The sequence below is a fragment of the Hippocampus bargibanti genome, linkage group LG05 (genome assembly GCF_051943395.1).
Source record: "Hippocampus bargibanti isolate YZ-2025 linkage group LG05, ASM5194339v1, whole genome shotgun sequence".
NCBI classification, from domain to species: domain Eukaryota; kingdom Metazoa; phylum Chordata; class Actinopteri; order Syngnathiformes; family Syngnathidae; genus Hippocampus; species Hippocampus bargibanti.
In genome coordinates, this window is record NC_142738.1 from 30373997 (window position 1) to 30444410 (window position 70414).

The window sequence follows — 70414 nt, forward strand, 5'->3', positions numbered from 1 at the left end:
GATTTTCTTGGATGGATCAATGGATGGATCAATGGATCTATCGATTTAACGTATGGAGGGATCGATGGATGGATCATTTTTTTTGCATAGATGATTGATGGATGGATCAATTTATTTTCTTGGATGGATCGATGGATGGATCAATGGATCAAACGATTTGATGGGTGGATCAATTTTTTGGATGGATGGGTCAATTTTTTTTGGGACGGATCGATCAATATATGGCTCGATGTATGGATCGATGGAGGGATCGATGGATGAATTGATTTTTTTGGATGGATGGGTCGATGGATGGATCATTTTTTTTGCATGGATGATTGATGGATGGATCAATTGATTTTCTTGGATGGATCAATGGATCTATCGATTTAACGTATGGAGGGATCGATGGATGGATCATTTTTTTTTTGCATAGATGATTGATGGATGGATCAATTTATTTTCTTGGATGGATCGATGGATGGATCAATGGATCAAACGATTTGATGGGTGGATCAATTTTTTGGATGGATGGGTCAATTTTTTTGGGACGGATCGATCAATATATGGCTCGATGTATGGATCGATGGAGGGATCGATGGATGAATTGATTTTTTTGGATGGATGGGTCGATGGATGGATCATTTTTTTTGCATGGATGATTGATGGATGGATCAATTGATTTTCTTGGATGGATCAATGGATGGATCAATGGATCTATCGATTTAACGTATGGAGGGATCGATGGATGGATCATTTTTTTTTTGCATAGATGATTGATGGATGGATCAATTTATTTTCTTGGATGGATCGATGGATGGATCAATGGATCAAACGATTTGATGGGTGGATCAATTTTTTGGATGGATGGGTCAATTTTTTTGGGACGGATCGATCAATATATGGCTCGATGTATGGATCGATGGAGGGATCGATGGATGGATTGATTTTTTTGGATGGATGGGTCGATGGATGGATCATTTTTTTTGCATGGATGATTGATGGATGGATCAATGGATCGAACGATTTGATGGGTGGATCAATTTTTTGGATGGATGGGTCAATTTTTTTGGGACGGATCGATCAATATATGGCTCGATGTATGGATCGATGGAGGGATCGATGGATGGATTGATTTTTTTGGATGGATGGGTCGATGGATGGATCATTTTTTTTGCATGGATGATTGATGGATGGATCAATTGATTTTCTTGGATGGATCAATGGATGGATCAATGGATCTATCGATTTAACGTATGGAGGGATCGATGGATGGATCTTTTTTTTTTTGCATAGATGATTGATGGATGGATCAATTTATTTTCTTGGATGGATCGATGGATGGATCAATGGATCAAACGATTTGATGGGTGGATCAATTTTTTGGATGGATGGGTCAATTTTTTTGGGACGGATCGATCAATATATGGCTCGATGTATGGATCGATGGAGGGATCGATGGATGAATTGATTTTTTTGGATGGATGGGTCGATGGATGGATCATTTTTTTTGCATGGATGATTGATGGATGGATCAATTGATTTTCTTGGATGGATCAATGGATGGATCAATGGATCTATCGATTTAACGTATGGAGGGATCGATGGATGGATCATTTTTTTTGCATAGATGATTGATGGATGGATCAATTTATTTTCTTGGATGGATCGATGGATGGATCAATGGATCAAACGATTTGATGGGTGGATCAATTTTTTGGATGGATGGGTCAATTTTTTTGGGACGGATCGATCAATATATGGCTCGATGTATGGATCGATGGAGGGATCGATGGATGAATTGATTTTTTTGGATGGATGGGTCGATGGATGGATCATTTTTTTTGCATGGATGATTGATGGATGGATCAATTGATTTTCTTGGATGGATCAATGGATCTATCGATTTAACGTATGGAGGGATCGATGGATGGATCATTTTTTTTTTGCATAGATGATTGATGGATGGATCAATTTATTTTCTTGGATGGATCGATGGATGGATCAATGGATCAAACGATTTGATGGGTGGATCAATTTTTTGGATGGATGGGTCAATTTTTTTGGGACGGATCGATCAATATATGGCTCGATGTATGGATCGATGGATGGATTGATTTTTTTGGATGGATGGGTCGATGGATGGATCATTTTTTTTGCATGGATGATTGATGGATGGATCAATGGATCGAACGATTTGATGGGTGGATCAATTTTTTGGATGGATGGGTCAATTTTTTTGGGACGGATCGATCAATATATGGCTCGATGTATGGATCGATGGAGGGATCGATGGATGGATTGATTTTTTTGGATGGATGGGTCGATGGATGGATCATTTTTTTTGCATGGATGATTGATGGATGGATCAATTGATTTTCTTGGATGGATCAATGGATGGATCAATGGATCTATCGATTTAACGTATGGAGGGATCGATGGATGGATCATTTTTTTTGCATGGATGATTGATGGATGGATCAATTTATTTTCTTGGATGGATCGATGGATGGATCAATGGATCAAACGATTTGATGGGTGGATCAATTTTTTGGATGGATGGGTCAATTTTTTTGGGACGGATCGATCAATATATGGCTCGATGTATGGATCGATGGAGGGATCGATGGATGAATTGATTTTTTTGGATGGATGGGTCGATGGATGGATCAATTTATTTTCTTGGATGGATCGATGGATGGATCAATGGATCAAACGATTTGATGGGTGGATCAATTTTTTGGATGGATGGGTCAATTTTTTTGGGACGGATCGATCAATATATGGCTCGATGTATGGATCGATGGAGGGATCGATGGATGAATTGATTTTTTTGGATGGATGGGTCGATGGATGGATGGATCATTTTTTTTGCATGGATGATTGATGGATGGATCAATGGATCGAACGATTTGATGGGTGGATCAATTTTTTGGATGGATGGGTCAATTTTTTTGGGACGGATCGATCAATATATGGCTCGATGTATGGATCGATGGAGGGATCGATGGATGGATTGATTTTTTTGGATGGATGGGTCGATGGATGGATCATTTTTTTTGCATGGATGATTGATGGATGGATCAATTGATTTTCTTGGATGGATCAATGGATGGATCAATGGATCTATCGATTTAACGTATGGAGGGATCGATGGATGGATCATTTTTTTTTTGCATAGATGATTGATGGATGGATCAATTTATTTTCTTGGATGGATCGATGGATGGATCAATGGATCAAACGATTTGATGGGTGGATCAATTTTTTGGATGGATGGGTCAATTTTTTTGGGACGGATCGATCAATATATGGCTCGATGTATGGATCGATGGAGGGATCGATGGATGAATTGATTTTTTTGGATGGATGGGTCGATGGATGGATCATTTTTTTGCATGGATGATTGATGGATGGATCAATTGATTTTCTTGGATGGATCAATGGATCGAACGATTTGATGGGCGGATCAATTTTTTGGATGGATGGGTCAATTTTTTTGGGACGGATCGATCAATATATGGCTCGATGTATGGATTGATGGATGGATTGATTGCTTTTTTTTTGGGGGGGGGGGTTCCATCCATGCATCCGACCGACCCTTGGGCCCACCACTCAGTTGGAGTCATTTGGAAGCTCAGCCGGCGACAATATTGAAGCGGCGCCGAGCCGCGAGTTGCGCTCAATCCTGTCCGCCGGCATTTGAGCAACCGGTTGCGCTGGAGGCCCCTGATCACGGCGGAGAATCAGATGAGCTCAGTGGTCTCCTAGACGGGCGATTGGCGGGCGATCGGCGGACACCAATTTGCCATTTTATTGCATGTGATCCTGATGATTAATGGGATATTATCCTTCAAAATAAGAGGGGGGAGGGTTTTTTTTGGCTTTCACTTCTTTCCCGGGCCGAGGTGATATTCTTGGCCGTCCGTCTGTGATAAATGGCAACATTCTTGCGCCTGATGAATCATTTCCACCGGCCATAAAGCGGCCCTTTCAAGAATATTGCGGCGCCGTCACGCCTTGTCATCCCGTGTAAACTGCGCAGAGACGTGCAGGCGTAACACGAGCGCCGCCGCCGAGGTGGTAACATCATCTGCGGGGGAAAAAAAATGACAAGGAAAAACACAGGCGGCCGCCGCCCTCTTGTCACAATCTTCTTACACAAAACAGCAACCGTAGCAAAAATCCGCAAAAATTGCCTTACTCGAGAATCAAAACAATGGCTTCGCATCCAGTTATGAATATGATTCACATAGTTCTGAAGAGGAAAGCATACATGTTTGCAATCGATTAAAGAATTGATTCCGTGCCATTTTGAAGCAACAGTGGGGGAAAATCTCTCACGGAAAAAAAAGAGGCACAAAATGGCGACCTCCTGTGGCCACCTCCGCTTCCACAGCCTGATAAATTCCTTATATGGAGCTTGGATGCCCTCTTCTGGCGGCTTTTGGGTTCAACACGGTTCTCAGACCAAACATGTACAGCAAAAGTACATTGACGTGATGAAGGACTGCTACAATGTGTCCTTTTTTTCGGTCACGTTCCTTTAGTGACGTCACGTATGGACTCGTCACCAACTCAAAAACAAGACTTCCTGAATATTCGGCGCGAGTCTTAAAACGTAAAATATAGCTATATGCGGTGGAATCTTTGTAAAATACGCTCAGTAGAAGTCATTTGAAGCCATTTTACAAATTATGGACACAACTTGTCCGAAGATGTCGGTTGTCCTTTAAAACTACACAAAATAGACATTTTTTTATGTATAATAAATGTGCTATTGGATTGTAATTAAAGAAATAAATTGCACAGTGATACCTCTGCTTATGAACTTAATTGGTTCCCACGGTGTGTATGTGAGACGAAAAGTTTGTCTTCCAAACATTTCTTTCCCATAAGAAACCATTAAAATGAGAATAATCCGTTCCCAGATCCCCATAAAACATCATTTTCTACTAAATAAGCCTTAAAACGACAAAATAGACCTTATGTTATATATAACAAATGAACAATTGTATTGTAATAAAAGAAATAAACTGTACTGTATAATGTAGTCGTTTTATTTACCTTTGTGATGGTAGTTGTCAATGGATGGTAGCATCGGTCGATTTAGCATACTGGTACTGGGATGCTAAGTTGGAGCGAGTGGGTCGGCAGAGGCGGCGCACCACGGCCACGCGTTAGCGCACCGTGGCTCCTTTTGCCGCTTGCCGCGCACCGCAGGATTGCAGTGTTTGCAGAAGAGAAAGGCGGGCGCACCACCGGCGCACCGCCACCCGCCGGCCCCCGAGGGGCTCGACTTTGTTGAAAATGGCTCTCCCCGGGCCGGCCTATATTTAGCTGAAAAGGTTTGTTTGGCTTTCCATTGAGAAGATGGGAGAGGGGAGGGGCGCATGGGGGACCGGTGGTGGTCTGTTGCGCACTCACCTGCGCCAACTGTGTTTATCGTCCTAGACCCCCCCCTCCTCCTCCTCTCAACCACCCCCTCCTCTAAAAGGAAGGTCCTGAGATGTGGCGGGACACCCTGAGGATTCCCGTAAAAGGAGACGTATAAACACGCACATGTGACTTGGCTTTGCGGGGGGGGGGCTTCTATTACCGATTGAATTGAATCCACAAGCTTGGCGCCGCAAGAGTGGCTGCTTTTGCAGCAGCTCCGGTATTTAGTTTTTCTACTTCTTCCTTTCCTTTCCTCTTCCTTTCATCACTTTGCTGCTATGAAATGTCCATTTCTCCACTGGGAGACGAATAAAGGTTCATCCAATCCAATCCAATTGTGACGTGTGCCCCAAATCAACATCCCCTTTAAAATTGAAATGCCGATTTCTTCCCACCCCCCACCAATGAAAAAATAACCCTAAATTTAAGCACTTTCAAATCCGGGTTAACAACAATGCCCCCCCCCCCCCCCAACAACATGGTCCTGCTATGTATTTATTTATTTATTTACAGGTATATAGCTAGCTAGATAGCTAGCTGTCTATCTAGCTGGCTATATATTTGATATCTATAAGCTATCTATAAGCTAGCTAGCTAGATATTAGTTATCTATTAGCTAGCTAGCTAGCTAACTTTCTATCTCTGAGTTATTCTGGGTTGAGTCAATGCTGCCGCTTCTTACCCACAGAAAAATCTCTCTTGTGACTGTAAAGTGACCTTGAAAGTTTTGAAAGGCGATTATAAATGAAATGGATTATTATTACAGTAAAGTCTCGTTATATCGATATTCTCGGGAGTCGGAAAAAATATGGATATAACCGGGACTATCGATATATCCGATCCTGCGCCATGTAAATTTTCTCCTTGCGTTCATAGAAATAGTATCGTAATAAGCAGTACTATCGATATAACAAGACTTTACTGTAGTATTATTATTATTATTTCTAAGCACCTTTAAAAACTCTCAAGGTCACTTCACAGTTACAGGATCAGTTTTTCTGTGGGTGAGCAGCGGCAGCCACACGCGGCAGCGTTCACTCAACCCGGGAGTAACTCAAATAGATACAAAGCTAGCTAATATATAGCTAATAGCTAGCCAGCTAGATAGCTAGCCAGATACCTAGCTAGATAGCTAATATATAGCCAGCTCGAAAGCTAATAGATAGCTAGCTAGATAGCAAATAGTTAGCTAGCTAGATAGCCAGATGCGCTAGCGTTCACTCAACCCGGAAGTAACGCAGATAGAAAGCTAGCTAGCTAGCTAGCCAATCGATAGCCAACAGATACCTAGCTTGATAGCCAGCCAGCTAGATACCTAATAGATAGCTGGCTAGAGAGTGAGCCAGCTAGCCAGATAGCTAATAGATAGCAAATAATATTTTCTCCACCGTTGAATTAATAATAATGGTCCATTTAATTTACATGTGTTGCATTGTATTTTGCTGCCCCCATTTCAAGCTCATATAACTCCAGACCCATATATAATTGAGGAATTAACTCTTTTTTTCTGATCAAGAACAAATTTGACTTGTTCGTCAAGGCAGCGCTGAAAAATGCCAAGCAGGCCTGAAACGGGAAGCGTCAATCCGCGCCGTGATTCTCGTTCGCGAGCTAGCGCCAAAAAAACCCTAGCAAGATGCTTTCCCTCAGCGGCTTCTGCTTTTCATCAGGAAGTCTTTTCCGTGACCACATGTGTTCCTCGCTCGGGGGTTCCGCTTATCTGACCAAAACGTCTGTGTAAGCTCCCAGTGGTACAGGAGTGGTCCATCGATGAAAAGGTTTCTTCAGCCGGCATCTGGACTTCTTTGAAGGTGTCGGACGTTTCGCTTCTTATCCAAGAGGCTTCGTCAGCAAACTGAAATTTGCTGGTAGCTCTGGCCCTATATTTATATCCCTACTGTCGAGAGGTGGCGGTGCCAGACTGTGCTATGATCGGTCCCTGCTCTTGGGTTGGGGGGAGAAGAGCACTATTTCTTGAGGCTACACTATCATTTCCTGGAAATAGTAACAATCCCTGAGTTATTGATGCATTACCTATTGTTGCCACAAGATGGCAGCAAAGCACCAGTTTCAACGTGACAAGTGCTCCTGAGGTCAAAATCGGTGACCCGAAGAAGAATTTCAATTGGACAAAAATATTTTGAATTTGATGTCATAATCTGGAGTCAAAATGTGTCATCTGTTTTTCTTTCTTAAACCTCAATCAAGACTGTAAATTGTCTCTACTTATTTTGTTGTTTTTTTTTTTACTTCAAGATAACGCCGCGACAGTGGCTGCCTTTCCAGCAGCTCCTTTATTTTGTTTTTCTACTTCTTTTTTTCCTTTCCTCTTCCTTTCATAACTTTGCTGCTGTGTTACTTCCGGGTAGAGTGAACGCTGGCGCGAATGGCTGCCGCTGCTCACCCACACAAAAAAAAAGTGTCCTTGAGAGTTTTGAATGGCGCTTAGAAATTCAATGTATTATTATTATTATTATTATTATTATTAAGATTAATATTATTATTACACTGATTACCTCTATTGCCCTGACTGATTACTTTTATTGTCCTGCCTGATTATGAGGTCTACGACTGGCCTGATGGCCCCATTTGCTCTGATATCACCTCATCAGGATAACGAAGCCTATGTGGTCTAAGAAGTCTGTTGTAAGAACAATCCAAATGAAACCAAACCCCACCATGGTGATTTAGTGAAGGGTTTTGCTGTTTTATAAAAATAGCTTCCCCAACTCGCTGAAAGTGCCGTTGAACTGCAAATGGTTGCCGGGCCATGTTTTCATTTGCAGCCATGTTTGGGCCAATGCTGAAACAATCGGCCTTTTCATGGCCGCCTGCTCATCCAGTGGGTGGCGAGAGCGCCGCTCGCTCCGTGATTGGGGATGAGAGACGGGGGGGGTTGCTTTTAATTTCTTCCTTTTTCCAAGGTGAGCGCCTCATGGGAGATGACTGCGCGCTGCCATTAGTTTAAGTGCAGGAGTGTCAGTTAAGCCCACACTGGCAGCGCCGCCGCCGTACTCGATGCCAGATGGAGACGGCCGTCCTTGAAGTCTTAACAAGCGCGCCGCGCACAGAAACAAGCCTTTATTCACAGCGTGGTGATGGGGGGCGGGGGGGATAAGTTAGCAAAGTTACCGCAAAGTGTATGTTGAATCCCACGTCGGAAGGCGGAGCGCACGTTGAGCGGGCCAAAGTGGATGAAAACACGCCGCGCCATGTTGCTGACGGCCATTTTTTGATGGGGCGCGCAAAACAAAGTGCCGCTTGTCGCGCCAAAAAGGCTCCGGCTGCTTAAGAGGTGTCAAATTATTGGCGCTCAGCTGGATACGCCGCCCGGGGGTGGGGTGGGTTGGCAGCGGGCGGCCGAAAGCGGCTGACTTTGGCACATTTGTCGTCCGCCAGACAAAACCGGCGGACCTTGGCCTCCCCAAGACGCTCGCCGCCGCGACAAGTGCTTTTTGCTCTGTTTGCCCTGTTGTACTTCCATTTCTTGTGATTAATGTGCACTAATTGATTGCGAGCTGGCGAGATAGCTGATAGATAGCAAATAGATAGCTAGACAGCTAATATATAGCTAGCTAGCTAGCTAAATAGATAGATAGATAGATAGATAGATAGATAGATAGATAGATAGATAGATAGATAGATAGATAGATAGATAGATAGATAGATAGATAGATAGATAGATAGATAGATGGCGTTATAGCTGATAGATAGCAAATAGATAGCTAGACAGCTAATATATAGCTAGCTAGCTAGCTAAATAGATAGCTAGATAGATAGATAGATAGATAGATAGATAGCGTTATAGCTGATAGATAGCAAATAGATAGCTAGACAGCTAATATATAGCTAGCTAGCTAGCTAAATAGATAGCTAGCTCGCTAGATAGATAGATAGATAGATAGATAGATAGATAGATAGATAGATAGATAGATAGACAGCTAATATATAGCTAGATAGATAGATAGATAGATAGATAGATAGATAGATAGATAGATAGATAGATAGATAGATAGATAGATAGATAGATAGATAGATAGATAGCAAATGGATAGCTAGACAGCTAATATATAGCTAGCTAGCTAAATAGATAGATAGATAGATAGATAGATAGATAGATAGATAGATAGATAGATAGATAGATAGATAGATAAATGGATAGCTAGACGGCTAATATATAGCTAGCTAAATAGATAGCTAGCTCGCTAGATAGATAGATAGATAGATAGATAGATAGATAGATAGATAGATAGATAGATAGATAGATAGATAGATAGATGGATAAATGGATAGCTAGACAGCTAATATATAGTTAGCTAAATAGATAGCTAGCTCACTAGATAGAGATAGATAGATAGATAGATAGATAGATAGATAGATAGATAGATAGATAGATAGATAGATAGATAGATAGATAGATAGCAAATAGATAGCTAGACAGCTAATATATAGCTAGCTAGCTAGCTAGCTAAATAGATAGCTAGCTCGCTAGATAGATAGATAGATAGATAGATAGATAGATAGATAGATAGATAGATAGATAGATAGATAGATAGATAGATAGACAGCTAATATATAGCTAGATAGATAGATAGTTAGATAGATAGATAGACAGCTAATATATAGCTAGCTAAATAGATAGCTAGATAGATAGATAGATAGATAGATAGATAGATAGATAGATAGATAGATAGATAGATAGATAGATAGATAGATAGATAGATGGATAAATGGATAGCTAGACAGCTAATATATAGTTAGCTAAATAGATAGCTAGCTCACTAGATAGATAGATAAATGGATAGCTAGACAGCTAATATATAGCTAGCTAAATAGCTAGCTAGCTCACTAGATAGATAGATAGATAGATAGATGGATAAATGGATAGCTAGACAGCTAATATATAGTTAGCTAAATAGATAGCTAGCTCGCTAGATAGATAGATAGATAGATAGATAGATAGATAGATAGATAGATAGATAGATAGATAGATAGATAGATAGATAAATGGATAGCGAGACAGCTAATATATAGCTAGCTAAATAGCTAGCTAGCTCGCTAGATAGATAGATAGATAGATAGATAGATAGATAGATAGATAGATAGATAGATAGATAGATAGATAGATAGATAGATAGATAGATGGATAAATGGATAGCTAGACAGCTAATATATAGTTAGCTAAATAGATAGCTAGCTCGCTAGATAGATTGATAGATAGATAGATAGATAGATAGATAGATAGATAGATAGATAGATAGATAGATAGATAGATAGATAGATAGATAGATAGATAGATACCCCACCAACGAAAAATAACCCTAAATTAAAGCGCTTTCAAATCCAGGTTAACAACAATGCCCCCTCTACAACATGGTCCCGTTTATTTATTTATTTATGTATTTATATATTTATTTATTTGTGTATTTATTTGTGTATTTATTTGTGTATTTATTTATTTACAGGTATATAGCTAGCTAGATAGCTAGCTAGCTGGCTATCTAGTTAGCTATATATTTGATATCTATAATAGATAACTAACTAATAGAAAACTAATAGCTAGCTAGCTATCAATTAGTTATCTATTAGCTAGCTTGCTAACTTTCTGTCTATTTGAGTTATTCGGGGTTGAGTGAACGCTGGGGTATGTGGCTGCCGCTGCTGACCCACAAAAAAACTGATCATGTGACTGTAAAGTGACCTTGAGAGTTTTGAAAATGGCTTAGACATCAAATGGATTATTATTATTATTATTATTATTATTTCCACATGCGTCGTACGAGCCAACGTGCCCGCGCCAAGTCGCCCACGGCAACTGGAGGAAAGTAATGAAATGTCGGAGCCGCGATAACATCGGCTGAGCAAGTACTTTTCTCTGGGTCGGAATGCGCCAGACCACGAGACCAAAGCTCCCCGAAGCCTCTTTCTAGCTAGCTAGCTACCTAGCTATCTATTTGCTATCTAGCTAGCTACCAGCTATCTGTCTAGCTGGCTATATATTAGCTATCTTCCTATCTATCTGGCTAGCTATCTAGCTGGCTCGCTATAAGCTATATATTAGCTAGCTTTCTATCTATTTGAGTTACTTCCGGTGTATTATTATTATTATTATTATTATTATTATTATTATTATTATTATTATTATTATTATTATTATTATTATTATTATTATTATTATTGGAAGTAAAATTTTGGAAGACGAACTTGATTGATTTGATGATGACGGAGGCTGCGGGTCGGATGAAAATGGACCACGGGCCGCGTTTGGCCCCCGGGCCGCACTTTGGACGTGTCTGCCTTACATTGTGCAGGTGTGCCGAACGTTCCGGTTGCTTGTTTGAAAACGCAGCAATTAAAGATGGAATGTGTCAAGTTGCGGGAATGCGCCGTGAACGTGTCGCTGCTTAGTCTCTCTCGGACGGTCAGCCAAAGACGAGAAACGGCCGACGGGGGCCTGATGCCAGGGCTTTTGGCGTCCCGCTCGGCTGCCGCCGTTGGACCGCACGGAGAGAAAAGCTAAGCAGAGGCAAAGCCGCGGCCAAGCCAAGCACGGAAATGGTTCTTTCCTGTGAACCGGAGGCGCCGCTTGCCCAACTGACAGTGAAAAGTTCCCTGGTTACCTGATTTCACAAGGAACCGCCCCACTTTATGGTTATTATGATTACTACCTGGCTGGCTATCTAGCTAGCTATCTAGCTAGCCACCTAGATGGCTATCAATTTGCTATCAGCTATCAGGCTGGCTCGCTAGCTATCTAGCTGGCTATCTATTAGTTATACGGCTATCTAGCTAGCTGTCTATTAGCTATATTGGCTATCTATTAGCTAGCTAGCTTCTATCTATTTGAGTTACTTCCTGGTTGAGTGAACGCTGGTGCGTGCACAGAAAAACCTATCTTGTGACTGAAAAGTGACCTTGGGAGTTTTGAAAGGCGCTTATAAATGAAATGGATTATTATTATTATTATGATGATGATGATGATGATGATGAATATTATTATTATTATTATTATTATTATTATTATTATTATTTACCGCTCGTTTTGATTTTAAAAGGCAAAAACATGACCGACCTGTGACCTCTGAGCACAGAGGCTTCCAAAAGAGGCTCCTCCCCCTCCAGGTGCCGTCAAGGGCCATTTCCAGCTAGCTAATGGACAGCTAATAGATAGCCAGATAACCAACAGCTAGACAGCTTACAGCCAGTCAGATAGATGGCTAATAGCTAGCTCACTAATGGAGAGCAAATAAATGCCAGATAGCCAACAGCTAGCCAGCTAGACAGCTTACAGCCAGTCAGCTAGACAGCTAGTACCTAGATAGCTAATGGCTAGCTAATAGATAGCCAACTAGCCAGCAGCTCGCCAGCTTACATGGTCAGCTAGACAGCTAATATCTACCCAGCCAGCTAATGGATAGCCAATAGATAGCCAACAGCTAGCCAGGTAGACAGCGTACAGCCAGTCAGCGAAATAGTCAATAGATACCCAGCTAGCTAATAGATAGAAAATAAATAGCTAATAGTAAGCCAGATAGCAACAGCTAGACAGCTTACAGCCAGTCAGCTAGACAGCTAATAGCTAGCTAGCTAGCTAATGGATATAAAATAAATAGCTAATAGATAGCTAACAGTTAGCCAGCTAGACAGCTTACAGCTAGGCAGCTAATAGCTAACTAGATAGCTAATGGATAGAAAATAAAGTTAATAGTTAGCCAGATAGCCAACAGTTAGCCAGCTCGACAGCTTACAGCCAGCCAGCTAGACAGCCAATAGCTACCTAGCTAGCAAATGGATAGCAAATAAATAGCTAATAGTTAGCCAGATAGCCAACAGCTTGCCAGCTGGACAGCTTACAGCCAGTCAGCTAAATAGCTAATAGCTACCGAGATAGCTAATGGGTAGAAAATAAATAGCTAATAGCTCGCCAGATAGCCAACAGCTAGCAACCAGTAATTGTTGAGTACCCATAAATTCTTATTAAAAATGCATTTTTAGGGTTCTAAAAAGTCAGAAGGTTAAACTTTATCCTGTGACTGTAAAGTGACCTTGAGAGTTTTGAAAGGCGCTTAGAAATAAAATTTATTATTATTATTATTTCATTTGGGACAAGATGGATGACGGAGAGGAAATTTCCCCACGCGGACGGCGTCTCGTCAGCTCCTTTTGCCTCACAGAAATTCTTTTTTAGCTTGACGAAAGCTGACGCACGTGCACCCCCCCCCCCCCCCCCACCAAGTTCAGCGAGGACATTAGAAGGCGCGCGAGTCGAGTGAGTATTGAAAGGCCAAACAAGACGGGAAGGGCCCAAATTGTAATGGCTTGACAAACACGCGGAGGAGCGCTTACCATGAAAGCGGGCCACCCTCCAAATGGCCAAAGAGGGATTATAATAATATCATAATAATCCATGTAATTTCTAAGCGCCTTTCAAAACTCTCAAGGTCACTTTACAGTCACAGGATCAGTTTTCTCTGTGGGTGAGTTGCGGCAGCCACGCATGCGCCAGCCTTCACTCAACCCGGAAGAACTCAAATCGATAGAAAGTTAGCTAGCTAGCTAATAGATAGCTAATTATATTTTATATGTTTTATTATTTAATATTATAGGAATCTATATTTTTAGGAATAAAACCAATACTGTATTTTCAATGAGAATTTATAATAATAATAATAATAATAATAATAATAATGATAATAATACTTTTCATTTTTAAGCGCATAGTAATCTATATTTTTAGGGATAAAACCACTAATGTATTTTTAATGACAATTTATAATAGTAATAATAATAATAATGATAAGAATTTTCATTTCTAAGCGCCTTTCAAAACTCTCAAGGTCACTTTACAGTCACGGGATAATTTAGGTCGATTATGCTCCTTTTGGGCAATTTCGAGGTACAGTGATACCTCGGCTTACGAACGCCTTGGCTAACGAACTTGTCGGTTTACGAACGTTAAATTCACGAGAATTTAATCTTGACATACGAACTATTTTTGGGGATACAGACGGAGCGCCACAATGAGTGATGTGTCGTTCGTGAACAAGCCCGTTCTCCTAACAAGGAAATGGCAGCTGACTTTTTTTTTTTGTCCTCTATTCCCCGCCCCCCAGTCTTCGGTTAAAGCCGCACGTGATTGGTCCAGAACGCAGCAGTGGGAAGGGGGGTTACAGAAACACAGAGCTACAAATAAAAATAGATAGGGAGACAACAGAGAGAGAAAATGGATAGAAAACCATGAAATTTGGACTCGTTTCAATCAATCAATTTCATTGATAGTTCAAAGGCAGAGTGTAGACTGCAAGGTTAAAATATCCCATCAATCAGGCTCCGCAAATAACCCGCACAAGCCATCTGTACACTTGATGCAAAAAGCTATCAACCCAGCTAAACAGAACACAATTGATGAGGAACTAGGTAAAATTATCGCATAGAAAGCACGGCAACTTCACTCGGATATCGTCGAGGAAACCTGGAAGTTTGTCATCCTTTGATGATTTCAAGGCTAGCCACGGATGGTTCGAGAACTTTAAGCGTCGTACAGGGATTCATAGTGTCATTCGTCATGGTGAGGCCGCCAGTTCTAACGATAAATCTTCCACAGCTTACAAGGAATCATTCCTCAAGATGGCCACTCCATTCCATCAAGCCATCAACGACCATCACAAAGGTCAATAAAACGACTTTATTATACGGTACAGTTTATTTCTTTAATTACAATACCATAACACATTTATTAAACATAAAATAATGTATATTTTGTGTCGTTTTAAGGCTTAGAAAATTAGAAAGTGGAAACATGTTTTATGGGCACCTGGGAACGGATTATTCTCATTTTAATTGGATTGGATTTGCCTTTATTAGTCTCGCAGTGGAGAAATTTAAATTTCACAGCAGCAAAGTTATGAAAGGAATGAAAGTAGAAAAACAAAATACAGGAGCTGCTGGAAAGGCAGCCACTCTCGCGGCGCCGTCTTGAAGCCAAAAGAACAAAAAAAAACAATAGCAGAGAGTCATTCATTCTGAAGCACTTTCTGTACCGTCTTTGTTACAAAAAGCAGTTACACATAAAAGAGGAGAGGATCAAAGCGTCTCTTCACCAGTGGATCAGGGACATTAATGGTTTCCTTTGGGAAATTAATGTTTGAGATACAGGAAATGGCCACCGACCTCCTGTGAGGAATGAATCAGCCCGTTTCCACAGGCTGATAAATTCCTTACATGGAGCTTGGACCCTCTCTTCTGGCGGCTTTTGGGTGCAACACGAGGTTTTCAGACCAAACAAGTACAGCAAAATACATTGACATGATGGAAGGACTGCTACAATGTGTCCTTTTTTTTTCGGTCAGGGGCGTTCCTTCGGTGACGTCACGTACAGACTCGTCACCAACTCAAAAACAAGACTTCTGGAATATTCAACACAAGTCTTAAAATGTAAAATATAGCTATATGCGGTGGAATATCTTTGTAAAATACGCTCAGTAGAAGTCATTTGAAGCCATTTTACAAATTATGGACACAACTTGTCCGGAGACGTTGGTTGTCCTTTAGGCTTATTTACTTGAAAATTATGTTTCATGGGGACCTGGGTACGGATTATTCTCATTTTAACTGTTTTCTATGGGAAATTAATTTTTGGGATGAACACTTTTCGCCTTTCGCACACTTTCTGGGAACCAATTAAGTTTGTAAACCAAGGTATCACTGTACATAAAATAAGGTATATTGTGTGTAGTTTTAAGGCTTATTTAGTTGAAAATTATGTTTTATGGGGACCTGGGAACGGATTATTCTCATTTTAATGGTTTCCTATGGGAAATTAATTTTTGGGATACACACTTTCCACCTTACACACTGTCTGGGAACCAATTAAGTTCGTAAACCAAGGTATCACTGTACATAAAATAAGGTATATTGTGTGTAGTTTTAAGGCTTATTTAGTTGAAAATTATGTTTTATGGGGACCTGGGAACGGATTATTCTCATTTTAATGGTTTCCTATGGGAAATTAATTTTTGGGATGCACACTTTTCACCTTTTTTGCACACTCTGTCTGGGAACCAATTAAGTTCGTAAACCAAGGTATCACCAAATACCCCACCCCACCCCCCACCCCCAAATAACGCTTGCTTTGGGATTTCAAGTATTTGAGATTTGCCTTCTCGATGGGCATCGATTGACCATTGGCCTTTACTCCTGCGAGATCTCAGATGGGCAATTTGTTTCCAGGATGGACGTGAATTTAAGGCGCTCAGTCGGGTCCACTTTGCGGCACTCACGGGCGGCTGGGTCACAGTCACATTAGCTCATTCCGCCACATCCAATTTGCCAAACAAATCCGAGTGGTTTCCTGTGGAGAAAGCCGCTTGGCACTTTCAGACCGCCGTGCCTGCCTGCCTGCATGCGTGCTGGCCTTGAGTCACAGAATGTTCTCATGTATTAACAATCCAAATTGGAGTTGAAAGGACAAACGGCGTCCGTCCGAAGAAAAAATCACACTCTCTATGTTGGGAACACAATGAAAGCATAAAAAAAATAATCATAATAATCAGTATTTGTCCAAAGTTATACACCATCGACCGTCTCCAGAAAATATTTCTTTCAAAGTACAGTGATACCTTGGCTTACGAACTTAATTGGTTCTGAGACAGAGTGTGTAAGGCGAAAAGTGTGTATCCCAAAAATTACTTTCCCATAGGAAACCATTAAAATGAGAATAATCCGTTCCCAAGTCCCCATAAAACATCATTTTCTACGAAATAAGCCTTAAAACTACACACAATATACCTTATTTTATGTACAGTCATACAATGATTTACGAACTTAATTGGTTCCCAGAAAGTGTGTAAGGTGGAAAGTGTGTATCCCAAAAATTAATTTCCCATAGGAAACCATTAAAATGAGAATAATCCGTTCCCAAGTCCCCATAAAACATCATTTTCTACGAAATAAGCCTTAAAACTACACACAATATACCTTATTTTATGTACAGTCATACCATGGTTTACGAACTTAATTGGTTCCCAGACAGTGTGTAAGGTGGAAAGTGTGTATCCCAAAAATTAATTTCCCATAGGAAACCATTAAAATGAGAATAATCCGTTACCAGGTTCCCATAAAACATCATTTTCTACGAAATAAGCCTTAAAACTACACACAATATACCTTATTTTATGTACAGTCATACCATGGTTTACGAACTTAATTGGTTCCCAGACAGTGTGTAAGGTGGAAAGTGTGTATCCCAAAAATTAATTTCCCATAGGAAACCATTAAAATGAGAATAATCCGTTACCAGGTTCCCATAAAACATAATTTTCTACGAAATAAGCCTTAAAACTACACACAATATACCTTATTTTATGTACAGTGATACCTTGGTTTACGAACTTAATTGGTTCCCAGACAGTGTGTAAGGTGGTAAGTGTGTATCCCAAAAATTAATTTCCCATAGGAAACCATTAAAATGAGAATAATCCGTTCCCAGGTCCCCATAAAACATAATTTTCTACGAAATAAGCCTTAAAACTACACACAATATACCTTATTTTATGTACAGTCATACCATGGTTTACGAACTTAATTGGTTCCCAGACAGTGTGTAAGGTGGAAAGTGTGTATCCCAAAAATTAATTTCCCATAGGAAACCATTAAAATGAGAATAATCCGTTACCAGGTCCCCATAAAACATAATTTTCTACGAAATAAGCCTTAAAACTACACACAATATACCTTATTTTATGTACAGTCATACCATGGTTTACGAACTTAATTGGTTCCCAGACAGTGTGTAAGGTGGAAAGTGTGTATCCCAAAAATTAATTTCCCATAGGAAACCATTAAAATGAGAATAATCCGTTACCAGGTTCCCATAAAACATAATTTTCTACGAAATAAGCCTTAAAACTACACACAATATACCTTATTTTATGTACAGTGATACCTTGGTTTACGAACTTAATTGGTTCCCAGACAGTGTGTAAGGTGGAAAGTGTGTATCCCAAAAATTAATGTCCCATAGGAAACCATTAAAATGAGAATAATCCGTTCCCAGATCTCCATAAAACATAATGTTCAACTAAATAAGTGTTCAAACTACACAAAATATACCTTATTTTATGTATAATGAATGTGATATGGTATTGTAATTAAAGAAATAAACTGTACTGTAATATAAAGTCGTTTTATTGACCTTTGTGATGGTCGTTGATGGCTTGATGGAATGGATAGCTTTTTGCATAAAGTGTCTCAAGGAGCTCTGAGTTGTACATCTTCGAAGTTGTGATCTTGCAACAGCAATAGATACAGGCAGACACACTAGAAACTTCATTAATAGCTGGTTCCCTTGCTTGTATGTTCTCTTCAAACTATACAGATGGCTTGTGCGGCTTATTTGTGTTGCCTGATTGATGGGATATTTTAATCTTGCAGTCTTCAATAAAGTTGAAACGAGTCTAAATTTCACCGTGTTTTCTGTCATTTTTTTTCACCCAAAAATAGGCAGCTGCCATTTCCAGCTTCGTTCACTTCAGAAATCCAGCTCCAAGAACCGGCTCGTTCGCGAACCACACATCACACATTGTGGCGCTCCGTGTGTTTCCCGAAAACTAGTTTGTATGCCAAAATTATATTCTCACGAATTTAACGTTCGTAAGGCCAAGAGTTCGTTAGCTAAAGCGTTCGTAAGCCGAGGTATCACTGTACTGGATAACGCTTTTGCGGGAGGCAGGTGGGTGGACTCTTGAAAAGTGATAGATTTTGCTGGGGCCATGACGGTAGAGAGATACATAGGTGCCTATCCGCACCTTTACACATGATTTGTAACTCATTGACTGGCAGACGATGTGTATAAATGTTTCCACTTTAGTGCCAGGGTTTTTGTCACCTTCACTCAAATTGCAAGACCCACCTTTTCGGACTACATCAACATTCAATGCGGCGTTAGAAACCTTAGACTCTCTTCTTTCATCCAAAAAAAGACTTCATTCCTAAGTGATAAGGGTCTGGAATAACAAAGCGCTAACATAGACAAAATGCCGCCACCTCCTGGAAGGGAAAAAACATTGCCAGAGGTCTGACCAGTGCTTTATTGGCACCCCCCGCACTTTTCAATTGCCGAATAAATTTGGGAATTGCAGCGAATGGGTTGATGACTTATTGTGTTTGACATGGTACTATTTGAAATGATGGTCTGGACTTTAATAATAATCATAATAATAATAATAATAATAATAATAATAATAATAATAAGAAGAAGAAGAAGAAGAATAGATTTCATTTCTAAGTGCCTTTCAAAACTCTCGAGGTCACTTTACAGTCACAGGATAAGTTTTTCCGTGGATGAGTAGTGGCAGCCACACACGCCAGCGTTCCTTAAATCCGGAAGTAACTCAAATAGATGGAAAGCTATCTGGCTAATACATAGCTAATAGATAGTCAGCTATCTATCCAGACAGCCGTAAACAGCCATAAAGCTAGATAGATAGATAGCAGGCCAGGTAATAGAGAGCAAATAGCTAGCTAGCTAGCTATTGATTAATATAGCGCTTTAACAGCGGAAGCTGGAACGAAGCGCTAACATGGACATAAGGCAAATGCTCCAACTCGTGGAAGTGAAAAAACATGGCCAGAGGTCTGAGCAGCGCTTTATTGGCACCCAAGCATGAAATGACAAAACCCGGACGAATTCGGGAATGGCGCTCTACATCATATTTTCAATTCCCAAATAAATGGCAGTGAATGAGTTCATATTCATAGCAAGCATCTTGATTTGCTTTTGCGGGCCGACTAAACTGATGTGGCGGGCCAGATGTGGGCCCCGGGTCTTGACTTGGACACCATGTTCGAAGCTGAGCGGGCACAGGTGGAGAAGTTGTCATGGCCGACTGCTGCGGTTTATTGAAAGTCTCCAAGATCAACTCCATCGGCGAGTCTGACTTCATGGCTCGCTCTGGGCGTTTCTCTTGCACTTTTTTTTTCAAATGAAAAGGATCAATGGAAGCTTGTCAGCAGCCATGTTTGTCTGCTTCCTACCAGGCATTGAATTTGTTCCTCTGGTTTATTTTATAATAATAATAATAATCCATTTCATTTCTAAGCGCCTTTCAAAACTCTCAAGGTCACTTTTCAGTCGCAGTATACGTTTTTCTGAGGGTGAGTTATAGTTAGCTATAGCGGACTAATATATAACCAATAGATAGTGAGAGGGTTAGCTAATCGATAGCTAGTTAGGTAGCCAGCTAGATAGCTAATTAGCAAATAGATAGGGAGCAAGGTAGCCAGTAGATAGCTAATAGATAGCAAAATAGCTAGTTAGCAAATAAATATCAAATAGATGGGTAGCAAGGTAGCCAGTAGATAGCTAATAGATAGCAAAATAGCTAGTTAGCAAATAAATATCAAATAGATAGGTAGCAAGGTAGCCAGTAGATAGCTAATAGATAACAAATAGATAGCAAAATAGCTAGTTAGCAAATAAATATCAAATAGATAGGTAGCAAGGTAGCCAGTAGATAGCAAATAGATAGCAAAATAGCTAGTTAGCAAATAAATATCAAATAGATAGGTAGCAAGGTAGCCAGTAGATAGCTAATAGATAGCAAATAGATAGCAAGTTAGGTAGCCATCTAGATAGCTAATTAGTAAATAGATAGGGAGCAAGGTAGCCAGTAGATAGCTAGTTAGGTCGCCAGCAAGATAGCTAGTTATCAAATAGATATCAGAATCAGAATCAGAATCAGAATCATCTTTATTGCCAAGTATGTAGAACACACAAGGAATTTGTTTCCGGTAGAACACGCTGCACTAGTATCGTTGTCAAAAAAAAAAAAAAAATGCTAAGTGGCACTATATCAAATAGATAGGTAGCAAGGTAGCCAGTAGATAGCTAATAGATAGCAAATAGATAGCAACTAGTTAGCAAATAAATATCAAGTAGATAGGTAGCAAGGTAGCCAGTAGATAGCTAATAGATAGCAAATAGATAGCAAAATAGCTAGTTAGCAAATAAATATCAAATAGATAGGTAGCAAGGTAGCCAGTAGATAGCTAATAGATAGCAAGTTAGGTAGCCATCTAGATAGCTAATTAGTAAATAGATAGGGAGCAAGGTAGCCAGTAGATAGCTGATAGCTAGTTAGGTAGCCAGCAAGATAGCTAGTTAGCAAATAGATATCAAATAGATAGGTAGCAAGGTAGCCAGTAGATAGCTAATAGATAGCAAAATAGCTAGTTAGCAAATAAATATCAAATAGATAGGTAGCAAGGTAGCCAGTAGATAGCTAATAGATAGCAAATAGATAGCAAAATAGCTAGTTAGCAAATAAATATCAAATAGATAGGTAGCAAGGTACCCAGTAGATAGCTAATAGATAGCAAATAGATAGCAAAATAGCTAGTTAGCAAATAAATATCAAATAGATAGGTAGCAAGGTAGCCAGTAGATAGCTAATAGATAGCAAGTTAGGTAGCCATCTAGATAGCTAATTAGTAAATAGATAGGGAGCAAGGTAGCCAGTAGATAGCTGATAGCTAGTTAGGTAGCCAGCAAGATAGCTAGTTATCAAATAGATATCAAATAGATAGGTAGCAAGGTAGCCAGTAGATAGCTAATAGATAGCAACTAGTTAGCAAATAAATATCAAGTAGATAGGTAGCAAGGTAGCCAGTAGATAGCTAATAGATAGCAAGTTAGGTAGCTATCTAGATAGCTAGTTAGCAAATAGATATCAAATAGATAGGTAGCCAGTAGATAGCAAATAGAAAGCTAATAGATTGCAAATAGATAGCCAGCTACATGAACTCTAGCATATGAAAAAAACTAATTTATGACACTTATTTATTATTTTGCCGTTATCTGTCACCAATCATCATATCAGAGCCGCCCGCCACCGCCGGGGTCCATTTGCTTGAAGAACGTGAACTTCTTCTGAAAATGCCGCTGTTGGCCATTCCGCGGCCAACTTTGATCCTTTTTTTTCTTTCTGAGGCCACGACTGTTATGCTTAAAGAGGCGCTGGCTATGATTCTTGGCGCGCACCTTGTTTTCTGTATAAATGACGCACAAAGAAAGCTTAAGAGGTGTTTCTCAAGGGCCTCGCGTTTGCAGCCTCTCGCTACGCCGGCGGCTCGGCTGTGGAAAAGATGAACTCGGTCGGCTTCAAGTGCTGCATTAAGTGTGGTTTGAAACTTTGGCCGGTGGGGGTCCGGTGCACTGGTGGAGAGCGATTGGGGGGGGGCGGTGAAGGACAAGCCACAATGCCGCCTCAAACCGCTGTCGCCGCAGCCGCAACCGCAGCAAGCGGGCCCGGCGTGTGGTCGTCGCAAGGGCATGCTGCTTTATGTCTGCGCTCGGGCCTTCTCTGCTGCCGTTCATGTAAGATCACAAAGCCGTTATTTGGTAATAACTCAGCTTACAAACTTAATTGGTTCCCAGAAAGTGTGCAAAAGTCGAAAAGTTTGTCTTCCAAACATTTATTTCTCATAAGAAACCATTAAAATGACAATAATCCATTCCCAGGTCCCCACAAAACATCATTTTCTACTAAATAAATATTAGCTAGCTTTCTATTTATTTGAGTTACTTCCGGGTTGAGTGAACGCTGGCGCGTGTGGCTGCCGCTGCTCACCCACAGAAAAACTGATCCTGTGACTGTAAAGTTACCTTGAGCGTCTTGAAAGGCGCTGATAAGTGAAATGTATCATTATTATTATTATTATCGGGCTATGCAGCTGTCTATCTAGCTAGCTAGCTAGCTATTTGCTATCTAGCCAGCTACCTATCTAATTGCTATCTGTCTAGCTGGCTATATATTAACTACAGTAAAGTCTCGTTATATCGATATCGGATATATCGATAGTCCCGGTTATATCGATATTTTTTCGGACTCCATTGAATATCGATATAACGAGACTTTACTGTATCTAGCTAGCTATTGGCTATATATCTGGCCAGCTATCTAGCTGGATAACTATATTAGCTAGCTTTCTCTCTATTTGAGTTACTTCCAGGTTGAGTGAACGCTGGCGCGTGTGGCTGCCGTGCTCGCGCAAAAGGAAAAATGGGAAGGATGTGAACATTTTTGGATGCCGTGAATGTGATATAAAAAAATATAAATGTATTTTTTTCAATCATAAATCGTGTGATTGGTGTCCCAAAAAATCGACACATCCTCTTTTCTTTCGATGGAGATTTATTATCCACTCATTGTCAGGGAAGCTCAGAATACATATTGACAAGCTCCGTCATTCGTGGTTTGATTGTGACATGAACGACGATAAGAATATTGGTCAAAACGCGTGTGCGTGGAAAATCAAGCCGGATTTACGCAAGGGTCTCGAGGAGGCAGCAATTTTAATAATACGACTCGTACTGCTCTCTTCTGGTCGAAAGACGACACTGCAACACGTTCCAGACAGACAAAAGACAACCAGGACCGGTCGTTCGGTGTGTATTTTACCCGCACATTTAACGTTGTGGGAACTATTAAACCCTCGGGTTTAATAATGTTCTTTCATACAAAATGGCGGGGGGAGGGGTGCCCACGAACAAAAGGCCTGAGCGAGCTGCCAACGGCGACAGCATTTCATGTTGTCACGGTTGCGTCCATCGTAGCTATACACTGCCGGAAGGGGGGATTCGGAAAGCTTAGAGTTTGCCATCATTCGCTGTCAAAAAAAATACAAATAAATTGTCCGTCCGTCTACTCCGACTCTGCACTTTTGTTCTCTTTGTTTGGGTGGCAGAGGCCCTTCACGTTCCATTCAGAGAATGAGCCAATCGGCTTCGCGCTTACTGGCCGCGGCGAGCCAATGCCGCGGCGGCGTGTTTCCGGGTGGCCGTCGGACCGCGGAGAGACAAGAGGCGAGCGGGCCGGTTGTAAGCTAACCGCTAACTTCCGTTCGAACGCAAAATTCGTCGAAAGCGACGCTTTTCCGCTGGAGCAAAGACGCCGAAAGGCCCCGGAAAAATCCCAACCGCCCGACGGTATCGAATCGGGACGGCTAAAAGTTGAGCGCGCGGCTCGGTTTTGGCCGGATTCGCGGGGCTCCCGCTAGCCTGAGCGGGTAGGCGACAGTCGCTCGATTCCGTTATCCGCCCGCCCGGCGAGAACTCGCTCCAAACTCCGGGAAGAGGGGGGGCGAACATGGCGGACTTTCTGGAAGACCCGTCGGTGCTCACCAAAGACAAGTTGAAGAACGAGCTGGCCGCCAACAACGTGGCCCTGCCGAGCGGCGAGCACAAGAAAGAAGTGTACGTGCAGCTTTACTTGAAGAATTTAACGGCGCAGAACAACAAGAAGAGCCCGCCCGGCGACACCTTCTCCAGCGACGACGACCTTCCCGCCCCCGTGGTCTCCAACAAAAGCCGCTCGGGCAGAGTGAGTCTCACCCGACGCCGTCCGTCGCGTGCCGCCGCCGCCGGGCGCCGCTTTTAACCCCCCGGCGCCTTTTCAACATGCCGCCGAGCAGAAAGCCACCAGGAAGACGGACAAGCCTCGCATCGAGCTGGAGGTGACGGAACTCACCGATGACGACCTGACACTGCAGCTCGCCAACTATGGAGGGGACGCGGGACCCGTCGTGGGTCAGTTGTAACCATCTCTCTATATTGTATATTATGTTTGTATATGAGTGTATATACTGTGTGTGTGTGTATATATATATATATATATATATATATATATATATATATATATATATATATATATATATATATATACAGTAAAGTCTCGTTATATCGATATTCAAGGGAGTCCGAAAAAATATCGATATAACCGGGACTATCGATATATGTCAGGTATTTGAACACCGACAATACACTGTCTGTAAGTAAGGAATCTGCTTAACATTAACATAAATTCCTTGTGTGTTCTACATACTTGGCAATAAAGATGATTCTGATTCTGTATGTTTGTGTGTGTAAATGTGTACGTGTATATATGTATGTCTGTGAGTGTATATATGTAGGTTTGTGTGTGTATATGTATATGCGTACGTTTGTGTGTGTATATGTACGTGTACGTTTGTGTGTGTGTATATCTATGTGTACGTTTGTGTATATGTATATACAGTAAAGTCTCGTTATATCGATATCGGTTATATCGATAGTACTGCTTATTACGATACTATTTCTATGAACGCAAGGAGAAAATTTACATGCCGCAGGATCGGATATATCGATAGTCCGGTTATACCATACGTGTGTGTGTGTGTGTGTGTGTGTGTGTGTGTGTGTGTGTGTGTGTGTGTGTGTGTGTGTGTGTGTGTGTGTGTGTGTGTACAGTAAAGTCTCGTTATATCGATACTCAAGGGAGTCCGAAAAAATATCGATATAACCGGGACTATCGATATATCCGATCCTGCGCCGAGCTGCATTAAACAAAAGCCGCCAAAAGAGGGCAGCCAAGCGCCATATAAGAAACGGAGCTGGCCATTAGCTCCCTTTTTTGTTCCCCCAATGTTGCCTCAAAATGGCACATATAATTCTTTAATGATTGTAAACATGTATGCTTTAATCTTCAGAACTACAGTGTATTTGAAACATATTCATAACTGGATGTGTAACAAGAAAGCATATTATCCGAATCTGAAGCCATTGTTTGCATTCACAAGCAATGCAAGACGTCATGGCGTGAAGTCATTTTTATTTGCATTTGAATAAAAAGTGACATCGGCTGTCCTTTAATACACAGTATGGAATGTTAATAATTTTCAAAATCATCGCGCTTCAGCAGACAAAACAAGAAACATTTTTGCAAAAAACGATTGCATTCATATACAGTACAGTGGGCATGTACATAACACAACAGGGAAACTGCAACGCTTACATCTTACTGTATTATGTATACAATTTTAAAAAGTCATCAATCTTCTTCTGCGTCCCATTTTTACCTTTTAACACAAACACTTCAATCTCGTCTGCTACACACGAGCTAGCGTCTGAAAATGAAAATGGCTCTGCTACACGAGTGCTGGGCACGTAACCAAGATACCTGACCAAGTCGACCAATGGCGCGACTGATGGCGTGTCACGTGACAAAGTCACACGGCCAAGTCGACCAATAGCGCGACCGATGGCGGCTCATGTGACCAAGTCGACCAATGGCGCGACCGATGGCGGCTCACGTAACAAGACACGTGACCAAGTTGACCAATGGCACGACGGATATATCGATGTAATCGGATTATCGTAACAACCGGGTATCGTACTAAACGGTACTAATTATACATAAAAAGACTAGAAATGTGCAAGGGAAACGAAAATAATATCGTAATAAGCGGTACTATCGATATAACCGATATCGATATAACGAGACTTTACTATATATATATATATATATATATATTGAGAGTGTAGTGTCAATGACATTGTCCATGATAGTGTTCCATGACTTAGTTTGCACATGTGTTTTCGTTGAGCGAGGGAAAAACGGAAGGTGCGGTAGCGTTAGTTTTTCTTTGCGCCAACGCGGCGTTGAGAAAGGAAGTACACGCTTTTGTATTGCTTGCGCCTCCGCAGCCTCGTCGCACAAGTTGTACGAGCAGAAGCTGATGGAAGAGCCCACGGCGGAGGCCGAGAGCGCCGCCGCCGGCGACGACGTTACCGTCCTCCCCAAAATCGCCGGCAACCACAACGGCAACACCAACTCGGACCAGTACAGCGACAAGGAAGACGGTGATCATTGATCTTGAATCTATTGAAACCAAGCTGACGTGGTGAAGAACTCGTTTTGTTTTTGTGGCTGTCAGAGGAACTCGGGAGCGGCCAGCCGGAGCAAGTGCCCGTCGCCGAGAGGCCTGTTCGCAGCCGAGGGAAAACTCCGGTGAGCACGCGGACCAGCGCCAGACGGCAGACCAAGGTGATTCCCACGCCGCTCGTCTTGCAATTTTGTCAGCGGCGGCGGCTCATTATGAGTGAATCTAGTTAGCTAGCTAGCTATTTGGCTATGTATCTAGCAAGCTACCTGGCTAGCTATTTGCTATATAGCTAGCTACCTAGCTAGCTATCCATTTGCTATCTATTATCTGTCTAGCTGGCTATATATTAGCTATCTCGCTAGCTATTAGCTATCTATCTGGCTAGCTATTAGCTATGTATGTTAGCTAGCTTCCTATCTATTTGAGTTACTTCCGGGTTGAGTGAACGCTGGCGCATGTGGCTGTGATGTGACCTTGAGAGTTTTGAAAGGTGTTTAGAAATGAAATAGTTTATTATTATTATTATTATTATTATTATTATTATTATTATTATTATTAATTGAGCAGATGTAAGCAATCTATCAGCTATGCATCTTCAGTTGACTTCATTCAAGGCGTCATGAAAATCTATTAGCTGGCAATCTTGTTATCTAGCTGGCTTTCTAGGTATTTAGCTAGCAACTGTATCTATTAGCTATATAGCTAGCTAGCTAGCTTGCTTTCTGTTTGAGTTATTCCAGATTGAGTGAACGCCTTGAGAGTTATGAAATGTGCTTATAAATTAAATGTATTATTATTATTGTTGTTTTTAATATTATTATTATTAGCTAGCTATCTATTAGCTAGCGAGCTAGCTTTCTATCTCCAGTATTTGAGTTACTTCTGGTTTCGGTGAATGCTGGCGCGTGTGTCTGCCGCTGCTCACCCACAGAAAAACTGATCCTGTGACTGTAAAGTAACCTTGAGAGTTTTGAAAGGTGCTTAGAAATGAAATAGATTATTATTATTATTATTATTATTAATTGAGCAGATGTAGGCAAAATCCATCAGCTATGCGTCTTCAGTTGACCTCATTCAAGACATCTTGAAAATCTATTAGCTGGCTATCTAGCTATTTAGCTAACTACTGTATCTATTATCTACCTAGCTAATAGCTATTCGCTAGGTATTAGCTACCTATTCCCTAGTTATTAGTTATCTATTCGCTAGCTATTAGCGATCTATTCGCTAGCTTGCTATCTATTTGCGTTATTCCGGGTTGAGTGAATGCCTTGAGTTATGAAAGGCGCTTATAAATTAAATGTATTATTATTGTTGTTATTATTATTAGCTGGCTATTAGCTATCTAGCTAGCTTTCTATCGACAGTATTTGAGTTACTTCCGGGTTGAGTGAATGCTGGCGCGTATGTCTGCCGCTGCTCACCCACAGAAAAACTGATCCTGTGACTTTAAGAGTTTTGAAAGGCGCTTAGAAATGAAATGGATGATTATTATTATGATTATTAACATGCTTCCAAACCGGTCAAGGTGGTGCAGGAGGAGCTGGTGGTGGTCAGCGAAGGCCCACCCGCCAAGTTCAGCGACAGCCCGGTGGAAGATATCCTGGCTACTGAAATCAGCACGCCGGCGGGGATCAGGTAGCTTGCGCAGTAAGTGGCCGCGACCAATCTTTTATGGCGCTTGACGGCTGGCGGTTTTGTTGCTTTTGTCCCGCAGCGCCACCTGCAGGCGTCCCATCCGAGGGGCGGCGGGCCGACCGCTCAAGCCCAGCGACTACTGGCTGGACGAGTCGCGCGTGCGGCACAGCGTGCGCACCGAGAACCGCTCCTATTCGGAGTCCTTCTCCCGGGGGGTTGGCTCCGCCCCTCGCCCCGTCGCCACGCCGGGCGTCCTCGCCCTCCCGCTCAAGCTGGGCCTCCTGGCGGCGCTCTGCGCCTCCTTTTACCTGGCCTACCGCCACCTGGAGGTCGCCGACGCGGGGGGCCTCCTGGGCCACGTCGCCGTCGCCCTGCGGGACGCCGCCCGCAACGCCACCGCCTACTTTGGCCTGGGCGACAAGGCAAAGGTGTAAGGTCTCCCTCGCCATCACACACACGACAAAAACTGCTTTCCAAACACGTTCACGTAGCGCGAAACCACACAAAGGTGCACTCGGTCCACCTTTAGTGTTGGGGGGGCAGGTTTTAATCCATTTAGCTCAGAATTGGCTTCAGACGGGCTTCCACGTCAACACTGGAGGCAGATTTCAAGTTGGCGCCATTTAAAGGACAACCGACACCACTTTTTACATCAGTAAAGCGTTTTATAGCATCTAAAATACCCCAAACACGCAGTATGATATTTTTAGTCAAATGCAAAACACCAATAAAAATGACTTCAAGTGTCCAAAAACTACTTAAAATTGAACCCGGAAGTGGCCAGTTTCCGAAGGTCCCGCCCCCTTGTTCATGATGTCACGCCAAAACGTCTTGCCTTGCTCGAGAATCAAAACAATGGCTTCATATCCGGAGAAGAGGCTTTCTTGTTCCACATGATGAATATGATTCAAATAGTTCTGAAGAGGAAAGCATACATGTTTGCAATCGATTAAAGGAGTCCTCCCAGATCAATTCGAGCCATCAATGACAGCGATGTAGCGTCCCAGAAAATGCACAAGATGGCGCATGAGCTCCGTTGGAAATGGGCTGATTTGTCTGCTGGGAATTTGTATCAACTAGTATCAAATAGTTGTCTTGGTGCAACACACAACGATTCACCATGGCGTTATTTATGTGTTTTCCTTCTAATTTCGCCATCAACACGATGTTTTTAGACCAAACAAAGTACCCAAAATGCATTGTGTGTCCTTTCTCGGTCAGGGGCGTTCCTTCCGTGACGTGATGTCAGAAATCGTCAAAAACAAGACTTCTGGAATATTCAGTGCGAGTCTTAAAATGTAAAAGATAGCTATATGCGGTGGAATCTTGTTAAAATATGCTCAGTAGAAATCATTTGAAGCCGTTTTACAAATTATGGACACAACTTGTCCCGAGGCGTCGGTTGTCCTTTAAATTGGTGAATCATGCAAAGACTTAGCATTACCCCCCGCCGCCCCCAAAAAATGTTGGACTAGCATTGGATTGGATTGGCCTTTATTCGTCTGGCAGTGGAGAAATTGACATTTCATAGCAGCAAAGTTATGAAAGGAAAGGAAAGAAAGAAGTAGAAAAACAAAATACAGGAGTTGCTGGAAAGGCAGACACTCTGGCGGCGACCCCCCCCCCCCCCCCCAGGTGGCGCTACCAGAGACTGACTTTTAGATTTGGTTTTTAGTTTTTTTTTTTAAACCTGTGAATCGTGCTCTTTTTGTCTGTAGAATTTAGCGGAGGGTGGGGGGGTGCACTTTACCCCTCCCCGCATGATTTTAGATTTGATTGGATTGTTTTCTTTGATGGCCGTCTTCGTAGTTGTGTGAGCCCCCCCCCCCCCCCCCCCCCCCCCAAAAAAAAAAAAAAAAATGTCTGCCCTCCTTTAGGGTCACTCATCACACTTAAAAAATAAAATAATTCTTCTGTAAAATGTCTTTCCAGATTTGCAATCCCAATTTTATGGAACCTGAGAAACCGGTCGCAAATGGGGGTGGGGGGATTTAAAAAATATAATAACTCCAGGCAAGAAATCAGTTTGTCATCAACAACCCCCTTAAGCCCAACTCAACCCGGAAGTAACTCCAATAGATTGACAACTAGCTAGTTCGCTAATAGATAGCTAATAATAATAATAACAATAATACATTTATTTAGAAGCGCCTTTCAAAATTCCTAAGGTCGCTTTACAGTCACAGGATAAGTTGGATAGCTAGCTTTATTGCTAATAGATAGCTATCTAGCCAGCTAGATAGCTAATACATGATACCACAAAGATAGTTCACGTAGCCCAAGAAGACGCGTTTGGCCCAAGTTTTGACTTGGTGTTGTCAAAAAGCTCACGGGCCTCTTTATCTATGAGCTATCTAGCTAGTGATCTGGCTATATATTAGCTATCTATCCGGCTGGCTAGCTGGTAATCTGTTAGCTGTCTATCCTGCTAGCTATCTATTAGCTAGCTGGCTATCTATCCGGTGGGCTGACGGCTGGTTATATATTGGCTATCTGGCTGGCTGGATCGCTATCTGTTAGCTGTCTAACCAGCTGGCTAGCTATCTATTAGCTGGCAGGCTGGTTAGCTGGCTACTAGCTGGCTAGCTCTCTATCTGTTTGCTATAATAATAATAATCTATTTGATTTCTAAGCGCCATTCAAAACTCTCAAGGTCACTTTACAGTCACAACCCGGAAGTAACTTGGTTAGAAAGATAGCTAATAGCTGGCTATCTGGTTGGCTGGCTATCTATTAGCTAGCTAGCTAGCTAGCTGGCTGGCTATCTAATCGCTTGCTAGCTTTTATTTATTTGAGTTATTCCGCGCTGAGTGAACGCTGGCGCATGTGGCTGCCGCTGCTCACCCACAGAAAAACTGATCCTGGCTTCTTCGTTGGTGTCCCGGGTTGGGGACTTTTATGTTTTTGTATTTTTTGAATTTGCTATGCTTGATCAATCCGGGTCATCACCTTTTTGATCGCAGCCAGGAAGTGGGAGTCACGCCCCCGTCAGATTTTGGGTCTCAAAATGTTGCATTCGGAGTGCCCCCCACCCCTCAGGCATCTTTGAAAGTCGCAATCCGGGTGAGCGCTATGAGTGACTGTGTATCTTCTTGATTGAACTTGTTGCGAGTGATTTTAACGTTTCCACCATGGAATTTTGTGGCTTTGCATTTTTATTGATCAAGTAGGCAATGTATCGTCCAATAAACCGCATCCCCGGTACACCTTCCCCTTCCTGTGGGTTTTTTCCATTGAAAAATTAAGAAGACGAGCCAGGATTTCAAAATAAGAGCCCGGCCTATTTGGGTGTTTTTATTTTATTTGGCAGAAAAAAAATTCTGATCGCACTCTAAACAATTGCAATCATTTTATTTTGATGCGTAACATGCGCTTTATTAGCATGCCAATGACTTCATTGTTATTTCTTTTTTCCTCTCTTCACTTCTTTTAATTTTTCTGGCTGTCTAGCTAGATCGCTATATGGCTAGCTACCTAGCGAGCTAGCCATTTGCTATCTATCTCGCTGGATATATATTAGCTATTGGCTATCTATCTGTCTGCTAGCTAGCTAGCTATTAGCTATATATTAGCAAGCTTTCTATCTATTTGAGTTACTTCCGGGTTGAGTGAACGCTTGCCTGGGGGGTTTGGGGGGGCACAGCCTTTTCATCTCTTGTCGTTGCTGACCTCTGACCTCACCCCACCCCCTTTCAAATTGCTACTGTGGACTGCAAATTTCCCTATTGTGGGACAAACAAAAGTTTTCTGATTCTGAAGCTAACTAGCGATCAAGCTAGGTAGCGATCATGCAAGCCAGCAATTGGGCTAGTGAGTTATCGAGCGAGCTAGCAATTGTGCTAGCAAGCAATCCAGCTAGCAATCGTGCTAGCTAGCAATTGAGCTGGCTAGTGATCGATCTGGCTATCGATCAAGCTAGTTAGCGATCGAGGTAGCTATCCATCAAGCTGGCTAGCCATTAATCTAGCTAGCGATCAAGGTAGTGAGTGATTGAGCTAGCTAGCGAGGAGCTAGCTTGCAGTCGAGGTGGCTACTGATCGAGCTGGCTCGCGATTGCGCTGGCTAATCCTTTATATCACAGGTGTCAAAGTCAAGGCCTGGGGGCCAAAGCTGGCCTTATTTTGTCACTTTGAGTTGTTGATGCTTGCTAAAGTCCCAAGCAAACTGTCAAATTGTCCCACAAAAAAAGTCATTATTTTGGACTGAAAAATAGTTATTTATTCATTTGGAGGGCATGAAACATTGTACACAACCTAGTCCGTCATGGAAGGGGATTAAACACACACACACATATACAATCGTTCGTGTATGCGTTCCAAACGTCAATGAGAGGAGAATCAAGATAAATGTACAATTTATTCATTTTTTATTGTGCATTCTTCATCGCAGAAACAAATAAAATCAAACCGGAACAGGAAACATTCATTGTTTTCAAGCACGCACACACACACATCACCTCACATGCGTGTGTGTGTGTGTGTGTGTGTGTGTGCGTCAGAAGGAGAGGTTGATGAGGGGGGCGCAGTTCTCCTTCTTGACTTCCGGACTCCACTTGATGAGCGGCGAACTTAAGTCAATCAGATGCTGAAACACGACAACAACAAAAAAAAACAGGGCGACGCCGCCGTCACTTTCTGGTTTGTCAACAGGAAATGGTGACAAAAAACAGGAAGTGGAAGTGAAGGCTTGGTGGAAGGTACCTGGGCGGCGCTACAGTTCTTGGTGGCGTTTCGGATCAAGTCCGGGGTGTTTCTCAGGTCGATCAGCAGTTTCTCGTGGGTGGGGACGACAGGAACCGGAAGGTCCAGCAGGAGAACCTCAAGGAAGGAGGCGCGACCGAAAGGTCAACCGCGGCCAAAAAGGTCAACCACACGTGTGGTTTGGGGCCTACCTCCCCTTTGGCGCTCTCTGGCTGGTCTTTGCTGGGCTCCGACGGCTCAGGACCTTTGGGCTCGATGACCTCCGGGCTCTCTGATTGGTCGGGCTCGGCAGGAGGCTCCTCCTCCAAACAAAAGGGCTGCGGGTCAACGGACGCTGCCCTATTCGAATCAGGGAGGCCGGGACTGGGCACAGAGAAAACAACCGTTAGCCTGGCTAGCGTGCATAGCATCCATTTCATTTCTAAGCACCTTTCAAAACTCTCAAGGTCACTTTACAGTCAAAGGATAAGTTCTTCTGTGGGTGAGCAGCGGCAGCCACATGCGCCAATGTTCACTCCCCCCGGTAGAAAGTAGATAGAAAGCTAGCTAATATATAGCTAATAGCCAGCCAGCTAGCTAGATTGCTAATATAAAGCCACCTAGACAGATAGCTAGCTAGGTAGCGAACTAGCTAGCTAGAGTTGCTTCCTATTGGCTGCCAACCGCTCACCTGAGGCAAATCCTGGAAGGGCAGTCCGAGTCGGAGGCGGCCTGCGCTCGGGGGCGTCTGGAGTTTCCGCCCTGGCTGCCGGGCGTCATCGCGGGAATGGCCGACGCCCGGCGTTTGACTGGCGTGGGCAAACCGGAGGGTCGCTGGGAATGCGAGTGCGGAGTGCAAGTGGGTTTGCTTCGCCCCGCAGAGGGAGTCAGCGGGCCGCTCGACGCCTTTTGTTGAAGGCTGAGGGGGCGATGAGGTCAGAGGTCAGCGACAACAAGAGATGAAATGGCTGCCCCCCCCCCCCCCCAAGCGCTGGTTTCTAGCTGCTCCGCTAGCTAATTGTCAGCTAGCACGCAGTTAGCATTAGCATCCGTTTGCTTTTCAGCACTCACCCGTCCATTCTGGTCTTTGGTTTGAGCGCCCTTGACACCACAGGAGAGGAGTACCCTTGAAAAAAACCACAAAAGCAAACCTTGAGCAAAAAGTGGAAAATGTTTGGGGATGCGTTTAACCGACCTGGTCCGGCGACTCCTCCGCTGGACGTGTGGCCGAGCGCCGCCGCTTTGCTTTTGGCCTTGGATCCGCCTTGAATCCGAGCGCCGGCGGCCGACGTCTTGTCCAAGGTTCCTTTGAGGGGCGTGGCCTGGCCGACTTTGGCCGACTCCGACAAATTCCCGACTTGGCCGTTGCCGCGGCTTCGGTAGCCGGTGGCGGAGGACGAGAGCGACGATGACCGCCAGGCCGTTTTGACACCGGCGCCGGAGCGCCGTTTGTTTCGATTGGCGGGCTGGCTGACGTCGCCGGGGGCGACGGGACCGCTCGTGCCGCAGTTCTGCGAGGAGTTCGGCTTCCCTGAAAGATGGACAGACAGCGTTACGGAGTAGTTTCCCACAAGATGACGTTAGCGCTAACGTGCTAACGGTTTTGGCCCACCTGTGGAGGCTGACGGGCTGAAGTTGAAGCTGGAGAGCGACGACGACGTCTTGCGACTTTCTGTTAGCTTCCTGCTCTGAAGCGGCGTCATCTTCACGCTAGACCTCACCACCTTCACACAAGAAGAATAAAACGTATTCACGCTACTCATTCGGCGAAACGTTAGTTTCTTGAAATTGAAATTCTTGAAATTGAATAGCTATTTGCTATGTAGCTAGCTAGATATTTGCTATCTATTAGTTGTCTAGCTGGCTATATATTAGCCATCTAGCTATCTGGCTAGCTATTAGCTATATATATTAGCTAGCTTTCTATCTATATGAGTTACTTCCGGGTTGAGTGAACGCTGGCGCATGTGGCTGCCACTGCTCACCCACAAAAAAAACAATCCTGTGACTGGAAAGTGACCGTGAGTTTTGATTAGCGCTTAGAAAAAAAAAAAATAATAATACATTTCATTTATAATCGCCTTTTGAAAACTCTAAGGGTCACTTTACAGTCACAGGAAGTTTTTCTGTGAGTGAGCAGCGGCAGCCACAAGCGCCAGCGTTCATCAACCATGAATAACTCAAATAGATAGAAAGTTAGCTAGCTAGCTAATAGATAACTAATAGATATCTAGCTTATAGATAGCAAATACATAGCTAGCTAGATAGCTAGCTAGCTTATAGATATCAAATAGATAGCTAGCTAGCTAGATAATAATAATAATAGATAGCAAATGAAATGTATGATTATTATTATTACTTTGACTTTGTCGGGCGGAGCCAGCGTGCGCTTCTTCCCGGAAGCGAGGAGCGAGTGGCTGGCGGAATCAGAACAAAGATCCCGGCCGGGTTCGGCCCGAACGTCCGGATCAGGACTCGGACTGGCTTTGCAACCGGACACCGGCTGGAGGGGAGAAAAAAAAAAGACAGCGGGCACGGCAGCGCCCACAAGGGAAAAGGTTGATTTAGTGTCGCCGAACGGTCGCCGAACGGTCACCGAATGGTCGCCGCACTTGTGCTTTTTGTGCGCCCGGCACCCCGCCGACGGAAGAGGAAGTCCCGGGGACGGATGGCTTGCTGGGCAGGAGGGAGCGCAAAGCCACTTTGCCCCGGAGCGCCGGGCTGGAGGCGGTCGGACCGGCGGCCATCTTGGCGTCGGCGCTTCCCGGCCGCAAGCGGCGGCGGATGGCCGGCGGCAGGTCCTTCATGGGGCTGTCCTGCACCAGGAAGGTCTGACGTTTGACGGGGCTGCGCATCTTGGCGGCGTCCCGGATGAAGCGCTCCCCTTCGTCCTGGACGGCGCCGGCGGCGGCCTCGCCCCGCAGCCATTGGCCGTCTTGCAGCTGCTCGGCCAATCGCTTGGCCTCCCGGCAAACAGCGTCCAGCTGGTCCCCCGAAAGCGGACTCCAGCTGCCCCACGCTTCCCCCAGGGCCAAGTTTTGGGGTGCGTGGCCGCAAGTGGACGCCTCCACAAAGACATCGTCCCCGTCTTCAGCGCATTGGGAGCTGCGGACAGAAAAGAAGAAAAGCACTGAATATTCAGCAAGTCTTGTTTTTGAGTTGGTGACGAGTCTGTACGTGACGTCACTGAAGGAACGCCCCTGACCGAAAAAAGGACACATTGTAGCAGTCCTTCCATCACGTCAATGTATTTTTCTGTACTTGTTTGATCTGAAAACCTTGTGTTGCACCAAAAAGAGGCAGAAGAGGGCGACAAAGCTCCATGTAAAGAATTTATCAGCCTGTGGAAACGGGCTGATTAATTCATCACACAGAGCTTGGACGCCATTTTCTGACTCTTTTTGGGTGATCCATTTCCCCCCATTGTTGCCTCAAAATGGCACGGAAAAAAATCTTTAATCAATTTCAAACATGTATGCTTTCCTCTTCAGAACTATTTGAATCATATTCATAATTGGATGTGTAACAAGGAAGCATATTCTCCGAATCTGAAGCCATCGTTTTGATTCTCCAGCTTTAAGTCATTTTTATTGGTGTTTTGCATTTGACTAAAAATATCATCCTGCATGTTTTTTCTGATGTCAGTTAAGAAACAAAAAAGTGATGTCGGTTGTCCTTTAAAACTACACAAAATATACCTTATTTTATGTCTAATATATGTGCTAGGGGATTTTAATAAAAATAAATAAACTGTACTGTGATACCTCAGCTTACGAACTTAAAGGATCTATTATCTATGAGCTATCTATTAGCTATCTACTGGCTACATATCTATTTGCAAGCTAGCTATCTAGCTGGCTACCTAACGAGCTATCTATTAGCTTTCTATCAGCTATCTACTGGCTACCTTGCTACATATCTATTTGATATCTATTGCGAACCAGCGAAATAGCTGGCTACCTAACGAGCTATCTATTTGCTATCTATCTAGCTAGCTATCTATTCGTTATTTATTAGCCAGCTAGCTAACTTTCTATCTATTTGAGTTATTCAGGGTTGAGTGAACACTGGCACATGTGGCTCACCCACAGAAAACCAGCCATCTGGCTGGCTATCGATTGGTTATATAGCAAGCTGCCTATCTATTGGCTATCTGATATCTAGCTAGCTTTCTATTTATTTGAGTTATTCCGGGTTGAGTGAACGCTGTCGGATGTGGCTTCCGCTGCTCACCCACAGAAAAACTAATCCTGTGATTGAAAAGTGACCTTGAGAGTTTTGAAAGGCGCTTAGCAATGTATTATTATTAAGTGACCCGGATGTTAGACTTGCTGGAAACAAAAAAACGACGGTCCAGTTGGGGCTCAATCCGCGGTTGGTTTTTCAAATCAAAGTTCTTACCTGTCCGGTGACAGCGAGACGTCAAAGTCGAACTTCTCGTCCAGCAGATTGATCGCATCTGCGTTGACTCCACAAGCGTCAGCGACGACGTCGCCATTGTCAAGATGGACTAACTGACCGTCGCCTGCTCCACGTTCCATCTCGCGGCCGCGTCTCCTTTCAAACCTGCAGGTGAGCATTCAAAAAAAATAATCATAACATTCCAGAAATTAAACTCAAAACGAAAGTAGCTTCGCCCTCACCGCCTTAGCTTGTTAGCATTGCCTTCCCGCAAACTTTAAAGTGAACAAATCGACCGGAAACGCGAGCCGACACATTTGAATGTCGCCATGAACGACCAACCTTCTTATTTTTATTCCCACGATGATGAAAAAAAACAAGTTGCGTTTCGCTCGTGAACTACGTGAAGACAACACAGCAGCAATTCAAATGGGGGCCGCCGCGGGTCACGTGGCTTTCTCTCTCGGAACCATTGGTCGGAGAACCAGTGACGTCAGTGCGAAAGGAATTATGGTCAATGTCGTCCATGTTTGCTTTTTCACGCGTTTCGGACGACGACGACTCAATCGTTGTTCGACTCCAACCAATCACGACTCAAGTGACGAGATTCGCGAGATTGTTTGAATGTTGACGAATGTTATAATAATAATAATAATAATAATAATAATAATAATAATAATAAATATATTTCCTTTCTAAGCGCCTTCCAAAACTCTCAGGGTCACTTTACAGTCACAGGATCAAGTTTTTCTGTGGGTGAGCAGCAGCAGCCACACTCACCAGCGTTCACTCAACCCCGAAGTAACTCAAATAGATAGAACGCTAGCTAGCTAGCTAATGGATAGCAAATAAATAGGTAATAGATAGCCAGATAGCCAACAGCTAGCCAACTAGGCAGCTTACAGCCAGCGAGCTAGACAGCTAATAGCCAGCCAGCTAAGCTAATGGATAGCTATTAAATAGCTAATAGATAGCCAACAGCTAGCCAGCTAATTGTTAATTCTTATGATTTATTGTTGTGGACAATAAATAACTCGGGCCTTGGCGCAGTACATAGCTATTGTTACTTCGTGTTACTTCCGGGTAGCGTGAACGCTGGCGCGAATGGGTGCCGCTGCTCGCCCACACAAACAAAATCCTGTGATCCTTGAGTTTTGAAAAGCGTTTAGAAATTAAATGTATTATTATTATTAGCATATAGCTATTCATTCCAATTTGATGGTGCCGTTTGTCATTCGCCCAACCGAGTCGTTTTAGCCCAATCCCGGTAGGCCTGGACGGCGCAGTCCCGATCTCAGTAGCCCTTGTACTTGTGGACAAACTTGCCGTCGTCTTGGTACATGTTGGCTTTCATCCTTGTAGATGTGATTCCTTGCTCCGTATTACCGATAGTTGAGGACTCTGTGTCTCAATACCCTCGGAACCAATTATCGTTACACCACCGGTGTCCAAGTCAAGGCGCGGGGACCAAATCTGGCCCACCACGTCATTTTATTCGGCCTGCAAAAGAAAATCAAGCATGTCAAGGTCCATGATGCTTGCTAACGTCCGAATCAAAATTGTCCTATGTAAACTACAATAACAATCATTATTTTTAGTCCTTTATGTCCTTTAATAGCCCAATTTGTTGTCCACAAACACCTGATCCCTGATACCCCGATAGCCATCCCTGCACTTCACCGTCTTATCCCAACACCAGTAGACCAAGTGCCTCTAGACCTGAATTTGAGCCAATCCCCGTACCTTTCGCTCTTGTTGACAAAGTTCCTTTAGCCTCCTTACAACTACCGTAGCTGTTGATCCTTCCAAACATGATTCGTTAATCCACAATACCAGGAGACCAGGTCGTTGGAATTTCTGGTCCCTGTAGTTCTAGTACCTGTAGACCAGGTTCACCTGGACCATGTAGCCCCGGTGTGTGTGTGTGGGCGTTTCTCTTGCCATGGCTGGGCGGCGCCTGAGCGTCGGTGTTGACTGAGGCCACAGATTGTCTAATTAGATTAAGCGAGGCTTTCGTCAGATAATCATTTAGCCCTCCTGTAGCTTCTGTTTTTGTCCTGCCATGGAGAGCAGCCCGCAGTGAGCTCGCTGAAGGTCAAATCGACTTTCCCGCCGCCGGTCAACGCGACTGCTCGGGGACCCTGAGACGCGGCGGCTGGGTTATGGGCCTCCGTGGGGCGTGTTTGATCCACGTCGCTCGGCGTCGCTAATTCCTGCTGGATACCCGAGGCCATGGGGGAAGTTTGTGTAAGTAGCGCTACCTTCAGCGCAATTGATTGTTAGCTATCAGTGGATCATTATTTGTGCTGGTCAGCTGTCGGCGCTATTCAGGGAAGATTTCTTTTGTCCTTCGCTCTAAATGCTGACATTGATATTGACATAGTCCGGCGAGTTTACCTGAACACAATCCATAAAAATGCTAATGAAAATAACGCGCTCTTATTTTATAAACATCTGTACACTTAGTCACCCAGAAGCAACAGTGTCACTTGCTGACTGGGGCCAACCCCTCGTTGCACGTGAACACCTTCAAGCCAACCGCGCTGGTAGTGAGCTCGCGATGGCCGTAGCCGCATCGGCGCATCGCCGCACCGTCCCTCCCTTTTGGTCGTGGCCCTCCGTTTGTCCCGGCTCAGATTAAGGCTGACTGATTGACACAGATTACGCCGCAGGTCACAGGCGGCAAAAATTGCCCACCGTTGGAAATCGGGAACAATCCGGCGGACGAGTCCACAGAATCGACAATAGCGAATACAGTGATACCTCAGCTTCTGAACGGCTTGGCTGACGAACCTTTCGGTTGACAAATCTTGGCATCCGAACTATTTTTCGGGAACACACGGAACGCCACAATGAGTGATGTATCGTTCGCAAACGAGCTCGTTCTCCTAACAAGGAAATGGCGGCCGACTTTTCTTTGGTTCTCTATTCCCCGCCCCCAGTCTTCGGTTAAAGCCGCACGTGATTGGTCAAGAACGCAGCACTGGATGAGGGGGGTTACAGAAACACAGAGCTGCAAATAAAAATAGATAGGCAGACGACAGAGAGAGAGTAAGAAAATGCATAGAAAACAGTGAAATTTGGACTCGTTTCAATTTTATTGATAGTTCAAAGGCAGACTGCAAGGTTAAAATATCCCATCAATCAGGCTCCACAAATAACCCGCACAAGCCATCTGTACACTTGATGCAAAAAGCTATCAACTCAACTAAACAGAACATAATTGATGAGGAACTAGGTAAAATTATCGCAGAGAAAGCACGGATATCGTCAAGAGGCAACCTGGAAGTTTGTCATCCATTGATGATTTCAAGGCTAGCCACGGATGGTTCGAGAACTTTAAGCGTCGTACAGGGATTCATAGTGTCATTCGTCATGGTGAGGCAGCCAGTTCTGACGATAAAGCTGCCAAAGGTTACAAGGGATCATTCCTCAAGATGGTGGAAGAAGAAGGCTACGTTCCTCATCAAGTGTTTAATGCTGATGAAACCGGACACTCCATTCCATCAAGCCATCAACGACCTTCACAAAGGTAAATAAAACAACTTTATTATCCCGTACAGTTTATTTATTTAATTACAATACCATATCACATTTATTATACCTAAAATAAGGTATATTTTGTGTAGTTTTAAGGCTCAGAAAATTAGAAAGTAGGACCTGGGAACAGATTATTCTTATTTTAATGGTTTCCTATGGGAAATCGATGTTTGAGATACACACTTTTCGCCTTACACACTCTGTCTGACAACCAATTAAGGTCGTAAGCCAAGGTATCACTGTATGTCTTTGCAATTGCTCCAGATTGTTCTGTAAAATCTTTGATCTGGACAGTAACGCCTTCAAACAACACCAAATGCGTTCACAGTCACGGAGCCCGTGCCAGCACCCTGCCACACGCCAGACTGAGCTCTGAGCGCGACCTCTGAGTTTGACCTCTGAGAAGGGCCGTCCGCCCGCCCGCGCCGCCAGGCGATATGGCCAACAGCTTCTTCCGCGGCGGCAAGCGTGGCCGCCGCCGCTCCGCCTACCTGGATACCGACTTCAGCTGCTCGCTCCAGGAACTGCGCTCACTCATGGAACTGAGGGGCGATGACGCCCGTGACCGGATCCAACAAAGCTACCAAGACGTTGATGGACTGTGCGCCAGACTCAGAACCTCTGCCCTCGAAGGTCAGTACCCGCTCAGTGTTTGTGTACGGTTCAAGATGATGCCGAGCACAGAGTTGTTACTGTAGACTAGTTGGGTCTGGATTTATTTGACTCTGACGCACCGTCAGAGTATTGTTGGCTCCTATTGAGATGACGTAAACTTTTGTGGTCACCTGATTGGTCACAAATGAAGTCACGAATGACCACAGTGTGGTGTCCCACACGGCTCAATTCTGGGGCCTACATTGTTCTCACTGTACAGTGATACCTTGGCTTACAAACGCTTTAGTCTACGGACTTTTCGCCTTACGAACATTAAATTCGCCAGAATATAATCTTGGCATACGAACTAGTTTTCGGCAAACGAACCAAACCACACGGAGCGCCCCGGACTAGTTTTCGGCGGAAAACCAAAACACCAAACCACACAGTCAAATGGCGCCACGTTGGCTGCCGGACTACTTTTCCACACCCACTTTCTTTGAGTGCACTCAGTGTCGACATGGTTTGTGGACTGAAAATGACCCCACCACATGCTAGTGTTAAGCCCAAGAGGACACCAAACAAAATGACGGCCGAGCAGAAGAAGGAGATCATCGAAGAACACCAGCGAGGTGTGCGTTTGTGTGATTTAGCATCCCACTACCACAAGTTGCTACGTGTGGCCAAGGATGTTTGTGTGTTGTCTAAGCAACCGTCTCAGGAAATAGAAGAGGTTGAAAAACTTCTGTTGATTTAGATTAACGAAAAGTAGCTAGCAGGGGACAGTGTAAGTGAGGGTATTATCGCCGAGAAAGCACGCCAACTTCACTCGGATATCATAAAGAAGCAACTACATCAACGACCGTCACAAAGGTAAGTACGATTTTATTATATAGTACAGTTTATTTCTTTAATTACAATAGCGCATTTTTTCAAAATAAGGTCTATTTTGTGTGGTTTTAAGGCTTATTTCGTAGAAAATAATGTTTTATGGGGACCTGGGAACGGATTATTCTCAGTTTAATGGTTTCTTATGGGAAATAAATGTTTGAAAGATTAACTTTTCGCCATACACACACTTTCTGGGAACCAATTACGTTCGTAAGCCCAAGTATCACTGTATCTGCTCACTTTGGGTTCCATCAAAAGGACACCTGGTACATCCCATCTTGCCGACTTGGCCCTTTTTCCAGAAGGTCTTCAACTGGAAAGTGATTTGAAATTGGAGCGGCTAACCGGTGCCAGTGTCCAATCCGGTTTCTTTCATTTCAAGCAGTTGGCTCAAGTCGAGTCAATCCTTTCTCCATCATTCATGCCTTTGTCACGTCTTAGCATGTCAAGAATGTATTTTGTGTGTTTGTGTTGTGCGCTTTGAGGTCTGGATGCTTCATGGGAGGACCTGGAGCGTCGGCGGAAGGCGTTTGGCGCCAACGTGATCCCCCCGAAGAAGCCAAAAACCTTTGTGCAGTTAGTGTGGGAGGCGCTACAGGATGTGACGCTCATCATCCTGGAAGTGGCCGCCATCGTTTCGCTCGGCCTTTCTTTCTACCGACCGCCGCACGCCGACAGGGATAGTGAGTTGGCTTTCCTTCTGACCCGCCCCGAGATCCCCGTTTTTCCAAAGTGTCCACAAGGAGTCAAGGCGCGGGCGTGCAGGTTGTGGGAGCGCGGCGGGCGACGTGGGCGACGATGGCGAGGCGGAGACGGGCTGGATCGAGGGCGCGGCCATCCTGCTGTCGGTGGTCTGCGTGGTGCTGGTGACGGCCTTCAACGACTGGAGCAAAGAGAAACAATTCCGAGGCCTGCAGAGTCGCATCGAGCAGGAGCAAAAGTTTAGCGTGTTGCGCGCCGGGCAGCTGGCGCACATCAACGTGTCCGACATCGTTGTGGGCGACATCGCGCACGTCAAATATGGTCAGTCCGGGTTGCCGAAAGTTTGCATGCTGCTAACTGATTAACCAACTCTGAACTAACAAGTGACAGGTGCACCAAGTGTCCACCTAACTAGCTTGATGACTAACTAGCCAACCGATTAGCCCTTGAGGACTACTGGAAAAAGACAACGGACAGACCGACCGACCAAACAACCATCTTACTGCTGAGCAAAATTAGTAACTTTCTGAAGGACAAGGTGAAGAAAATTGATCTGACCACTGAAACTACTCAGCGACCGAGTGACTAACTTGCTGACCAACTGACCAAGCAATCAATCCACCATCCAAAAACAGCCCGACGGACTGAATGACGGACCAAATAACAACCAACAATGACCGTCAAGCACTCAGTTGACCAATGGATCAAGCTCCTAGACCACCAAATGAGGATCTAACAAACACATTGCAGAAGTTAACTGACTGACTGGCCAGTCAACCATAGAACCTTGTGCAAAGTGGCCAATAAAGTCATACAAACTGCTCCAGTTGTTCACCAACTGACTGAGTGACTAAGCAAGCGACACCTGAGCAAATTAAGAAGACCCAACCGGCGTCATTTGCTAATCGACTGTCCGAAAGACGGACCGTCCAACCCCAAGACGAACCACCAGTTGACCAACCGACTACCTCGCCAACCATCTTCTCCTCCCAACCTTGCTAACTGACAAGCGATCATCTCATCCTGACCGAGCAGCCGACCAAATAACCGACCATCTTCCCGACCTGATTTCCCGACCAGCTCCATTGAGACTTTTTCCAGGATTCTCATGATAGTTCTTGTGCCTTGTTGTTGATGTTCTCCAGGCGACCTCCTCCCCGCCGATGGCATCCTCATCCAGGGCAACGACCTGAAGATCGACGAGAGCTCCCTTACCGGAGAGTCGGACCACGTCAAAAAGAGTGCCGACAAAGATCCCATGTTGCTTTCAGGTGCTGCCCCTATTCAGGTCATTCGTCCAAGTCGATGAAGGCGATCCGATGGTTGGTTTGGCTCACCTGAATCGCCTCGGGCCTTCAACTGTATCCGCCGCGTACTCGGCCAGGCACTCATGTGATGGAGGGCTCGGGCAAGATGGTGGTGACAGCGGTGGGCGTCAACTCTCAGACCGGCATCATCTTTGCGCTGCTTGGCGCCGGCGAGGAAGGCAGCGACGGAGACGATGACAAAACCGAGAAGGAGAAGAAGAGGAAGCGGAAGGAAGAGCGCAAAAAGAGAGAGAAGAAAAGTACGGGTTCGCGGTTCGCCATTTTTCATAAGGCCGCGGCTCACGACCCGGTTTCCTTTTCGCAGGTAAAAAGGAGGAAAAAGGCAAGAAAGGTGAGAGTGACTGCGCCCGACACCGACGGCCTCCAACCACATCCAACTTCTAAGTTCCAACCTGTCATTCAGCGTCTGTCAATCCAAACGCTCGACCAACCGTCCATTTTCTGAAGGAAGTCAATCCAATCCATTGTCAGTTAGGCCAACGGACTTTGTCGTTGTCTGTGGTTGGTCAGGCTCCAGGGGTGCTCGTGGACCACATGGCATCCGTCATCCCTCCCCTCTAGAAAGACAGCCCCAACCCCCCCAGCAGGTGCTCCTGACTCTGTTGATGGTGATTAGGAGCAAGCAGATTAGCTTGCTTAAGCTCAGCAGCTTCTTTCTTCTATGCCGACGGGCCTACTGCTGGTGCTACTGCTGCTTCTTCACGTCCACTGATAACCTGTTGGGATCAAGACACGCACCCCACCCCACCCCCAGGGCATACCCCCAGGTCATACCCGGTTAGCCCATATACCAATAACCCAGGCCACCTTTTGAGGTGTGTTGCTCCCAAAACGCAACGAGCCGCAGCGGTTCCATGATAATGATACCTCGGCTTACGAACGCCTTGGCTACCGAACTTTTCGGCTTACGAACGTTCAATTCACGAGAATTTAATCTTGGCATACAAACTATTTTTCGGGATACGCACGGAGCGCCACAATGTGGCGTGATGTGTTGTTCGCGAACGAGCCCGTTCTGCTAACAAGGAAATGGCAGCCGACTATTTTTTGTCCTCTATTCCCCGCCACCAGTCTTCGATAAAGGTGCACGTGATTGGTCAAGAACGCAGCACTGGGGGGAGGGGAGTTAGAGAAACACAGAGCTGCAAATAAAAATAGATAGGCAGACGACAGAGAGAGAGAGAAAATTGATAGAAAACACTGTGAAATTTGGACTCGTTTTAACTTCATTGATAAGGCAGAGTGGAGACTGCAAGGCTAAAATATCCCATCAATCAGGCTCCACAAATAACCTGCACAAGCCATCTGTACACTTGATGTCTGGGCTATCAACCCAGCTAAACACAACACAATTGATGAGGAACTAGGTAAAATGATCGCATAGAAAGCACGGCAACTTCACTCGGATATCGTCAAGAGGCAACCTGGAAGTTTGTCATCCATTGATGATTTCAAAGCTAGCCACAGCTGGTTCGAGAACTTTAAGCGTCGTACAGGGATTCATAGTGTCATTCGTCACGGTGAGGCAGCCAGTTCTGACAATAAAGCTGCCAATGCTTACAAGGAATCATGATGGCCACTCCATTCCATCAAGCCATCAACGACCATCACAAAGGTAAATAAAATGACTTTATTATACAGTGAAGTTTATTTCTTTAATTACAATACCATAGCACTTTTATTATACATAAAATAAGGTATATTTTGTGTCGTTTTAAGGCTTAGAAAATTAGAAAGTAGAAAATGATGTTTTATGGGGACCTGGAAATGGATTGTTCTCATTTTAATGGTTTCCTATGGGAAATTAATGTTTGGGATACACACCTTACACACTGTCTGGGAACCAATTGAGTTAGGAAACCAAGGTATCACTGTATTTTGTTCCTTTGCGAGCGCACCGAGTGACCAAAACATCAGGACTCTCCGTCATCGGGTGTTTTTTCTGGCAGGGAAGAGCAAAGATGGCGCGGCCCCAGAGATGGAGCCACTCAACGACGACGCGGAACCAGAGAAGAAGAAAAGCAACCTGAGGAAGAAGGAGAAGTCGGTCCTTCAAGGGAAGCTGACCAAACTGGCCGTCCAGATCGGCAAAGCAGGTACAGATTGCTCGGTCCAAAACTTTGCCATCAAAATTCAGCCGACTGAGGACTTTCACTTCACAACGCTACGTGAGGTGGACAAGGTTGACAGGGGTAGAGCCACTAGTCAGTACCAAGAGACCGTTCTTGACAAATCTGCCATCCGAGGGCCCTCCAATGAGGTTTTGAAGATTCAGAAGAAGATTCAATGGCTCAGGAAGTCTGCCGTTTTGGCTCGGGTTGCCATTTTAGGGGCGTTTCAAGGGTTACTTCCTCGACAAACCGCCAAGAATTGTTTTGAAAATTCTCACACTGAAGAATTGGAGCCTCTTTCACACCTTTTCCATCTCCAGGCCTCTTCATGTCCACGCTGACCGTCATCATCCTCATCGTTCGCTTCCTGGTGGACACCTTCTGCATTCAGGGAATTCCCTGGACCGCCGAGTGCGTTCCCATCTACATCAAGTTCCTGGTCAAGTTCTTCATCATCGGTGTGACCGTGCTGGTGGTAGCTGTGCCCGAAGGACTTCCTCTGGCCGTCACCATCTCGCTGGCCTACTCTGTCAAGGTTTCTCACCCTCCTTCTTCATAGCCTACACAGGGACATGAGAGTCTATTTCCGTTCCGTCCTAACATCTCATTTGGCCGCAACAAATTCCAATGCACTGTTTTGGAATTCCCAAAGGTCCCTTTGTTTTCTTTGTAGAAAATGATGAAGGACAACAACCTGGTGCGCCACCTGGACGCCTGCGAGACGATGGGCAACGCCACGGCCATCTGCTCCGACAAAACCGGCACGTTGACCATGAACCGCATGACGGTGGTGCAGGCCTACGTGGCCGGCTGCTACCACAAGAAGGTGCCTGAGCCCGGCCTGGTGCCCGCCAAGATCTTAGACCTGCTGGTCCTTGGGATCGGGGTCAACTGCGCCTACACCACCAAGATTATGGTGAGATGTTAAAAATTCAGGACCTTTGAGCTCAGTTGGATGGATGTCGCCCGAGTTCAAAGAGACACTCAACCAGGATCCAGGTGTTGAGGATTGTCACGCTTCCATGTCTTGTTACAACACTATGCTAAGATTGTGCTTGGATGCCGTCCCAATGTCAATCTTTGATCGAACGCCGAAAGATCTCTTGCCAAGGCGTCATTCTGGCAAGGCACTGGGATATGATACTCGGAGAGCATGCTGCGTGACAACCAAGTTTTCATGCGGCGATGCCAGTGCCAACATGTTGTGCACCGACCGAGTGACAAAGAAACAGGGTCACCTACTTCTTGAGTTGATTCTGGGTTCTTGACTTCCCACAGCCCCCCGACAAGGAGGGCGGTCTCCCTCGCCAAGTGGGCAACAAGACCGAATGTGCCTTACTGGGACTGAGCTTGGACCTGCGACGGGACTACCAGAGCATTCGCAATGAGATCCCCGAGGAGAAGCTCTTCAAGGTGTACACCTTCAACTCGGTCAGGAAGTCCATGAGCACCGTGCTCCGGAACCACGACGGCGGCTACCGCATGTTTAGCAAAGGAGCCTCCGAGATCCTGCTCAGGAAGTAGGTCCCCCGTGCGACCTCAGAAAAAGACGTGTACTGCATACCAAGGGGCGTTCGGGCGGGCGTGTGCGCGGTTTGACCGAGCGAAACCGCTTGGTCCGAGCCGTGACCCGACTTGATTTCCTGGGGACCGTGGTGGAAACTTGACAGTCTCGCGAGCGACGTCCCCCCTGTTCGGCCCCGACTTCCCCGTGACCGCCTGGTCCGTCCCCGCAGGTGCTGCAAGATCCTGACGGAGAACGGCGTGGCCAAAGCCTTCAGGCCTCGCGACCGGGAGAAATTGATGAAGACGGTGATCGAGCCCATGGCGTCCGAGGGCCTGAGGACCATCTGCCTGGCTTACCGGGACTTTGGCCCCACCGACCAGCCCGACTGGGACGACGAGACCGACGTCCTGACTGGACTCACCTGCATCGCCGTGGTCGGCATCGAGGATCCCGTCAGACCTGAGGTGTGTGAGAGACAACCCGGCTGCTTTTCTGGGTGTTCCGCGCCCCCCCCCCCCCCTTAGCACCCAAGTCACGGTTTTTGTTTGGTAGGTACTCGATGCGCAAAGCCATGGTGTATTTTTGTGTTACACCGCTGGTTAGCAGAGAACGGAATTCAGTCAAGTGTTTTCCGGGTCGAAAGAGGAGAGTTCATTCTTTCATGGGGTAGATTTGACCTGAAGATACGTGGTGACGTCTATTTGCGCCAATGAGGCTATTCGGTTGCATATGACAAAGTTCCGGAATGGTCCTGTGATGTCAAAGTCAAAGTCAGCTTTATTGTCAAATATGCTTATATGCATGACATACAGCACAGATGAAATTAATGTCCTCTCGGACCCAGCGTGCAAGGCAGTTAGAATGTGGCAAAAAAAAGACAGACAATTGACAACAGACAATTCATGAAGATTGTGAATGTAAAGTGAGATAGTGACGTAGTGTAATAATGCCAAAACAAAAACGGTTGAGGTGAGGTCGTGCAGAAAAAAAGAAAAAAATAGAGTTCAGGATGATAGTACAGCGTGTAGCGTGTACTCAGAGTTCGGTGAGTGTGGCAGTGGGAAGGGGCAGGGGAGGCAGTGCTGGGAGGGAGTTGAGTCTCCTGACTGCCTGGTGGCTGACTGCCTGTCATCAGGTGCCGGACGCCATCAGGAAGTGCCAGCGGGCGGGCATTACGGTGCGCATGGTGACGGGAGACAACATCAACACGGCGCGCGCCATCGCCAGCAAGTGCGGCATCCTGCAGCCCGGCGCCGACTTCCTGTGCCTGGAGGGGAAAGAGTTCAACAGACGCATACGCAACCAGCTGGGCGAGGTCCGTACCCGATCCGACACCCCCCCCCCCCGACCCCACGCACGCCAGTCGAGTCCACTTTTGCTGTTGTTGTCGCAGATCGAGCAGGAGAGAATCGACAAGATCTGGCCCAAACTGCGAGTCCTCGCTCGCTCGTCGCCCACTGACAAGCACACCCTCGTCAAAGGTAAGGGGAAAAAAAAGAATGCGACATGACACCTTCTTGTGATGTCGTCTGAGTGCGATGGACCCTCAATGAATTCCCCTTGGCCCTTGAAATTGTGGACAAAAGGATCAATTGAATTTTGCGAGGGAAATTATCAAGGACAGTGATACCTCAGTTTACACACTTAATTGGTTCCCAGAAAGGCGAAAAGTTCATCTGCCAAACATTTATTTCCCATAGGAAACCTTTAAAATGAGAATAATCCGTTCCCAGGTCCCCATCAAATATCATTTTCTACTAAATAAGCCTTAAAACTACACAAAACAGACCTTATTTTATGTCTAATGAATGTGCTATTGTATTGTAATTAAAGAAATAAACTGTACTATATAATAAAGTAGTTTTCTTGACCTTTGTGATGGTTGAAGCAACAACAATATAATAATACATTTCATTCATAAGCGGCTTTCAAAACTCTCAAGGTCACTTTACAGTCAGGATTACGACAGGATACGTTTTCCTGTGGGTGAGCAGCGGCAGCCACACGCGCCAGTGTTCACTCAACCTGGAAGTAACTCAAATAGCTAGCTACCTCGCTAATAGATAGCCAATAGCTCGCAATTAAATAGCTTTCCAGCTAGATAGCTATATAGCTAATAGATAGCCAGTTAGCTAGCCAGCTCGATAGCTAACTAGCCAGATAATAATAATAATACATGACATTTTAAGCGCCTTTCAAAGCTCTGAAGGACACTACAGTCACAGACAAGCATAGGTACGATAATAAATAAAATATAATAACAAATAAAATGCAATAAATAAAATACAATTATAAATAGAAACAAGAGAGAGAGCTACACAGAAAATGCAATTTTAAATAGGTGGCTTTTGAGATGAGTGAGAAGAGAATCGATGTTACCAATGTTGGGAGGAAGCGAGTTCCAGAGTTTGGGGGCAGAGCAGCTGAAAGCCCTGTCCCCATCGTGCTGAGACGGGCAGGGGGGAGCACACGGATGGGGAGGGAAGAAGAGAATCTGAGGGAATGAGAGGGAATAGAAATTTGAAGGTCAGATAGGTATGGGGGGCAAGGTTACGGATAGCTTTAAATGTATAAAGAAGAATTTGAAAGTTGCTTCTATATTTGACCGGGAGCCAGTGGAGCTCTTGGAGGACGGCGGTGATGTGGTGAAAGGATGAGGTTCTGGTGATGATCCGGGCTGACGAATTCTGGACGAGTTGAAGTTTGTGGAGAAGTTTCTGAGGGACACCAAAGAGAAGTGAATTGCAATAGTCAATCCGGGAGGTGACAAGACTATGAGCGAGGATAGCAGTGGTGTGAGGAGTGAGAGACGGGCGAAGACGATTGATGTTGCGTAGGTGGAAGTACGCAGATCGGGTTAAGTTATTTATATGGGAGTGGAAAGATAGCGTGCTGTCAACCACATCTGCACTCAAAGAAAGGGGGTGACGAAAACTAGGCCGCCGGCTACCGTGGCGATATTCGACTGTGTGGTTTGGTGTTCTTCCGCCAAAAACTAGTCCACCAGCCATTGTGGCGCTCCGTGTTTCCCAAAAATTAGTTCGTATGCCAAGATTATATTCTCGCGAATTTAATGTTTGTGAGGCGAAAAGTTGGTGAGCTAAAGCATTCGTAAGCCGAGGTATCACTGTATTTAATAAGAATAATAATTCATGTCATTTCTAAGCACCTTTCAAAACTCTCAAGGTCACTTTACAGTCACAGGATAAGTTTTTCTGTGGGTGAGCAGCGGCAGCCACACGCGCCAGCGTTCACTCAACCCGGAAGTAACTTAGCTAGAAAGCTAGCTAGCTAATATATAGCTAACAGATAGCTAGCTTGGCCCTCACTCAACCCAGAAGTAACTGAGATAGAAAGCTAGCTAGCGAATTCGATAGCTTAGTAACTCTGATAGAAAGCTAGATAGATAATAGATAGCTAACAGATAGCTAGCTAGGCCTTCCCACAACCCAGAAGTAACTCAGATAGAAAGCTAGCTAGCGAATTCGATAGCTAAATAACTCGGCTAGAAAGCTAGCTAGCTAATAGATAGCTAACAGATAGCTAGCTAGGCCTTCACTCAACCCAGAAGTAACTTAGATAGAAAGCTAGCTAGCTAATTCGATAGCTAAGTAACTCGGCTAGAAAGCTAGCTAGCTAACAGATAGCTAGCTAGGCCCTCACTCAACCCAGAAGTAACTGAGATAGAAAGCTAGCTAGCTAATTCGATAGCTTAGTAACTCTGATAGAAAGCTAGCTAGATAATAGATAGCTAACAGATAGCTAGCTAGGCCTTCACACAACCCAGAAGTAACTCAGATAGAAAGCTAGCTGGCTAATTTGATAGCTAAATAACTGGGCTAGAAAGCTAGCTAGCTGATAGATAGCTAACATATAGCTAGCTCGGACTTCACTCAACCCGGAAGTAACTCAGAAAGCTAGCTAGCTAATTCGATAGCTAAGTAACTCGGCGAGAAAGCTGGCTAGCTAATAGATAGCTAACAGATAGCTAGCTAGGCCTTCACTCAACCCAGAAGTAACTCAGATAGAAAGCTAGCTAGCTAATTCGATAGCTAAGTAACTCGGCGAGAAAGCTGGCTAGCTAATAGATAGCTAACAGAAAGCTAGCTAGGCCGTCACTCAACCTTTTGTGATGTAATGTAGGGAAAGATGCACGTCTGCTACAAGCTAAATGTTGAAAGCAAACAGGAAGCTGTAGCATCCATTGATGAAAAGACATTGTCTCATATCTTTGCATTCACAGCATTGTACTCCGGAGCAGGTTTTCCTTCAGGCTCCCACCGCATCTTTTGTTTTTCAGGCATCATCGACAGCTCGGTGCTGGAGCAGAGGCAAGTCGTGGCGGTCACCGGAGACGGCACCAACGACGGGCCCGCCCTCAAGAAGGCCGACGTGGGCTTCGCCATGGTAACCGGCCAAAAAATCCCTTCGCCGCCGGGCCAGTACCCCCACCGACCGCGGACCTTCCCGTGAAAAAGCCGAGGCGCTCAACTGAACTGACGGGAGGCGGCGCGCGGGTTGCATGGCAGGGAATCGCCGGGACGGATGTGGCCAAAGAGGCGTCGGACATCATCCTGACGGACGACAACTTCAGCAGCATCGTCAAGGCGGTCATGTGGGGCCGCAACGTCTACGACAGTATCTCCAAGTTCCTGCAGTTCCAGCTCACCGTCAACGCGGTGGCCGTCATCGTGGCCTTCACCGGCGCCTGCGTCACGCAGGTGGGACGTTCGCGCGGACGGCGCTCCGTCCTCGCGTACGGCGCTCCGTCCTCGCGTACGGCGCTCTGTCCTCGCGTACGGCGCTCCGTCCTGGCGGACGGCGCTCCGTCCACGCGTACGGCGCTCCGTCGTCGCTCATCTCACGCCCCCTCATCCCGGCAGGACTCGCCCCTGAAGGCGGTGCAGATGCTGTGGGTCAACCTGATCATGGACACCTTCGCCTCGCTGGCGCTGGCCACCGAGCCGCCCACCGAGGCGCTGCTGCTGCGCAGCCCCTACGGACGCGGCAAGCCGCTCATCTCGCGCACCATGATGAAGAACATCCTGGGCCACGCCGTCTACCAGCTGGCCGTCATCTTTACGCTGCTTTTCGCCGGTGAGTGGCGAGCGCCCGTCGAGCCGCCACATTCCAAAGAGCGACCTTGCCGAGGTCCCGGCGGCGCAAATTGTTTGGGCCCAGGCGAGCGGCTGCTGGACGTGGACTGCGGGCGCGACGCGCCGCTGCACGCGCCGCCGTCGGAGCACTACACGGTGGTGTTCAACACCTTTGTGCTGATGCAGCTCTTCAACGAGCTCAACGCACGCAAGATCCACGGCGAGAGGAACGTCTTTGACGGCGTCCTCAACAACCCCGTCTTCTGCTCCATCGTCCTCGGCACCTTCCTCGTTCAGGTGGGTGCCGCAGATCCGCCCGGGCGGCAGTCGCGTTAGCGAAAGCAAAGAGCCGGTCGGTTGCGGAACAGGTGCTGATCGTGCAGTTTGGCGGCAAGCCCTTCAGCTGCGCCGGGCTGAGCGTGGAGCAGTGGCTGTGGTGCGTGTTCCTGGGCTTGGGCAGCCTCCTGTGGGGCCAGGTGAGGTCCGAGGGCGGCGGCCTCCGAACCGCCCGACTGCGACGCGGCTGAGCGGCCCTTTGCACCCTCGCAGATGGTGTCCAGCGTGCCCACCCGCCGGCTGAAGTTCCTGAAGACGGCGGGCCACGGCACCAAGCAGGAGGAGATCCCCGAGGAGGAGCTGGAGGAGATGAAGGACCCCGACGAGATCGACCACGCCGAGATGGAGCTCAGGAGGGGGCAAGTGCTGTGGTGCAGAGGCCTGCAGCGCATACAGACGCAGGTTGGCCTTCGGTCTTCCTTACTCGCTTCCTCCTTGCTTCCTTCCTGACATGGTTCCTCCCTTCCTTCCTTTCATTTCTTCATTCCTTCCTCCCTTGCTTGCTTCGTTTCTTCCCTCACGACAAGCTTCCGGTTTGAGCACATGTGTAACAAAAACTCTTTTGAGTCAGTGTCCAAGTTTTTGCTCTTTGCAGATCCGGGTGGTGAACGCCTTCCGCGACAGCGTGTCTCCGTACGAAAACCTGGAGACCCCCGAGTTGCGCAGCTCCATCCACAACTTCATGAGCCACCCGGAGTTCCGCATCGACGACTCGGAGCCTCACATCCCGCTCATCGACGAAGCGGAGGCGGAGGACGAGGCGCCCGCCAAGCGCGACTCGCTGGCGATGGCCAACGACGCCCCCCGGAGCAGCAGCAGCAGCTCCTCGAGGACCGGCGGACCCCTCAGGTCAGGGCTTCGGCTTTGGGGTCGGCCAATTGCGCGGGGGCGCCGCCCTGCTCCGGGAGCCCTCTGCACAGCCTGGAAACGTCGCTCTGAAGGAAGCCGAGCAGGAAAATGGCCACCGGGCGGCGGTGGTTTTGGCGCCAGGAACTCTGGCTGGTGTGCTTTAGCGGAAGGTGACTTGATGTTCATCAGAAGAATCGTTTAGATGTTAACGGGATGAGTTTGTCATCTCGTGTTTGTAGGCGTTCAGGTTGCTTGGTGTCTTTGTTGTACATTGTCTTGTGAGTTTTGGAGAAGAAGACATGGAAATTAGCTCCTGGTTTTCACAATCAAAACTATCTTCTTATTTGCATTCAAAAATTGCAAGGTAAACACAATAAATCTTTCATCCTTCAACACATATTCACTTTCATTCGTAGTTTCATTTTTATACAGTGATACCTCGGCTTACGAACGCTTTAGCCAACGAACTTTTTGCCTTACGAACATTCAATTCACGAGAGAATATAATCTGGCCGTACGAAGTAGTTTTCGGGAAACACGCGGAGTGCCATAATGGCTGGCGGGCTAGTTTTCGGCGGAAGAACACCAAACCACACGGTCGACACGGCGAACTACAGTAGTTTTCCATACCGCCTTTGAGTGCAGATGTGGTTTTCTATCAAGTGGAGTACATTTGCTATTCCGGGACCGAAAATGACCCCACCACAGGCTAGTGTTAAGACGAAGAGGACACAAAAGAAAATGGCGGTTGAGCAGAAGGAGATCATCGAAAAACACCAACGAGGTGTGCGTTATTTCACATAATCATAATACTGCAAAATGAGGCCAAGCAACACGAAAAAATTACTGGATGGTTGCACTTCACTTGCTAACTGTAGCTTGCTGTCACTAATTCTATTATTCTGCAGCCGAGGAGGCGCAAGAATCTCTGTAATCACCAGCGCCCCCTGTCATGAGGCAGGAGAACTGTGTGCCTCACCTCTGCACACAGTTTTGATAAAAAATAAAATAAACACTGTAGTCCAGTGTTTATAATGTAAAGTGACACTATATTATATACACCAGCTAAACTGTAGAAATTTACTTCATATACTAAGTGTTTGAACACTTTAAGAGCGATATGCAGAAGGACAGCAATGCGGACTGACTGCAGAGCAAGCCAGCACAGTACACATAGTGATTGCGCAATCCATGGTGAGGCTCAGCCGGCTGCTGCCTCACCGCTCGTCTCTACTTAGTATTTGAACGGTAAATGTGAAAATTCAGTGATTTTGAAAAAAAAATCCAAAAAACATGAAGTTAAATGGAAAATAACTTTAAAGGAATATATTATTGTTATTATTATTATTAGCTATCTATTAGCTAGTTAGCTTTCTATCTATTTGAGTTACTTCCGGGTTCTGAACGCTAGCGCGTGTTGCTGCCGCAGCTCACACACAGGGGAACATATCCTGTCACTGTAAAGTGACCTTGAGAGTTTTTGAAAGGCACTTATAAATGAAATGTATTGTGGCAAAGGTCCCTTACACATCTTGGGTGTGTGTATGTTTGGGCTTATGTGTTTGTGCATGTGTGATATCAGAAATCCACCATATTTTCTGGAATATCGGGCGCATCTTCAACTAATGACATATTTAAAAAGCTTTTCCATACATAAGGCGCACCGCATTATAAGGGGCAACTTCAATGAATGACACATTTTAAAACTTTTTCCATACATCACGCGCATGGTCAGTTTTTGAAAAAACATATTTACTTTTAGCTGTAGTGCAGAAAATACGGTAATTAAACATGTATTGTTCCAAGACTAATTTTTTTAACTCATACACTTCCAGACGTGCAAAAATGTGGCGACCCCTTGAAGGGAACAGCCCAAAGGAAAATACGAAGCTTATTATTATTATTATTATTATTATTATTATTATTATTATTATTATTATTATTATTATTATTATTAGAAAATATACCGGAAACGCAAAGGGATTTTTTTCCTCCATCATCAAAGTGAACGCACCACAGGCACTTCTGGATGGTGTGTGACGCCTGGCGCTTCTTGTCCAATCACGTTTGGTTTCGTCTGACGTCATTAGCCAGCGACTCGTGAAGATAAACAGCACGCACCAAAGTCCAAAGGACTCTTTGTAATTTTTCAGAAACTCCTGCAATGTACGGTACTGCTACTCCTCTCCTTTTAGAATCTTGAGAATTATTGGTTTCGTTCGCTATTCTTTCTTTCTGACATTTGTTGAATGACCACTGAGGGTACCCACAGTTAGTGAGTGCTCTCCTGATATGTTTTGACTCCTTTTCTCTACCTTCAGTGCTAGTTGGTATTAGTTTAGCCCTATGCTGGAGGGTTCTGATAACTCCTAGTTTATGTTGTAAAGGGTGGTTAGAGTCAAAAAGTAAGTATTGGTCAGTGTGCGTAGCCTTCCTAAAGACTTCTGTTTTTAGCGCTCTGTCCTCTTTTATAATTACTTTACAATCCAAGAAGGCTAGTTGGTTCTCTTGAATGTCCTCACGAGTAAATTTAATGTTGAAGTCTACAGAGTTGAGATGATCTGTGAAGGATTGAATTTCTTGTTTCTTAATTATGACAAAAGTATCGTCCACATATCTAAACCAGTGTCTAGGTTTTGTCCCTGGGAAGGATGTGAGGGCCTGTTTCTCCATCTCTTCCATGTAAAGATTAGCCACTATGGGTGAAACTGGTGAGCCCATAGCACAACCATGGATTTGTTTATAAAATTTTTCCCGAAATTGAAAATACGTAGTATTAAGGCAGATTTCTAATAATTGGCAGATGTGATCCGGTTTCAGTTTGGTTCTTTCATGCAGAGAAACATCCGCCAGCAGCCTCGTCCTCACCACTGAGACTGCTGCTGGGGTTGGGACAGATGTAAAGAGAGAAGTCACATCGTATGATGCCAAAGTTTCCTCAGGTTCCAATATGAGGTCTTTGATCCTCTCTACAAACCCTGTGGTGTTCTCTACGTGGTATTCTGTGTTACCAACCAACGGAGCTAAAATAGTTTTTAAATATTTGGCTACATTGTATGTAGAGGAGTCAATGCTACAAACAATGGGTCGGAGGGGGAACCCTTCTTTATGTATTTTTGGCAGGCCATAGATACATGGCGTGGCCTCTCCCGGGTATAATCTAAAATACATCTGTTTGTCTATATGTTTTCCTTTCTCTAGCTTTTGGAGACAGTCAATCATTTCTTTCTTGTATCTATTGGAAGGGTCCCTTTTTAGTTGCTCATACGTGTTAGAATCACTGATTAACCTATTTATTTTGTCTTCATAATCCAATGTGTTGAGCAGCACTGTGCATCTGCCCTTGTCTGCTGGCAAAATAGTAATATTTTTGTCTTTTTGTAGAGTAGTTAACGCCTTTCTCTCTTCTAATGTTATGTTGGACGGAGGAAGTTTGGCACTACTGAGAAGAGCTGATATTTTAATGCGTAGATCATCTGCCTCTGCATACGAAAGTTTGTTATTTTTAATAGCCGATTCAGTAGCTGTGATATAATCTATTGTAGGTATAGTTTTAGGAGTCACTGAGAAATTTAAACCTTTGGTAAGTACCGCCTTTTCTGTCTCTGAGAGATCTCTGTCTGACAAATTTTTGATCCAATTCTCCCTTGCAAACTGTTCATACCTAATTTTACGCGTGTTTACCAGTAGCTGAGATTGTTTCAGTAAAAGTAATTTTTGAAATTTACCCTTTTGTCTCTCTTTGGTTTTGCTGTGGTGCCTCATATAACCGGATTTAGTAAATTCACACACTTCCTGATAGATTTTGTGGGTAAGATTAGTTTGTAATCGCTGATAATAAGTTTCTATTTCTGACTGTTTGTTTTTTATCTCTATGTTAAGTCTCCTAATTCGCAAATTTAGAATTTTCCTGGTATAATTTTGTTGCATTTTATCGGCTAAGTATCCGGGTTCCAGGGGTGCTTGCTTCAAGCATTTAGGAATTAACCGGCTCTGTCTACATCTAAGATTGAATCTGAGGTGGTTCTTTAAATCAGCTAATTTAAAGGTGGCCTTTTCTAAGTTACGTACCAGCAGAAGGATGTCTCTCCCAAAGTTGGCAGCAATACGTCTGTGTAAACTCTAGCTGTGTCCGGCGCCACCAGGTCTGGACATTAGGGATATATAAATGGGGCCGATACGACCTGTCAGACTTTAGTTCGCTGACGAAGCCTCTTGGATAGGAGGCGAAACGTCCGAAACCTTCACTTTTGTACAGATGACGACTGAAGAAACCTTCTCATCGATGGACCACTCCTGTACGACTGAGAGTTTACACAGACGAAGTCAACTTTATTGTTAAATCGCATCCATCCACACGGCACAGTACAGATTGAATTTCTTTCCTCTCCGCCACAGTGAAAACATTAAACACACAACTAAAAATAAGAATAAATCGAAGCACATGCAAAACGTTGTTTTTTTTTATATATTATTGTTATTATTATTATTAGCTATCTATTAGCTAGATAGTTAGCTTTCTATCTATTTGAGTTACTTCCGGGTTCTGAACGCTAGCGCGTGTTGCTGCCGCAGCTCACACACAGGGGAACATATCCTGTCACTGTAAAGTGACCTTGAGAGTTTTTGAAAGGCACTTATAAATGAAATGTATTGTGGCAAAGGTCCCTTACACATCTTGGGTGTGTGTATGTTTTGGCTTATGTGTTTGTGCATGTGTGATATCAGAAATCCACCATATTTTCTGGAATATCGGGCGCATCTTCAACTAATGACATATTTAAAAAGCTTTTCCATACATAAGGCGCACCGCATTATAAGGGGCACCTTCAATGAATGACACATTTTAAAACTTTTTCCATACATCACGCGCATGGTCAGTTTTTGAAAAAAAATATTTACTTTTAGCTGTAGTGCAGAAAATACGGTAATTAAACATGTATTGTTCCAAGACTAATTTTTTTAACTCATTCACTTCCAGACGTGCAAAAATGTGGCGACCCCTTGAAGGGAACAGCCCAAAGGAAAAGAAGCTTACTATTATTATTATTATTATTTATTATTATTATTATTATTATTATTATTATTATTATTATTATTAGAAAATATACCGGAAACGCAAAGGGATTTTTTCCTACATCATCAAAGTGAACGCACTTCTGGATGGTGTGTGACGCCTGGCGCTTCTTGTCCAATCACGTTTGGTTTCGTCTGACGTCATTAGCCAGCGACTCGTGAAGATAAACAGCACGCACCAAAGTTCAGTCAACTTTATTGATGAGAAGGTTTCTTCAGTCGTCATCTGTACAAAAGTGAAGGTTTCGGACGTTTCGCCTCCTATCCAAGAGGCTTCGTCAGCGAACTAAAGTCTGACAGGTCGTATCGGCCCCATTTATATATCCCTAATGTCCAGACCTGGTGGCGCCGGACACAGCTATGATAGGTCCCTACTCTCAGGTTGGGGGGGGCGCGGGACCCCCCCCTGTGGCCCCACTGATTGTTCCTACATTCCTGACTAACGATTGGCCTATTACACCCACACCCCCCGGTATCACCTCATCAGCATAACGACCCTCATCAGCATTGCGAAAGTTGCCTAACCTGTTTTGCCTGAGCAGGCTATTGTATGAACGATCCAAATTGAACCTCACACCACCAGACCGGTTTAATGAAGGATTTTGTTGTTTTATAAGAATCGCCTCTTTTACCCCCCTTTCAAACCATCTATGTTCTTTCGCTAAGATTTTAACCTCATTGTCGTCAAATGAGTGGTTAGTAGCTTTTAGGTGCAAATGTACTGCCGATTGAGGCCCACTAGTATTATCCCTGCGATGTTGATAAAGTCTTTTTTTTGAGAATTTGTTGAGTCTCCCCAATGTACTGCTCTTTACAATTTTCATTCTTACAATGTATGGAATAAACTACATTACTTTGTTTTTCATTTGGTAGCCTATCTTTTGGATGCACTAATTTTTGCCTTAACGTGTTTATCGGTTTGAAATAAGTAGGAATTTTATGTTGCCAAAGGACTCTTTGTAATTTTTCAGAAACTCCTGCAATGTACGGTACTGCTACTCCTCTCCTTTTAGAATCTTGAGAATTATTGGTTTCGTTCGCTATTCTTTCTTTCTGACATTTGTTGAATGACCACTGAGGGTACCCACAGTTAGTGAGTGCTCTCCTGATATGTTTTGACTCCTTTTCTCTACCTTCAGTGCTAGTTGGTATTAGTTTAGCCCTATGCTGGAGGGTTCTGATAACTCCTAGTTTATGTTGTAAAGGGTGGTTAGAGTCAAAAAGTAAGTATTGGTCAGTGTGCGTAGCCTTCCTAAAGACTTCTGTTTTTAGCGCTCTGTCCTCTTTTATAATTACTTTACAATCCAAGAAGGCTAGTTGGTTCTCTTGAATGTCCTCACGAGTAAATTTAATGTTGAAGTCTACAGAGTTGAGATGATCTGTGAAGGATTGAATTTCTTGTTTCTTAATTATGACAAAAGTATCGTCCACATATCTAAACCAGTGTCTAGGTTTTGTCCCTGGGAAGGATGTGAGGGCCTGTTTCTCCATCTCTTCCATGTAAAGATTAGCCACTATGGGTGAAACTGGTGAGCCCATAGCACAACCATGGATTTGTTTATAAAATTTTTCCCGAAATTGAAAATACGTAGTATTAAGGCAGATTTCTAATAATTGGCAGATGTGATCCGGTTTCAGTTTGGTTCTTTCATGCAGAGAAACATCCGCCAGCAGCCTCGTCCTCACCACTGAGACTGCTGCTGGGGTTGGGACAGATGTAAAGAGAGAAGTCACATCGTATGATGCCAAAGTTTCCTCAGGTTCCAATATGAGGTCTTTGATCCTCTCTACAAACCCTGTGGTGTTCTCTACGTGGTATTCTGTGTTACCAACCAACGGAGCTAAAATAGTTTTTAAATATTTGGCTACATTGTATGTAGAGGAGTCAATGCTACAAACAATGGGTCGGAGGGGGAACCCTTCTTTATGTATTTTTGGCAGGCCATAGATACATGGCGTGGCCTCTCCCGGGTATAATCTAAAATACATCTGTTTGTCTATATGTTTTCCTTTCTCTAGCTTTTGGAGACAGTCAATCATTTCTTTCTTGTATCTATTGGAAGGGTCCCTTTTTAGTTGCTCATACGTGTTAGAATCACTGATTAACCTATTTATTTTGTCTTCATAATCCAATGTGTTGAGCAGCACTGTGCATCTGCCCTTGTCTGCTGGCAAAATAGTAATATTTTTGTCTTTTTGTAGAGTAGTTAACGCCTTTCTCTCTTCTAATGTTATGTTGGACGGAGGAAGTTTGGCACTACTGAGAAGAGCTGATATTTTAATGCGTAGATCATCTGCCTCTGCATACGAAAGTTTGTTATTTTTAATAGCCGATTCAGTAGCTGTGATATAATCTATTGTAGGTATAGTTTTAGGAGTCACTGAGAAATTTAAACCTTTGGTAAGTACCGCCTTTTCTGTCTCTGAGAGATCTCTGTCTGACAAATTTTTGATCCAATTCTCCCTTGCAAACTGTTCATACCTAATTTTACGCGTGTTTACCAGTAGCTGAGATTGTTTCAGTAAAAGTAATTTTTGAAATTTACCCTTTTTCAGTCAACTTTATTGTTAAATCGCATCCATCCACACGGCACAGTACAGATTGAATTTCTTTCCTCTCCGCCACAGTGAAAACATTAAACACACAACTAAAAATAAGAATAAATCGAAGCACACGCAAAACGTTGTTTTTATTAATACTACAACCAAGATGAACGCACCACAGGCACTTCTGATTTGTGTGTGACAGCCAGGCGATTGCTGTCCAATCACGTCTGGTTCTGTTCTGACGTCATTGGCCAACATGGCGGCCGACTGGAACAGAGGTTTGTTTTGACACGTACGATTCGGCAAAAAAAGAATCACGTTACTAACTATCCTTCGCTTTGCTTTTAAGTTTGGATTGACGATCGTTTCCATTGAAATAATTAATAGTTGAAATACGGCTGCCACGTAGGTTGCCGTAAAACCAGACTCGAAATTGACGCGTTTGTTTTGCTTTCTGACGAAGCGTTTGTGGTGCCTTTTTAACAAAGAGTTGGTCCTTATTGTAAACGCGCGCAAGGATCTGATGTCGTGTGTGTCATACGATGAGTACTGTGTCATAGAAGCTGCAACGTGTTGCTCCCGGCAGGGCATGGCTCGGTGGAGGACATGCTCGACGTCGAGAACAAGCGTCTGGCTGACAACTTGGCCACTAAAGTGTCCCTCCTCAAATCTGTAAGTAAATCCGCCGTTTTCACTGCCACGCTGTCCTCATATTCGGCTACTCTGATTTTACTAGTGATGGGAACTCTGGCTCTCTTTAGAGAAGCGGCTCTTTTGGCTCGGCTCACCAAAAACAGCCGGAGTTTATGGCTCCCAAATGGCTCTTCAGTTTTGTGTTAAAATTAATTTACTACCAAAAATAAGGCAAAGTAACATGTAACATTAATGACTAATGTAAAAAATGCACATTGTATGTGAATATGTGTGCGTGTATGGAAAACCCTCACCTGCTATGGATTTTGATCGATCGCGTGCGGCTTGAACCGAAGTCGTTCACTTGAAAGAGACGGCTCTTAAAGCCGGTTCTTTCGCGAACGACACATCTCTATACTTTACAAGATGACTCGCGTTAACATAAAAGTAGATCCTAAATAAATATCACTGGTCAAGATAATGGAGTATGACAAAAAAACGTTACAAATGAACATCAAAACTCCACAACAGTTTGTTCAAATATTCTTGAAATGACTTTTATAGCAATAAAATCATGTCAATAGCATAACTTTATGTATGACCAGATTCATGTATAACACTCACCCCTAATTTTCAATTAAAAATCTGTATAAATTTTTTTTTTTTGAATTTTTCTCAGCTCAGACCAAGAATTGCGATCAAAATCATTTCTTGACAATGTAAACAGTGAATGTAAACTATGGATATGGAGGAAAGGAAATGAAGCGTAGCTAAATGGAACTCTGTCAGATGTCGCATATTACCTGTATGTGAGAACCTTGAGTTCTTTTTTAGCTAGAAAATGTTGCGCGTTATACTCGAATAAATACGGTAGATATGATCATTTGACGTGTTGCTTCAGAAATAAGATAGCGTCATAAAATGTGACGAGCCACATCTGTGCCGAAGGCCTTGAGGTCGACACCAGTGAGCTAGTGTTTGGAAGATCGCTTTCATGAAGATTTAACTGAAAAATGACTGTTTTATTTAATTGTGGCTGCCAAATTGTGATAATAATTGTGCAACCCGTGACAAGCCACACCCCCTTGTCGCTGCTCTCATTTTGGGTGATAATAATACAGGTCATTTATAAGCGCCTTTCAAAACTCAAGGTCACTTTACAGTCACAGGATAAGTTTTTTTTTTTTTTTTTGGTTGAGCAGCGGCAGCCACACGCGCCATCGTTCACTCAACCCACTCATAGAAAGCTAACTAGCCAGCAAATAGATAGCTAATAGCTAGCCAACTAGATAGCTAATAGACAGCAAATAGCTAGCTAGCTAGGTAGCCAGTGAGATAGCCAACTATATAGCTAATAGACAGTAAATAGACAGCAAATAGATAGCCAGATAGCTAATAGACAGCTAACAGACAGCAAATAGACAGTTAGCTAGGTATCCAGCCAGATAGCTAGTCCAATAGGCAGCCAGATAGCCAGACAAAAAAAGTGAAGAGAGGAAACTTCACACACGCTCCACGTTACTTGAGAGCAATGACCATGTGAGCGTAACTGCAATGTGAAGTAAATTTGTGAAGCCTTCTGTTGACAGCTGGCATACGACATCGACAGAGAGGCCGACGATCAGAACGACTACTTGGACGCCATGGTGAGTGGAAAGCCATTGCGGGCGTCAAAAGTAGCATTTTGACACGTTTCCTGCTCTCTTGTTCCCGCCAGGACACCAATTTTATGGGCAATTCCAGCCTGCTGGGCGGCAGCGCCAAGCGCTTCTCCAACATGTTGCGCTCGGGACGCGACAGCCGCCGCATCATGTGCTACGTCACCATCGGCCTGGTGCTCTTCTTCTGCGTGCTCTACTACATCGTCACCAGGATGCAACGCTGAGACGCCGCTCGCCGTCTCTTTCCGCCACACGAGGACTGCACAGGAAACAAACTGTTGAGGGGATGGAAACAAACAAGCAGAAACAAAACATGGCGACACATGGAAGCGAACTGCAGGGGGCGGCAAAGAGAGAGCGGCAGCTGGGAATCTCATGACTTTTTTGTTTTTGTTTTTTTGGGGCCATCCAGATTGAAGAAATGCACATTAGTTTTGGTTAAATTCCAGTGGTGTACAGTTCAAATTTCTTCCTGACATGACAGTAGACTAGAGTTTGTAAAATAACATATTCAATGTCAACGCTGCTGCATATTTATGACCTTTTTAGTTTGTACCAATGTTTATAGCTTGTCAGATAGCTTTTCAATTCCAAATAAATGATGACAATGCATTTATTTTTAATATGTACTGCATAGGGGTTAATCAAAAAACCGACATTGATATAATGTGCACTTACTCGTGAAAAATTCATATATATTGTAAAAAAATCGAATGACCCAGAACATGTTTGCATTCTATTAAGTGGTTGTATTTTTTCATCGTCATTGGGAAATAACAGTAGCGGAATGAGATGCATATGGCGTTTCGTTCAGGAAACTCTTCGGCGTCGCTCGGCTATCTCCGGTGACTCGTTGACAGGACTTGTGGCCAAACAAACCGCGAGGTGGCGTTTTGTGTCTGGCGTGGCATTCGCATTGTTTCCCAAGAAAACCGAATGGCGCTTTGGTTTTCCTTCAAGTGAAGCGAGCTCGTCACCGAGCGTCTACCGAGTCCTTCCTCGGTGTTCCCCGTGACTCTTCGGTCGAATTCGGCTCTCGTCGGGTGTCCTTCGCCGGAGGAATGGACGAAGCGGAGTCTGCGACGAAGGCGCTCGGGTTGGACGAACCCTGCCGGCGGGCGGGCTCGGATACCGAGTCGGAGGCCGAAGTCTCCACGATGGCCGTCATGGCGGCGCCGGAAAACATCGACATGGGGGCCGAAGCCTTGCCGAACCACGACGACGACGCCGAATCGGATTTCGCAGGCAAGGCGGCGAGCTCCGAGTTAGCCAAATCCTCGTCGAAATGGCGCTAAAAGTCAAAAATTGCACCCACTTCTTGCTTCTCACGGGGAGCTTTTTCTTCAGATTTCGTCTTACTTGCCGTTCGTCGGCATCCTGACAGCTTCTCAAACTATTGAACACGACGCATCGCAAGCAAATGTATTTCGTCGATTTGTTTTCGCTTCTCACGTGAAACAATCGTGTTGGTATTTCAGTATTACGGTAATCGTTCGCCGTCTGGTCCTTTTTACTTTTTTTTCTGTCTTCCGTCCATCTGTTTGGTTATTTATGTAGTTGTTCATTAATTCATTTTATTTATTTATTATTAAATTATTATTTAATAATATGTATTTATTAATTATTATTTATTTTCTACTTATTAATTTACTCGTTCATCTAAACACGGCATTCTGATCAATGTTGCCTATGTGGAATATAGATTAAGCATAAAATAAAATTTGACGATTTCTAGATATCTATTAGCTATCTGTTAGCTGGCTAACTTTCTATGTATTTGAATTACTTCCGTGTTAACTTTCTACTTGTTGGCCAAAATTTCCCACACCAAACTAGGCGGGGACAGCTATATCTTAGCTATCTAGCCAGCTTCCTATCTATTTGACTTACTTCCGGGTCGAGTGAACGCTGGCGCATGTGGCTGCTGCTGCTTACCTACTGCAAAACTTATAATGTGACTGTAAAGTGACCTTGAGAGTTGAAAGACGCTTATAAATGAAATGGATTATTATATTGCAGGGTTGCGGCTGCACAACAACAAAGTAGTTTGACGCAACTCTTCCCACACTGAATGAAAATATTCACTTTGAACTCTTAATTGAATTTCTCCCATGACGACAAGAATTGATGCATGAAAATGCCGCCTTCTATTCTCGTCGTCTGGTGACTAGAGGCTCGATAAAATCATTATTTTCATATTATCTCAGTTCATTTTGGGCAGTGTCGAGCTAAACCCCCATAATAACACCAGTGGTTGTGTGGTTTAATAATAATAATAATAATAATAATACATTTGATTTATAACCGCCTTTCAAAACTCTCAAGGTCACTTCACAGTCACAGAACAAGTTCGATAGCTAGCCATGAGCTAACTAGCTAGCCAACAGTTAGCTAGCGATACAGTAAATCCAAAATTTTAAATTTAAAAGTTATTACAATGGGCCAAATTAATAACATTAAATACAATGAATCTTAATCGATGAGAAGGTTTCTTCAGCCGTCATCTGTAGTTTTTTTGAAGGTGTCGGACGTTTCGCCTCCTATCCAAGAGCCTTCGTCAGCGAACTAAAGTCTGACTGGTCGTATCGGCCCTATTTATATATCCCTAATGTCCGGACCTGGTGGCGCCGGACACAGCTAGGATAGGTCCCTACTCTCAGGTTGGGGGGAGCAGAGGACCACTCCCTGTGGCCCCACTGATTGTTCCTACATTCCTGACTAACGACTGGCCTATTTGCCCCACTCCCACCGGTATCACCTCATCAGCATTACGAACGTTGCCTAACCTGTGTTGCCTAAGCAGGCTATTGTATGAACGATCCAAATTGAACCTCACCCCACCAGACCGGTTTAATGAAGGATTTAGTTGTTTTATGAGAATTGCTTCTTTTACCCCCCTTTCAAACCATCTATGTTCTTTCGCTAAGATTTTAACCTCATTGTCGTCAAATGAGTGGTTGCTAGCTTTTAGGTGCAAATGTACATACAACATATCAGGAGAGCACTCACTAACTGTAGGTACCCTCAGTGGTCATTCAACAAATGTCAGAAAGAAAGAATAGGGAATGAAACCAAAAATTCTGAAGATACAAAAAGGAGAGGAGTAGCAGTACCTTACATTGCAGGAGTTTCTGAAAAACTACAAAGAGTCATTTGGCAACACAAAATTCCTACTTATTTCAAACCGATAAATACGTTAAGGCAAAAATTAGTGCATCCAAAAGATAGGCTACCAAATGAAAAACAAAGTAATGTAGTTTATTCCATACATTGTAAGAATGAAAATTGTAAAGAGCAGTACATTGGGGAGACTCAACATATTCTCAAAAAATGACTATCAACATCGCAGGGATAATACAAGTGGGCCTCAATGGGCAGTACATTTGCACCTAAAAGCTAGCAACCACTCATTTGACGACGATTAGATTAAAATCTTAGCGAAAGAACATAGATGATTTGAAAGGGGAGTAAAAGAAGCAATTCTCATAAAACGACAAAATCCTTCATTAAACCGGTCTGGTGGGGTGAGGTTCAATTTGGATTGTTCGTACAACAGCCTGCTTAGGCAAAACAGGTTAGGCAACATTCGTAATGCTGATGAGGTGATACCGGTGGACCACTCCTGTACGACTGAGAGCTTACACAGACGAATGTATCTTAATATAAAAAAAAGAGCTACCAAAAAAAGTAAAAAAAAAAACAAAACACTTATTTGCGTATTTTTAATTGATTTTAATATACAGTACATTTTTATTGATTTTTTAATGCTATAATTTAAAAAGCTTGACCTAAAATGTATCTTATACTAATATTAATCCTCAAAGAATAATTACGCAAGTGTTCTTGCTTGTGCTCATGTCCGGGCGCAGAAGTCTCCACGGTGGCGGTGGAAGACGTTCAGGCTGCAGACGACAACGTTTTCGCCACCCCGGTGGATGCGGTGGAGAACCTTCCGGAACACGTGTTGGTAAAGCTGAACACACGTATAATATACACGCCCGAGACAGTCTTGAGCATAGGAGCAAAAGGAAATTCCATGTTGCCACCAGGCAGTCAGGAGACTCAACTACCTCCCAGCCCTGCCCCCCCTGCCCTTTCCCACTGCCACACTCACCGAACTCTGAATACACGCTACACGCTGTACTATCAACGTAAACTCTATTTTTTTCTGCAAGACCTCACTTCAACCTTTTTTTTTGTTTGTTTTTGCATTACTACACTACGTCACGTTACATACGACACTACCTCACTTTACATTCAGAAATTACATGTGTCGTCAATTGTCTGTCTTTTTTAGCCGCGTTTTAAGTGCCTCGCACGCTGGGTCCGAGAGGACATTAATTTCATCTGTGCCGTATGTCATGCTTACTAGCATATTTGACAATAAAGCTGACTATGACTTTGACTTGACATAAGATGGAAGCCAATGGTTGCCGAGTCAGTGAGAACAGCAAAGGCCCCGGAATTGAGCCCTGTGGGACACCCACATTCAGTCATCTACAATCATACGTATGTATGGGTGTGTTTGAGTTTCTCTTTGCGCCTGATAGAGCGGAAGGAGCCCCCTGGAGCTTGCCGAGGGTCTGAGCGGCCAGAAGACCACGCTCATCGTGGTCCACACCGACGAAAGCGTTGGCCAGCAAGACCGACTCAAACCGGTGTCCGCCATCTCGACTGGTAGATGCGAACGTCGCGCCCTTAGTGCATCTTTGGATCTGTTTGTGACCCCCCCTGCCTCCCGTTTGACCTCTCAGACCTGTCGACTCGGTCTACCCCGCTGGCTCCTCCCCAGGACAAAGATCCCGCCTCCAAGTACAACTGGGACCCGTCGGTATACAACAACGAGCTGCCGGTGCGATGCCGCAACAGCAGCGGCGTCCTCTACAAAAGCCGCCTGGGCTCCGGTGAGCACACCAGACGCAACCGCCGCGTCACCGTTGAGAGGAAATGTCACCGGCGCAAAGGACTTGGGACGTAACAAAATGGCAGACGTGGCTAACTTGAGCGCGTGCTACATCGCAAGATCAGAATACACAACGGGATGTCGGCGCAATATTTTTCAGACTCGTACTCCGTTCTCAATCTGCTCAGTATGCGCCGATACCAAATCACCGATACTGCCGTTATCTGTGAAAGGCCAGTACAATTTGAATATACAGGCAATCCAAGGTTTTTGACCATAATCTGTTCCAAAAAGCTGTTCGAAAACCCATTTGTTCAGAATCAGAAAACCTTTATTCGTCCCGCAATGGGGAAATTTGCAGAAATTTGGGTGGGGGTGGGGGGTTCAAAAACCGAAACAACATTTCCCATTACAGTGATACCTCGGCTTACGAACGCCTTGGCTAACGAACTTGTCGGTTTACGAACGTTAAATTCACGAGAATTTAATCTTGGCATACGAACTATTTTTGGGGATACACACGGAGGGCAACAATGAGTGATGTGTCGTTCGTGAACGAGCCCGTTCTCCTAACAAGGAAATGGCAGCCACTATTTTTTGTCCTCTATTCCCCGCCCCCAGTCTTAAAGCCGCATGTGATTGGTCAAGAACGCAGCAGTGAGTGGGGGGGAGTTACAGAAACACAGAGCTGCAAATGAAAATAGATAAGCAGACGACAGAGAGTGAGAAAATGGATAGAAAACAGTGAAATTTGGACTCATTTCAATTCTATTGATAGTTCAAAGGCAGAGTGTAGACTGCAAGG

At 44.4% G+C, this 70414-nt stretch overlaps 4 protein-coding genes and 1 pseudogene across 9 annotated transcripts in view; 4 read left to right on the forward strand and 1 right to left on the reverse strand.

Annotated features, from left to right (window-relative positions):
• The first annotated feature begins 23691 nt into the window (after positions 1-23691).
• Positions 23692-30583, forward strand: tmpob (thymopoietin b). 2 transcript variants are annotated; one of them, XM_088995666.1, is made up of 6 exons: positions 23692-24797; positions 24889-25003; positions 26939-27094; positions 27169-27278; positions 28655-28755; positions 28835-30583. In XM_088995666.1, exons 1-6 carry the CDS (start codon positions 24564-24566, stop codon positions 29187-29189), a joined length of 1071 nt encoding a protein of 356 aa, XP_088851792.1. In that variant the 5' UTR covers positions 23692-24563; the 3' UTR covers positions 29190-30583. The 2 variants fall into 2 exon arrangements, with proteins under 2 accessions (XP_088851792.1, XP_088851791.1); XM_088995665.1 differs by having other exon boundaries at positions 23701-24797; positions 28646-28755.
• A 463-nt stretch (positions 30584-31046) lies between these two features.
• On the reverse strand, positions 31047-38270 carry gtse1 (G-2 and S-phase expressed 1). 2 transcript variants are annotated; one of them, XM_088995664.1, is made up of 11 exons: positions 38178-38270; positions 37836-38000; positions 36047-36539; positions 35794-35937; positions 35047-35158; positions 34630-34965; positions 34506-34560; positions 34126-34353; positions 33647-33818; positions 33456-33572; positions 31047-33339 (listed from the first exon to the last, which is right to left on the reverse strand). In XM_088995664.1, the coding sequence occupies exons 2-11, from the start codon at positions 37973-37975 to the stop codon at positions 33250-33252; spliced, it is 1887 nt and encodes a 628-aa protein (XP_088851790.1). In that variant the 5' UTR covers positions 37976-38000; positions 38178-38270; the 3' UTR covers positions 31047-33249. The 2 variants fall into 2 exon arrangements, with proteins under 2 accessions (XP_088851790.1, XP_088851789.1); XM_088995663.1 differs by having other exon boundaries at positions 38078-38262.
• A 1556-nt stretch (positions 38271-39826) lies between these two features.
• Positions 39827-55180, forward strand: LOC148898489 (plasma membrane calcium-transporting ATPase 1-like; annotated as a pseudogene). Its single transcript, XR_016114899.1, has 21 exons — positions 39827-40082; positions 41704-42008; positions 43346-43543; positions 43626-43883; positions 44708-44833; positions 44947-45129; positions 45195-45221; positions 46840-46986; positions 47322-47536; positions 47675-47917; positions 48280-48521; positions 48738-48972; positions 49644-49823; positions 49902-49989; positions 52809-52915; positions 53038-53229; positions 53392-53605; positions 53690-53901; positions 53973-54080; positions 54154-54342; positions 54536-55180. The product of XR_016114899.1 is annotated as a plasma membrane calcium-transporting ATPase 1-like (transcript).
• Positions 55181-62653: 7473 nt separating this feature from the next.
• Positions 62654-65331, forward strand: bet1l (Bet1 golgi vesicular membrane trafficking protein like). The gene is made up of 4 exons (XM_088995677.1): positions 62654-62690; positions 62999-63084; positions 64635-64691; positions 64763-65331. The coding sequence occupies exons 1-4, from the start codon at positions 62669-62671 to the stop codon at positions 64928-64930; spliced, it is 333 nt and encodes a 110-aa protein (XP_088851803.1). The 5' UTR covers positions 62654-62668; the 3' UTR covers positions 64931-65331.
• Positions 65332-65442: 111 nt separating this feature from the next.
• The window catches only part of deaf1 (DEAF1 transcription factor), a 13340-nt gene continuing 8368 nt past the window's right edge, over positions 65443-70414 (forward strand). For all 3 annotated transcript variants that reach the window (XM_088995669.1, XM_088995670.1, XM_088995671.1), the window contains exons 1-4: positions 65443-65951; positions 68576-68673; positions 69257-69383; positions 69461-69610. In XM_088995669.1, the coding sequence (XP_088851795.1) occupies positions 65768-65951; positions 68576-68673; positions 69257-69383; positions 69461-69610 (559 nt within the window). In that variant the 5' untranslated portion in view covers positions 65443-65767. The remainder of the gene's footprint in view (positions 65952-68575; positions 68674-69256; positions 69384-69460; positions 69611-70414) is intronic.

What these genes read in the sequence shown, in the direction of transcription:
- tmpob (XM_088995665.1), top strand. Translation starts at nt 24,564, where the DNA reads ATGGCGGACTTTCTGGAAGACCCGTCGGTGCTCACCAAAGACAAGTTG. An exon ending in ACAAAAGCCGCTCGGGCAGA is followed by an intron (nt 24,798 to 24,888) that starts GTGAGTCTCACC and finishes GCCGCCGAGCAG; the next exon opens with AAAGCCACCAGGAAGACGGA. An exon ending in GCGCCAGACGGCAGACCAAG is followed by an intron (nt 27,279 to 28,645) that starts GTGATTCCCACG and finishes AAACCGGTCAAG; the next exon opens with GTGGTGCAGGAGGAGCTGGT.
- bet1l (XM_088995677.1), top strand. Translation starts at nt 62,669, where the DNA reads ATGGCGGCCGACTGGAACAGAG. An exon ending in GGCGGCCGACTGGAACAGAG is followed by an intron (nt 62,691 to 62,998) that starts GTTTGTTTTGAC and finishes TGCTCCCGGCAG; the next exon opens with GGCATGGCTCGGTGGAGGAC. An exon ending in AAGTGTCCCTCCTCAAATCT is followed by an intron (nt 63,085 to 64,634) that starts GTAAGTAAATCC and finishes TTCTGTTGACAG; the next exon opens with CTGGCATACGACATCGACAG.
- gtse1 (XM_088995664.1), bottom strand. Translation starts at nt 37,975, where the DNA reads ATGGAACGTGGAGCAGGCGACGGTCAGTTAGTCCATCTTGACAATGGC. An exon ending in GTCTCGCTGTCACCGGACAG is followed by an intron (nt 36,540 to 37,835) that starts GTAAGAACTTTG and finishes TTCTGTCCGCAG; the next exon opens with CTCCCAATGCGCTGAAGACG. An exon ending in CCTTCCAGGATTTGCCTCAG is followed by an intron (nt 33,819 to 34,125) that starts GTGAGCGGTTGG and finishes CTCTGTGCCCAG; the next exon opens with TCCCGGCCTCCCTGATTCGA.